This window comes from Diadema antillarum, unplaced genomic scaffold, assembly GCF_040938485.1.
Source record: "Diadema antillarum isolate AM-2024a unplaced genomic scaffold, OU_Dant_1.0 scf00000055, whole genome shotgun sequence".
Classification (NCBI taxonomy): domain Eukaryota; kingdom Metazoa; phylum Echinodermata; class Echinoidea; order Diadematoida; family Diadematidae; genus Diadema; species Diadema antillarum.
The window spans coordinates 806,159-870,272 of NW_027270944.1; the positions used below are offsets into that span (position 1 = coordinate 806,159).

The window sequence follows — 64,114 nt, forward strand, 5'->3', positions numbered from 1 at the left end:
ATGATATCTTAGATATTTGTGTTTGTGTGTGCGTGTGTCTGTGTGTCTGTCTGTTTCTGTGTGTGTTCAAACATTAATCGTCTCTAGCGTTATGTCTCGTTTACATAGGGATTGGTGGTGGACGACAAACGACTGCAGAGCAATGTATGCTACCTTCACCCACGTGACCTGTCGATGCGATCAGCTGACCACCATTGCTCTGAAGCGGGCGCCAAAGGTTGTTGTTGTTGTTGTTGTTGTTGTTGTTGTTGTTGTTGTTTTTATGTTGGTTTTTTTCTCTCCTTCTTCTTTTTCTTCCTTCTCCAATAATGACTTCGATGTCTGCTTGAGGTTTTTACATTGCTCGCCCTTGTAATGTGTCATACAAGAATGAATGGAAAATAGTGTGTGGCAAAGATGTATACTATGGCATATGCATTGTACGGATTTAGATCTACTGATTTGTGTGCATGTGTCGTTGTTCCAGTCACGACGTCTACGACAAAAACACGTCAGAAAGAGAATGGAATCACTTTACAAACGAAGGGATTATCACTATATATAGGTGGACATTTTAGAAAAAAACAGCAACCAAGAAATGCACTGAGATAAATGTTACCACCTCAAAGAAATGATACTGTCTTTATGAAGTAGGTGGAAGGAACTGCAGTTTATGTCTATAGTCTAGAGGGATACAGTATTCATAGGCGTATCTCTAGTGTCATTTTCTTCTTAACACAATAAATCGCTACATTTGCCTTTAATAGTTCATACTTAATTAAAAATTAATAGTTCATACTTAATCAACTGATTTACCCTTTAGCAAGCTCTATATTGTTTCGTCAAAGACTTATACGTATATAGCTTCACCATATCTAAAATAGATATTAAAGTATGCGTATGCATATCTGCGAAATAATTATCCAATGCATTTACACACAACACATTTACACACACTTGCAGACGCAAACACCAACTTCTTTGACCATCTCAACATATCATGTCTTGCCCCCCCCCCCCCTCTCTCTCTCTCTCTTTCTCTCTCAGCACTACAAGCTCGAAGGTATTTACCTCCTCATCTCCCACATTGTCGAGAAATGTTTGGGCGCCTTGTCGGTCATTTGTGTCCTCATCATGATGCTGGTCTTCTTCACCAGCGGGTTAGTGGAAAATGTTTAAATTCCTTGGTATCAGCAAAGGGTGATAAGCTCAACAAGCATAATAAAGGGATAGTAATACTATAATTTTGGTTGAGATGGGGCTTCAGGTTTCCAACTCCTTTGTGAGATAATGATAAAACCTCGTATGAAAAGAGTATACAATTCTAAGAGAAATTCAGAGTTCATTTGATGAAAATTGTTTTTGAAATGGCTGAGATACCAACCACAAGGAGGTCGTAATAAAAGATGGGACCCACTTTTTCTTACAACTGTAACATTAAGACCAAAAAGTTAAAATCTGAAACCCCCATCTCAACCGCACTCATATCAGCCCTCTAATGAGAGAATCTCCAACCTTTCCTCTAGTTGGCTTTCATGTGAAGTCAGACAAACAGTAACAAAGAAAGTTTCATAGATACATGTATATGCAAATTAGATGCTGTCAGCCCCTCAGTGGCTCGTACATAAACAAAGCATAACAAGATAACAGTTATCATCATTATTATTATTATGTCCTGTTTTCAGACTCCTAACTGGTTAATTGTTGCAACTCATATAAGGCTTTTGATAAACTAGTGTGCATGGTGTCAGGCAACAATGTACCTACACGATAGCGCGCGGGAACTGCACAGAAACCCGAAACTTAAATCGTCATCTATACAATGTATTATGATCTATAATATATACAAACACAACATAGTTTTGAAGCATTTTGCTTGCTCGAATTTCAAAGATAGGGAAGGAATTCATACTCTATGTTTTATTAGGGACAACTTTGAGCAAAGAAAATGGTTTTCCATCGGGATTTATTTTGATCCCGAGACCTCCGGATCGCTAGACCGGTGATCTACCGACTGAGATATAGAAAGCCCTACTACAGTGTTCGTCCCATAAACCTATGTTTCATTTACATATACTTTCATATAAGCTGTTGTCCATGTCCACCATGTGACGTCACTGACCTCTGACATTTAATCCCTGATGGATTTTAGCGCTTGGGAGTCCCAGCTGGCAAAGATACAGATTTACATAGCCGTCACCATCGCGGCTGCCCACATCACGTCCCTGGTTGGATTCAACTTTACCGGTAACTTGGTGAGTGGGTTATCATCATCATCTAAAGACGTAGTGCAAACAGGACGTTCATTATTACTATTACGACTTTTCCCATCTCAGTTATACAGTGCTGTAATTGCAGTTATGCATGCCCACCCCCTGTCCTGTTGACGTTTTATACCCTTATGAGCCTTATCTCAACTATAATCAAGTTCGAAGTTAGCAATGGTTGAAAATACTGAATGACCGCGAGTTTTAAACCATCCAAATAAAACAGTTGTAAAGCTACATATCACCCACTAATGTAATCCAACTTGTTTTTTTGTGTTAACGAGCTCCCTTAGAATGTTTAAAATGTTCTGTCACAATGCAAGGCAAGGAAACAGTTCAGTTAATGTCCATGACATCGCGTATTACGATTATTTTGTATCTCATTATGTTGGCTTGCCTTGACCTTAATCTGCTCATGCGCAGAATGTAACTTAGAACTTTTTTTTTTTATTAACGAGCCCCATGACCAAATATTGAACTGGGCATTGTACACGCTTTCTTATAATCCGTTTTAAGTAAATATTATGAACTTTCTTCACTTTTTTAATTAAATATTCACACATAACTAATGACTTTTGATACTTTTCAGAGCGTCTGTTCGGCCGTAGCGGCAGTTCTGCAGTACCTGTTTACCGTCTACGCGATCTGGCTCGTCGTACACACAGCCGTACTCCTGCATACGTGCTACGTCCACGGAAAACCGCGGGAATACTCGCTCATTGCAGTTAAGGCGCCCAAGGGTGAAAACACGGAGAAGGTTGGCTTGGTCCGGATCTTCCTTGCTGCTTGGGGTAAGAGAAATTTGGTCTTTCCACTTTGGGACCATTCGAGAAAGTTTTCAATCATTTGACATCCTAGGTAATCTTAGTTAATCCTATAATCCGCTCGTCGCGTGCTAGTCCACAAAGTTTATTTATCAAAACCAGTATGATGATTTCGATAATCAAATATAATTTCATTTTAATACACATTCCACTGAAATATTTTCCTTTTTGTGAATGTATCTTTTTTTTGCATAAATCTTCTGCTGAAATTTTACTTTAAGTTGTCTACAAAATGGAAATGATAGGAAAAACGTTTTGGCGTTTCTTAAAACTAACTAAATAGAATACTGATGGGATGATAAAGTCTTTGAAGGTTTGCATGGAAGCAGAAGGTTTAGTACATGTAGTACATATTATTGTAGAAGGCTTCACTGTATACCACGTATTCTTTCTTGGGCGTGTGTGTGCCCAACCCCGACTGTTTTTATGTTATCACAATTATGTTCACTTTTTGAGTTTCAGTTGGAATTAGGATATAGAAATATACAACAATGATGTAAAATCGATGATAGTATTTTTCGTTACCATTAGAGGGCATTTTTATAAAATCGGCCTCATCTTTTCAAACAGTTAATCATCTCACAAGAACCGAACAATAATTATGATACTTATGCCCTATACTTAACTATGGGCAAGGGAAACTATCCATAAGTTCACAGGATGAGATGAATGGAATTTACGTCACAGATTATCTCGTTCGACGCAACAGGTGCTCCTCTTATCGTGGTGGTGATACTCTTCACGGAGATTCCCTACGCCTTCGGGACACCAGAGAGGTGGGTGTGTTACTCTCAAATACGAATATCTATTGAAAGGAAGCAGGGAAAGTTATAGGCGTGGCTAGGTTTCAGTGGGTATATTTGTGGTCAAACTTTAGGTTCGTTCAATGGACCTCAATCAAGGTTGCACTGTAAAACAAAACAAACCGATTCATTTTAGCAACATTTTGCTTAAAATCATGTAATCATTGTTTTTTATATCCTTTGACCTGTGCTCGTTGTCGCGTTACTCAAGCCGCTGGTCGTTTTGCTCATCCTGTGTATAAATGCGTATAAGTTTAATTCATACCAACCAGATGACTGCCAAGTACAGGATAGTTATCTTTGCAGATTTGACAGTCAAGAGGATGATTAAAATTCAATATTGGTCATTTTATTTTCTCAAGCTGTTGGCTGCTGTTTACCGAGCTGGTGTACAAGACATTCCTTGCATCAGTCTGGTTCGCTGCGATGGTAAGAATTAACCCAGATGATACTAAAATAATGATCTATTTAGATTAGAGGGTCAAGATTACAGCGATAGGACATTTGATTTAATCATACACATTTCAGGAGCATGTATTCTGTACGTGTGTTCTTTTTTCTATTTTTATTTTTATTTATTTTTTTTTTTTTTGGGGGGGGGAGAATGCATGTTTACCTTACTCCGTTTCCTCATTCAGAAGTCTCCTTGGGCCGATTTTTATCAACAAAAAAACAATAAAGTATTATGTCCGCAATATCTTTGAAACAAGGTCATAACCTGTGTGTGCGTGTGTGTGAGGGTGTGTGTACGTGTGTTTGTGTTTCCACACCTTTACATTTATTCTATTGTAAGTTCGATGAGTTGAGCGGCCCACATTCCTACAAGCTTGTCTTTTACGTGGGTCCCTCTTTTCCATTAACGCAATTATTTTGAACAATTAGTTCTATATACGCATATTCTTTTGTTGCAATATTGTACGTTTTGGTTATTTTCAATCCGTATCGATAACAAACATGTGCTATTGGAAATAAGATTTCATTTGAATTGAATTGAATTGAATTGCTTTGCGTTCAATCGAGACTATGTAAAGTTTCTGATTGATATTTTGTTTATCCAAATGATCTTCTTGTATTAATAAATAATAACAGAAGAAAACGTGCATTGTTCCCTCCAGGTGAATTTGGTGCTGGCTTGTGTCACGGGTTATTACTTTCAGAAGACTGAAAGCCAATCCAAGGCTAACGATGACGAGTACGCCATGTGGCTGGACCGATTGTGGAGCAGACTGAGGTACGGACCTGATTTCCCGCCAAAATAATCTCAACCATTAGTCATTATGATTCTCCTTTGTGAGGTGATGCATCTCAGAAACGTCAGGCAGTCCATTGTTCTCGTTTTCTGCAGTTCTGAAGTTGCTCCGTCCGCCTCTTCATTTTTCTTTTCTCGACTTTTTCCTCTCTGCTTTATCCTGTCACTCTCTTTCATCATTATTATCATATTAGTCATTTCTTCATCATCGTTACAATCATTCTCTTCATTGACATCGTCACCTATTCGTTCTGTTTCACCTTTACAATCTTCACGATCTTCACAGTAAACTTTACACAGGGGTCTGCATGTAGCATATAATTTTCCAATCAATAGGTACTTTTGTGCCAATCGCCAGTATACGGTTTTACAAGTTTTGCAAGTTTTGGCAAGTAAAATAAATGTTGATCGTTAAAATAATATGGGATTATTCGTCTAGGCTGTACCTACCATCTTCGGTAATCCTGACTTTCACTCTGGCCACCACTTGGACATTCCACGCCCTCTACAAGATGAACCCACTGATGACGTACCAATACTTGTTCCAAGTATTCAACATGTCCCAGGTAAGCTGCGTGCCTCTGACCCTATGAGGGCAACCTAATAGTATCCTTCTGTTACATTTCATCTTTAAGAGAAGAAAAACTAAAAGAGTATGAACAGTGACGTCTGTAATAAAAAGATAATGTAGTCATAGCGATCTCAAAAATCTATACGCGGTAAAATGAAATGCGACGTCAAGGAAAGCTTTCTTATGTAAGTATCCTCACGTAACACTATTATTATTGTCTTGTCATTTTCGCTGAGTGTGTGGTTGTACGAATAAGAAAATTTCATAGCCACGGCTTACAAAAATAAGATGATCGTTGCACTGATTGTTTGCACAATACTAGACATATTCAAATATCACAAAATAATATCATAATGGTGCTCTTTCCTTTATTTATATTATCTTTTCCCAAAAAAAAAAAAAAAATTGAGCGGAAGCAACTGAAATCTTTTTGCCTTCACTTTTAGATGTAGTATGATGGGGAATGTTGTTCCCGCATCATTGTTCAACATTTTTAAAAATGCTGTTTTCTCTCTCTTTGTTTTGTTTTGTTTCTGCCGAGCACGGATATTACTTTACTTGTCATCAGATTTTTGATAAGTCTATAATTTTTAGTTATCACGATATTCTGTGCTTTGATTTTCCGCAGGGTACACTGATGTTTGTGTTCTTCTGCATGCTGAACCCAGAGGTAAATCAACACTTCAAATTCAAATTTAAAAACTTTGTTTTCATTTTCTCATTACTTTGTTGTTTATACTATGTGTGCAAAATATTGCCAATGATGATATTGTCTGTTGTTACATATTCCAATAGACAAATTACTTTGGTATACTCTCGTAATTATCAAGGAGGTGCTGTGGTTCAGTGGATGACACCAGAGACTATCATTCACGCGGTCTCTGGTTCGAGACTTCTTCCTGCAGCGGTTGTGTCCCTTGACAAGACATCTTATCCCCATTACATGTTGCTTCCGAGTGGCCATGTGAAGCAATTTCATAATTCACATTTAAATTCAAAGCAAAGTGGGATCATTTTGATATATTGCCATTATTACCATTAGTATCGTTGTTCATGTTTTTTTTACCAGGTGCGCACAGTCATCTACCGTGGGTCAAGAAGCCGCTTGACCAATGACAATGGAACTTCCACTATGACCAATGACAATGGAACTTCCGTTATGACCAAGACAAAGTGATGATCGGCACCCATGCTCCAGCAAACAGAGTGAGACTGTTACTCATCAACCTCTACCGCCTTGATATGATACTAAATGGCCTGTGTATACCATGGTCTTAAATGTCACTATTCTTTTTTTTTCTTCAATTATCTTGTATTACAATCTGCTCCGCGGTAACTGTTATGCACCCGACTGAGGCGCTTGTGACTGTAGAGGACTTGCTTCATACATTCTTTGCAGATCGAGATTCTCTCAGTACCCTTTTATTTTATCTCTATGGTATATTTCACTTGAATATGCAGTGTTAGTAAGTGGTTGCGGAACATGATTGGATAATATTATGTCTTTACCTTGTCCTAGATTATTAATTTCATTTAATCAAATCTTGATGTGATAACGTTGTTGTAGGTTTTGCTTTCTTACCACATTTTTGGAGTTGCTATGGATAATTTTTGATTTAGAGGTGCACATCAAATTTTGTGAAAACCGTGTGCAGTGCAATTTTCATCTCTCACAACTGTGGCAAATCGAATTATTATGCAGTACCATTGAGCATCTTTCACTAAGTATGTCGACGTTGACTTTGTGTTTAATTCTTGTTGGATGAAATGCAGAAAAAAAATCGAATATTTGTGATGCGTGGAGAATTTTAATTAATAGGAAAGTCTTTCTTGTGATTCTGAACTCTGTTCGTAATTATTCCGTAGATTTTTGTAGCCAGTTTTATGCTGTGCGCATTTTAGACGACTACAAAATAAGTGAAGAGTTCATCGCAAAGCGAGCTAACTCATTTCTTGTTAAGTTGAGATATTGGCGATTAAAGCTGCTAAAAGAACATAGAAAATAATACAAAAATACGGGATATTTTTAATCATAAGTTCAAGAAAAATCCTTGTTATGTTACAAGTTAGGTATCACTGAAAAGATTTTATTTTCGTTCTAAGGATGAAATAATTTTAAAATGTTTAAAAATGGTGCTTCGCCGATTTTGCGATAAACTCTTCAAAAAAAGGCAATCGAGAGCACATATAGACTGTAAAATGAATACACGTGACTGAGACCATGATTGACGTTTTTCCTCCTTTTTCGACACTCGTTTTTACTCATCACTTTGTCACAAAGCGTTATATCAGATGTCACGGAAATATAGTTTTACACCCAGTAGTAGTAGTAGTAGTAGTAGATTTTTTTCTTACAGAAGCATGGTATCAAATGGGTACATGACAAAGACGACGTGAGGATTATACATTCATACATAGAGAGATAACTTGAAGTTTGTCAGCAAGAGTTCTAGAATTAAAGAGCAAGTCATTGATATCAAATGATAATAAAAAAGATGTCGACATTCTGACACCTTGTCTATTTTGTCGTCATAATCTTCTCTCCCATGCATGTGCACAAGCATTTAATCTGTGGTAAGTTTGAGGAAAGTGATGTGGAGTTGACATCATTGGGTCATCCTTCCTGCCTGCCCAGTTTATGTTCGGGCGAAAGTCGCCCTTTCACAGACAGATGTGGCAATATTTTATATACACACAATTTTTGGACCATCACCCATATAAAGGGAAAATGACACAACAACCAAACTATCCCACAGAAATGTACCGGCCACCGACAAATTTGTTTACAATCAATATTCAACAAAGAGTTACGATCAGATACCGCTTTCTTTACACGACCCCTCCCCCCCCACCTATAAAACAAAAACAAAATACGAATAACAAAGTTGTAAAAACCATATCGCATGAACAAGTTCAAGGAGAAGAAATTGCCAAACACCATGTAATAAGATGTCTGGATTTGAATAAGCTAAAACACTGGATTATCGCGACAGTAAGCGATGCTTACTCAACACATTGTACCTTATTTGTTGGTTTATTTTTGTTTATTCAATCACAGCGAGGTACCATACTACATGGTGTCTGTGCCTACATCATTGTTGATAATCATTCTGCCACAGGAAGTTGAATGCACGCATGATATATGCCTAATTAATGGCGTCACAAACGCTTGGATGAGTGGCAGAGGAAAAAAAACCCTACAACAACAATTACATAATTTCATCATTACACGTCGCCCATTCAGCAGAGAAAGAACGCATTGTCTTCATGCCTACAATAACAAAGAAAAAAACAACATTTATATTCTAACTCTTCTCCGATGTAAACGCTTTATCATTCATACAGTACATTCGGATTTATATTTAGAACGCCTCTATACTTATAAATGTTGTTAACGATGATTACCAATCAACGTATTACATTGTAGAAAGAAAAAAAAAACTTTCTCCTCATGAAAAATCGATATAAGTACAATACCCAAGCGCCACCTCTATCCCACATCGATATACTAGGCATCGGGGTGGTTTTTTTTTTTCTAGAATTCACATGAACCAAACTTTTTCAGGGATTTTATCGTTGTTTGCGTCCTATTGACCGAGTAAAGAATTACAATGAGAAATAGACACATTGATTCTCTCTCTCTCTCCTTATGTAATTAAGCCATGAATTCCAGAGCTGGTTACATCTGTAATTGCTAGTGAAATAGTATACTATAAAGTGCACGAACGGGGCCGAAACAGCCCGTCTACTCTACAAAAACGGATGAATACAATTAATGCCAGTTCTTACTTCGTCTGCCACAGTTGGGCGACTCACGAATACAATTACGCTGCAAAAGAGAAAGGTAGAAGCAACATTTTCTTGATACCACATGTATTCCTGTCTGTCTTGGATTCTGCGTCTATTTGTTAGCTCGCCCTATACACTGAGAGGAAAGCTCAATTTTTCCACAAAGTTCAGTCAGGTTTTTACATGCGATGCCATAAGATGAGTATGCACAAGTTACATCCTATCTACTGAATTGATAAAACATTCAAATATCACGAGCTTCTCCCCATTAACTGTGTTAATAAAGTACATTTTATTTACAATTGAATGTTTGTACCTACCTACAAATTCTTATATCACAAGCCAAGAAACTTGTTGATTCAAATAATGCATCCATATATATCAACTCACTTGCTAAACATGAATAAGAAATAAAACGCTTGAACATGAGACCTTAAATCCAGCAAAACGAGGCTATTGAAACTCTGGACAATATATATTTAAAACAAATCAACCGAGATGCTTTTTGAATTCATATGCTGTTGGCATCACATGGACGTCATAACCTGACACCTATTAAAGTATTAATAGTTAAAGCTGTTTCATGGTTCCGTCTATTGTTTCCAACTATACATTGACCTTGCAGTTGTAAATCACCTTCCGTGCTAGTCATGATGAAGTTTGAACAGATAAAAATGACTGGTGAAGTTTCGATGCTCAAACGAAAGCACAACGGGGTGCCTAACTGATATGGATTTTGTTTGATCATCGAAAAATACACGCAGAATTTCAACAAAGTCGACAAACCATCAATTTCGAACGACCTGGCCCCAACTACATGAAATGATATGCGTTACTTGTTTGACATGGGACGATGCGCGTCACAGACCTTCCTACAAATTAATCTTTGGTCTCCATTTTGATATTATTGATACACTTGTGGCGGATATAGAAATCAGTCAAGGTATAGTACCATTGTACAAGTCGACAAATGTAAACAAGAAGAGCTGCGTGAGACCAAACGTTATGAAAATGATGGCGGAATGCACCTCCTGCCAAAAGTGATCAATTCCAATTACGAATATTTGCCAAACTACCACGAATTGCTGTCACAGTGAAAGGCGGGAGAAAAATGGTTAAACCAAGTGTCGTCTGCTCTCCAAGCTCATCCTCATCATTCACAAAGTACAACAATCAGCAATCTTCTGAGAGCTTTTTGTATTTACATGCTGCGGATTAATACGTGTTGGGCGAGAACTTTCTACTTATACCATATTCAACGTGACTGCGCTTATTGCCGATTAAACACAACAAAGAAACCGCCAAAAAATTGGAAACGAATAGTGCAAGAAAGCAACAATGTAAGGAAGTGCTTAATATTGCAAAGAAAAAAACCCCACTAAATACATCGCCGTTATTGGAGTAAATTCTACATCTCGAAATAGTCTACTTCTGCGCCTGTAGTCTCTGTAATTGATTAAGATCGTAAAGATTAACATTTTCCTGTGTACAAAAGTGCTTAACAGTGTCTACAGATAACAAACCTAAACAATTTGCCACTTTCTTTATTTGAAATTTTGTCGTTTTACATAAGACATCAGCGTTACATTTTGTTTGCTGGCATTCTGTGAGGTTGTCATGGACATATTATCAGAGAAGTTAAAACATACTTTCTGTTGCTAGTTCAAATACCAGTACCCACTATGTCTAATAATCACTCTTCTCTTTTAACCCACATTAACTTTGGAGCCACGTTACTCTACAAAGATTCTTTGGTTCCTTCCGCTTTTTTCCTTCTTTTTCTTTTTCTTCTTCTTCTTCTTCTGCTTCTTCTTCTTCTTCCTTTTTCTTCTTCTCCTCCTTCGTATTCGTCTTTCTGTTTGGCCACCAATCCCATGACAATGCAGATCTCATTCTCCTGAAAAGAAGTAGAATTCCCATCCTGTACGTGTGCCGTGCGTGTTTCAGTGGCGTTGCACGTACTCCAGATAGTGTGGTAAATCTGTACCTTGATTGAACAGTTTCATCACAATCCAGCGTCGTCATAACGATATTTATGCAATCCCAAGCTATACATACAATATAAAGGTATGCCTTAACGTTTCTATCTAGTCTAAAGTATGTCTTTCTACCACATCAACAGTCTGTACATCAGAGAAAGATATATGTACAACACAAAAAACAATGCTGCTGCGCTCCACAAACATAATTTCCAATACCTACACATCCCGTCTTACATCTATCTTTAAACTGTTGGTAAAGTACTGCAGATTATCTTTGTTTTTACACACTACTTAATACATACATTGCACTTGAAAAAACAGCAAAGCAAATACATACATAAAAATAAGAAATCTCCTACATCTTGTGCATAGAATTTAGAAAATAAGAAACGTAAATAGAAAACGAGCGCGAATGTAAACTGTCCGTAATTGGAAAGTTTAAGTCCTTCCGTCTATTTTCATCATCACGACGCATTCGTGAATCTTACTGTCTTTAGCATACGCCGATCCAGACAATCACATTGGCTTCAGCAATGTCATCGATGTCGCAGTGGACCTTGCGTAGAAGACCATTGATGACGATTTCGTGGTGGGCGGCTGGGGTGACCAGGTAGGGGGCAAACAGGCCGCTGTGTACAATCCTCCGATTGTGGCTGTCCCAGGGCCAGTCCTGAGGATCGATGGGGCTGTGCACTCCCGTGATGGTCTTCACGTAGCCGCTTTCGAGATCGATGAAGAGGATGTCGGGCTGGTCGCGGGATGTGGCGAAGACGTCGTAGGTATGTGTTGTCTTGCTCGGGAAGAAACCGACGTCGCTGATGCGCAGGTTGGTCTTTACCTCAAAGGCGGTCTTGATCTTGCCCGACTCCGGCAGGACCTTCTGAACGTGCACGTACTGGTGGTCAACGTCGACGCTGATGATGTAGCGGCCGTCAGGCGCCACGTACGGGTGACCACGAATGCCCTCGTTGACCTTGACGACGCTGTCGGTGATGTAGTCGAGGATGATCTGTTTGGCGGGCTGACCATCCCTGCCGGCGCAGTTGATGACAACGTTGCCGCCGATGGCGACGAAGTTGAGCGATTCGGGGTGGCACTGGTAGGCCGTAAGGTCGATCTGGGCGACGCGTTCCATGCGGGTGAGGTCGATCTTGTTCAGGCCAAGCTGGTTGTGATGTACAGTGTAGCCAAAGTTCATCGTACCCTGTTCAGACAAACACAAAGAACTCTTTGTTAGGTCTGAGCTACCTTACATGGAAAACTTTATGCATACCATATCTTGGCATCCCAGAAGTATCGCTTATTAATTTCGTTGAGAGAAGCATCTCCGATATATATGCATATTTTGATTATTATATCATACCAAATAATCTGAAAGTTTACTTGTGTCAGTCCTTTTGACGTCCAGTGTTGCTTTCGTGATAATCTCTGTAATATCTGTCTGTGGAAGAGTATCAAACTCTTTGTGCTGACGGGAAAACATCTTGGACAGAATTTCGGCATCCCGGCGACTTAAATTTGAATCAAAATATATCCACACATGCGTGATATTCCAGATTTCAATTTGCTTTCGCGCGTTAACTCTACGGTATAACTTTATGAATGTCAAACTTTAAACTCCGTTTTTTATGTTTCGCCCGATTTGATTGAATAATTATTGTGCCATAATGTTTATTTCATTTGAATCTATTTCATTGAAGTCAAAAGAGACAAGGAGCGGTACATCATTTTGGGCGCTACGGAGCAGTATTATTCATTGAATCATCATTAAATTTATGATAGATTTTGCCGGCTGTCTACCTGCAGAGACAATGTGCACCGCCGCGGCTCATTTGTCGTGTTTTTTAGTTCTTTGAAACATCTTTCTTCTCGACATTAAAGTGCCGGAAACGGGGGAGTGAGTACAGTAGGGTACAGTCATTACTCACTTGCATTGGTATCTGCTCCTTGGGAATGTAGAGCGCCTCCACCAGGTCAAAGTCGTGTCCGACGGGCTCTGTGTGAACCGTGTGGTGGGGGCCTGGCCTGCTGGCCGATTTGATGACGACGATGGACTGGCGACCAGCCGCCTTCTCCTCCTCGGACAGACGGCACAGCACCCAGAGCGAGTCCACGTGTGGAACGTAGTGCAGTGACGTGGGCTGGTCGTCCGTGTGGATGACCTGCTCGCAACAGAGATCGACCGGACGTTTGTATCGTAACTCTCGATTTGTGACATCGAGTATTATACACTGTACTAAGAATGCACGTCTATCGTTTATTCTCGTTTTCCTTGTTTTAGGAGATGCGGTCAAGTATGGTAAATTAATGGTGCTGGATTTTCTGTCCATGCCTTCAAATCGCCTGGACACTTGATTTGAGAATGACAACTGAAACCAGCATATCATAAACAAAACTTTATAATCCATTTCAGTCCATTTCATCCATGAGAAGTGTAAAGTGGAGATTTTTGTTCCTAGGTTTATCAATTTGGGTATAGAATTTGCTATGGAGCCCACCAATCTTGGCCATCACGGTTCAGACGTCGTGGAAACAACTTGCGAGGAAGACAACCTGACGAAGACATGACAAAGCATCCGCCAGAAAATCAAAACAAACATAGGCTACATGGCCTCCTACACTGACGTCCACAATTAAGATCAATCATGTTGCCTAACGTCCCCTCATCAACAACCAAGGCTAACCTATTAACCCTTATTTCCCTGAAGAAATCCTCCCTGCGCTGATGTGAAGGGGCTACGACTTTTATTTTTAATTCAATTCAATTCAATTCAATTCAATTCAATTCAAATCTTATTTCATTTTTCGAAAAGAACATATATAGACATTTCACTATATCATATATAATAAATGAGAATATCAAGGAACTATTTTGCTTTTTAAGCCAATCATGTGAATCTCACCTCGATGATCCTCTGGGCTCTGGCATCTAACACTATCACGCGGTTCTCGAAGGGCTGCGTCACGTAAATGTAGCGATCGTCCACGCTCACCGCGTCTGACCATACGCACTTGCGAGTTTCCGTTTCCGGGTCAATGTTGCACAGCGTCTGTGTGGTGTCGGGCAAGGAACTGGCGCCGGTTAGGGCGAGCCTGAAGCCGCAGGTGTCGGGTTCGAAGGTCTGGATGCCATCCCGATGGAACAGGTAGAAGACGTGCAACGGGCCAGGAGAAAGAGCTGAGGAAGACAGTTCATGATGATGTAAGTCAACTTAGTCAGAAATGACTCCTGTGCTTCGATACACAGCGTGTCTAACTTACAACCATTTATAATTCCCCAATGGGCCCCGATGTATTTTAAAAATTGAGATCAAACATTAGTCAGAAAATCAAACATAAGTCTTTGAATACTTATTTCTGATGGCTGATACCTGACTTATGTCTGATTTTCTCATCTGTATTTGATCGCATCTATTTCTGCAACAGGCCCACAGCATAATCACGCCATTTCATAATTCTGATTTAAAGTACTTGATATCAATATTAATACCAATTAACTAAATATAGCGTAATTCAATGATAATAGTTCAGTCGATCTAAGTCAATTCATTCTTCATTCATATTCCTAAAGCTGTATCACTAAGCAATAATACAGCGTATTCTATGAATTATGAACGTATTGTCGAAGGTCACTACTTGCAATTTAGCAAAATGATTTTAAACATCAAAGGCGTCTCCTTACGATGGTCCTCTTCTTGGATGAATACAGACGCGCTCTCGCTTCTCTCCGCCACTGGGTTGGTCGCCTTACACGCGTACTCGCCGGTGTCACGGTACGAGATGTTCTGGACCACGACGCTGCTGTTTTTACCTGCCATAAGAAACAAAGATATAATGCAAATATTGTAGATTATTTGGGTACACAGCACTTTGCTTTCGCGGGGATCTGTCCATGATTAAGTATGTCATTACGATCGCCAACATAACGTTGTTTTGAAGAAGAAAAGTACCGCGCACGAAAGATACCGATGAACAAGACCAGGGCCAAACTGGACTACGATTTACCATGAACACTATATAATAATGCCTACCGTGCATGGTTATCCTATCTCCCTCAGATAGGGGAACGTTGTTCCTAGTCCAAGTCTTCTGCGGGGTCGGTATTCCTTCGGCGTGGCATTGGACTCGAGCCCTGCTGCCTTCTGTTCGCAGCTGGTTTCGTGGACACACGCTGACAGTCGGCGGAACTGTCAGGGAATGTTAATCATAAAAACAATGCATCATGGAATTAATTACTATTCATCAATCAATGGGATCTCTGAAATGTCAATAAAAAAATAAGTAGACATTAGGCACCTATGTAAACCTACTTTGTGGATTTGAGATCATGATGCAAAGTGCGACGAAGGTTGCATGAAAAACTGTTTTATGTTGTTTGTATAAACAGAAATGACCAACGCGCCGATTAATTCCTGAGTTTAGACGACTGTATGCTAGGTAGAGTGAACTAAGAACATTATAGTCCTGAAATGATAACATAATAAACTAAATGGCAATCCTAAAATGCAACTTCAACCCATAAACTGGACAAGGATTTACCTCTCCAGGTTAAAAAAACTGGTGTACTCATATTTCCTTTCTCGTATATGACGGACAATGCAGCAAAGAGCAGACGGTACTCTTAAGTAGCTTCTTTAAGCAAATGTGTGGCGGGAAAACCTTGCTGTTAATAAGGTTGCAGCACTACGTACGAATTAACATCACTAACACTTCGCTTTTCACAACTACGGGTGCATAGTCGGAGCAGAAATCTGACTAGTTTTGCTCACAAAATGAATGCCACCTAACTTCGACGAAACACAATTGACATTTCTCGACAAAAAGGAATTTCATTGCATTGTGTTGTTTGAATGGCGAAGAACTACGTTATCACATTGCGTTTGATTCCTCAGTTACCTTGCACTTGGAGAACATGTGACTGTTTGACCTCTTCATATCCCTCCGCATAGCAAGAATAAGTTCCGGCGTGCATCAGAGTAATATCCGTCAGGTAGAGCGACGTGTCACCGGTGTAAAGCTGTGGAATGGGGAAAGACGAGTTAGTACATTTTGTTTGTTTGTTTGTTTGTTTGTTTGTTTGTTTGTTTGTTTGTTTGTTTGTTTGTTTGTTTGTTGTTGTGTTTTCGTTCATCTCGAAATGAGCAAAATAGAAATTCCAAAAAAAGTTGCATTTCCTTGATGTCTACATGTAGTCAATTTCTTGCGCACATAATTTCGGGCATTATTCTCTGTCCGTAAACTTATAAACACTCATGGTAGGTTACAAGAGGAATATTAGGCTGGAGTATCATGAGATATCTCATTGCACTAAGATTCTCCCTTTCTCTTCCAATATCTTCATGTATAACATCCTGTTGTATACAAAACGTAGACATGCCAAATCAATGACAAAATGGTGGTCTCTTGAAATAAAATAAAACGGATCGCGTTTGTCTTTACCCCGATCCCCGTATAGTCTTGGAGTTCGGTGAGGGGGACGTTGTTGCGAGTCCATCGAATCTCCAGGCGGTGGTCCGAGGAGAGCTCGCAGGGTAGGGCGATGTTATCCCCGACTGTAGTCACTGTTACCCGCTGTGCAATATTACCGGACAGCGATACGGCCTTAATGTCTGAAAAGGAGAGAAAATTTGATGGAGAGATGATGATGTACTGCGTGGATCAGAGGATAAAGGGCATGTCTCAAGTATCACGGAGGTTTTTTTATTTGTGAATATTTCGACCGTTTCACCAATCAACTGATAATATCTAGATTTATCGTTTGATTGAAGTGTTTTGATGGTTTCTTTCATTACTTTGTCAAACCCGGACAATTATTTTGTTCTCTTTTACTTAGACAATTGTCATCAAATGGCATCAAACACTCTCTTGTTTGGTCTTCCATCAAGACGTAAGGAGGCGTTCGTTCCCTGTGATCAAAACTACTAGTGAAATATTTGTTATTTCATAACAACAAGAATATTTGATAGTCTAATCCATATTGTGGATGGACAACATATTTCAGTGTTGGTGTTACTGCCGCCAGATTCGCCAAACTTCAGAGAAGTCCTTTACTATGTTCATTGCATAAATTTTATTCGATATAAGAGCTTAGTCATCATTTACTGCAGTACGCCTGTGCAACATTTGGCCAAAGAAACATCTGAGAGTGCTGAATATTTCCAGTGAACGTTTGGATGCTAGTTTGTGTTCTCTGTAGGAGTACATAATAATCAACGTATGATTGTAATTTCATTACCCGTGGGTTTTTCTTTTTTAAAAGTTCACATTGATTAAATCAAAGTTAGAAAGATGCGCCACTGACTTGTACGTAACCATTGAGTGGTTCTTAGAATACAACGTATATAATGAAGAAAGTACAGTTTAGTGAAGATTTCATATTGGGTTCTTACTGAATTCCCGGTAGAGTTCCAATCCGCTTAGCTTGTCGTCACCGTTTACGTCCCCATCGTCGAGCACGTTTAGGAAGGAGCAGCTCGGCAGGAGATCGGCCACGCGATCGAGTGACATGCCGGACTCCATTTCTTCGCGGGAGATGGCGTCGTCGCCGTCGGTATCGTAGTGGTTGAGGATGAGGCTCACGATGTACTTCTTGTTTACTGCCAAAGCGAATCAAGGAGAGAGCGTCCCTCAAAATAACAAACAAAACAACAACAACAACAATAATTACCGAACCTTACCCTTTGTATGGAAAGCCAAAGGGTAATGAAGTCGACGATAATCTTTAATGAACGATACGATCATTTAGTTAAATCGCTGTCGAGTGAATCATTGTGCTTGAGTGAACACAGTGGTGTCAATGATGTTGATATTTCATAGGAGTGATATTAACAATGATCTTTAGTCATAGGTAGTGGTAATGTTCTCAATTTTGATACTGTCAACGGAATAACATTTCATTATTCATAAGAAAAAATATGATATTCTTGGCGGTGATGAACATGTACATAGAAATTGCATCAACAGTTTAATGATTTCTTGTTGTTGTATTTTTGTTTTATCTTGTAGGTGTCATAACTTGACTCCATGACTTTTGGGCACTATAACGATACCATAGCACCAGCCCCCTCACGAATGGGACAATCCGTTCAAGGGAATAACTGGAATGGACAACAATTCTCTTTCTCTTATCATATTGCTTCATGAGAATCCGCCTGTTTTGTTAATCGGTATTGTCCCTCACTTTTTTTTTCATAACTTGAACATGCGACGACAGAATTCAGATCGTCAAATCAAAACTGTATTAACTATAATGCCCTAGTCACATATAAACACGGATGTTCAAGGATCTACACGGTGATCCGGGGACGTCCGGGGAGATCCGGGGAGATCCGGGATTTTGGTATGACTGTACACACGGACAAACACGGCATCTACACGGATCAACACGGCAGCTACACGGCAGCCACACGGACCACCCCGGATTGCTTTGCCAACACGGCAATCCCCAGATGACGCCGGATGTTTTTGACCTCCAAAAGTTGCCGTGTTGGCCTCCCGGCGCCAACACGGATCTCTCCCCGGATCAGATCCGGGGCGGTCCGGGGTGATCCGGGATGTCTATGTGACTGGGGCATTAGAATGCGACTTGTAATCAGCGTAGGAAGGTATAGTTTGAGCAATTAGTGCCACCTGGAAACTGGAATATTATGAGCTGGTTATTTTATAATTATTATGCGCTTCATGACCTATGCATTAAAGCAGACAGTGCTTCAATAAGCTCTCTCTTTCTGTCAATATTTACCCAAGATGCAATGGTTGATAGCTGTGCAAACTCACAGAGTGCAAGAATTAGGTTCCCTGACCTACTGTGCGATCAAGCAGTTCTCTGGGATAGCCCAAGTCTTTCCATTCGGTATGTCTTAGTGACATTAATTTCAATGTACATTGTTGGAAAAGCTTGTTTGCAGAAGAAACCCCAGACTTTAATAATAGACAGATAATAAAACAGTCAAAACCGTCAATTACGACTATAAATATTTACATACCATTGTTTCCTTTCATATCTTTCCTCTGAGATGTGCACAACAGTCGTACAGTGCATCATTATGAGTTTTAACTATTGTCAGTTGTGTGTCATAAAGGCACCTAACAAAAACAAGGGAAAGACCCCCTCACCCTCCCCCCTCACCCTCCCCCTCCCCCCCCCCCCCCTCCCCCGAGGATTTCAAGGACTCCCCTCTGGTGAAAGAAAGACTCCTGCAAAGCACCCCTCAAATAAAGAGAGGTAACATTTCTCTGTCTGTCCAGCGGGTTAATCGTTGAGCGAACTGAAAGTATTGCGACGGGCGGATTACGTGGGTGGATAAAGCGTGTCGCTGTAGAAAGCGCTGTCATTCCCCAAGGGGAATTTCGCCAGCCGTATCGTTGTGACAGTTATCAAGATTAGTGTCTAGAATATGACTATCCGGTACAAAAGCGCGCGGTTGCCAATCCTACAAAAAACACAACAAAACATCTCGCGGTGGAAATTCTTGCATTGTTTGTTCATCTCTGGCGGGGGATATCTATATTCTTCCAAACATCCGATGTATATTTTAGACAGTTTGTTTGTATGATGTCAGTCTTTCTCCCTGTTCATTTCTCCTTTTTTTATCATTTCAAAGGTAAAAGCCAACGTAGACAGCGAATTATTGTTGACCTGTCGGTGGTGTAGACATAATATTAAAAGGGGAAGGCTAGTAACTGATCAGTGGGAATCAGTGGAAATGCTGGAAGATGATTGTTCCAATCCTTATGGGATTCATTCAAGAGTTCATTGTATATGTATCGTTGTGTGAAAATGATTTGCTTCAGAACGGTCTCATATTCAAGTAATGTGCAGATTAATGCTCCGTCACTGACCAGGGACGCTAACCTGGAAGCATTAAACTGCACATTACTTGAATATGAGACCATTCTGAAGCAAATAATTTTCACACAACAATAGATATACAATGAACTCTTGAATGAATCCCATAAGGATTGGAACAATCATCTCCCAGCATTTCCACTGATTCCCACTGATCAGTTACTCGCCTTCCCCTTAGTGTATAATATCCCGTTAGGCGCACTCTCCACACTCAAACTTCATCAATTATAACGCTATTTTTTTTTATTTGTCTTTCTTACATTGCTATTCTTAGGTGTATGGTTTACTTCCTGGTTGTTGCTTTTTTTTGTGTGTGTGTGCATGCGTAAACTACATTATGTATTTGTGTTCGAATGAATTCACTGTTACAAGCCCCACAAAATTATCTAGCTACGTAACATTTTGAGCAAGGGAGAAGACGACGAAGAAGAAAAACACGAAGATGAAGAAGAAGAACAAGAAAACAAAATCTGCATTTCTTTTTTATTTCATTTTTGTTTCAATTTCATTCTTGTTTGTCGAAATACTCGTGACGCCCTCTCTCGATCACTTAGATTACATGGAGAGCTGACATTCCCCGCCAACGAGTCAATGCACCGAGCGTGTACCACACAATGAGGTCATGTTATATTTGAATCGAAACTCGATGCGGAGCTGGTTAAGTAAATGAAAGAAACCTTCAAAACGTATGCAAATTTACAGAAAAAAAATATGAATAGTGAGTGCGATTCATCGTTCAAGTCATGTAGTAAATCATCTTCTCAGATGGCATATTCACAAATTCAGAAAATGTGAATTCCACTGGCATTTTTCTCACAAAATGATCTTGTGCGTTCCTCCTAACACGCACTCACTCTCTTTTTTCCGTCTCCTTAATGTTTCATTTGTTTCATCAGCAAAGAGAGGAAGAGATAGATAGATAGATAGATGGATTCATAGATAGATAAGAGAGAGAGTGAGGAATAAAAACATTTGTTCCTGTTATTATTGTTTTCCGGTTTGGGTACATTTCGAAGTCGACAATTTTCCATATTCCACTTCGCGTTGAGATAATGGAGGCAGCGTGCACGAGCACTCGAATCAATCATGCTGACATAACATTCGTGTGCTGGATCAATATCTACTGCTGATTACTTAGTCGATGTTTTCTGCCAGACACGAACCGGCATGGGTATACAGAGCAAGGCTTGTTTTTATGTCATTGAAATATAAATCATTTTAGAGGTCGCTAAAACATCACTTGTATAATATGCCCGCCCCCACGAAATATTGACCACCGCCCGAACATGGATGTCCTATTTACCTTGAAACCGACTTCTTTCTGTTTATTTTTTTCCTTCTTCGCAAGCTAAGTTTTGAGTATTCCCTCGTGTCGACATTCTCAATCCTTAGAGAGAGAACAGATAATGAACTTGTTTGATGATATACGATGGGTTGACCAGTAAATTGCGTAAATCGCAATTAAGACATAACAAATCTTTGCTGAGAGGCCGATATTGGACAGTATAATCTTTTTTCCCGCTCTCTACTTTGTACCTGAATCCTTTGATCCTTTTCCTGCTCTTCTTTTAATTCCAATCCGTCGTCATAATTTTGATTGCATGAGAGCTTAGTTTTCATGCTAGGGAACTGCTTTATCATTTTAAATCGAAACGTATTTTGACATTGCTAACGTTGTATAGGTTTCTGATGATGAAATGGGCAAATCTGTAATAGCTGACTCACCGCAAACATTAACTCTATTTAGTGTGAATTTTCGTGGAATCTGCTATATGAGCAAACCTACATCATGGTCCCCCAGGAAAACCGTGTAGTCCACTAGCTGTCCACAAAAACATGTGAGTAGTTTCGACCAAATCAAGCATCTTGTGAGTGTGAGAGTGTGTACTTGTGTGTTTTTCATTCATTTTTTTAAGTTTAAAATGTCAGAATTAGCTTGGTTATAAGACTGTTACATTATATGAACTTCTGGTGGACGTCAACATTATTCGTAATATTGTGAGACCCCAGTCCACATCTTCCCTACCCCCCCCCCCCCAACAAAAGTAACTCTGGTCAAAGCTGATTTCATTTAGGACAACGGTTTGGTGTTTGTTTGGTTTTTAATCTGAATGTCCCTCCCATGTTCTTCTTAGATACGATACAATAAACGATTTGACAATGAATCAAAATAACAATGTATATCACTCAACGGAAGACAGGCCACACGCAGAACGCATCATCTAGTCATCAGTGATGAAGAAGTGGAATGCACGCCAACATTATAAACACCAATTGCGCCTTTGAGGGCGCTCGAACAAACCCCGAGAAAGGTCGGAAGAGTAAGTTTCTTCTTTCACGGTAGCTTTGGAAGCCTCTGTATATAGATTTGCCAGTTCGGGGTTCCGTTTTGCTCTAATGTAAATTGTGGACCATTCTGGTCATCTGTTCTACGCAAATTCATCTTTTGTTTGAACATGGCTGATGAATTCCATAAATTGTTACGTCGGGCAAGCAAAATGCATCATGTCGCTTTGTAAACGAGTGAAGTGCCTGGCGAACTGAGAAAAATAAAAAAAGGTTATTTCGTATCCACGTGCACATGAACCAAGTCCGACTTTGCTAACTTATTATTTATTTACTTATTTATTTATTTATTCATTTGTTTATTTGTTTGCTTATTTATTTATTCATTTATTTGTTTATTTATTTATTCATTTATTTATTTGCTTATTTATTTATTCATTTATTTGTTTATTTATTAATTAATTTATCATTTATTTATTTATTTATTTGTTTATTCATTCATTCAATTAGTCAGTTAGTTAGTTAGTTAGTTAGTTAGTTAGTTGTGTTACTCATGACTTACGTGGTGGCAGATCTACATCTTCTGGGTTGTTGAATTGTTCCCTATAGTGGGCCACCAGGTCCTCCTTCAGCTGAGCGGTCTCTTCCGGGGTACAGATGAGACGCGTGGTCGGGGTCATTGAGGGGCTGGGTGCTGGAAACCATGGTAAAGACGACAACAACAAAAAATATATTATTTTTGTGCTCGTATGTCATCATTATGTCAATAAATTGACAGTCCCTAATGGGCCCACACATATCCGACTGGTGATAGAAACGTTTCTTCAATGTTATTACATTGGTGTCAATAATTTCTTTTTTTAAATCGATAAAAAGTGTCAGGTATACACTCGAGAAATTACGATTGCAGTTTTGAAAGAGAAAGGATGTAAGTTACACCGTTATCTCCTGATATTAAGTTCAATTCTTGACAGGGGAAGATTAATTCTGCCATTAAAAAAATCTTAATAAAAAGTGTGCGCCTTTTTTTTTTCTTCTTGTGTGCACGAACTTATTGGATATGTGTGTATTGCATAATATTATATGTGTATTATGACCGCATGTTTTGCTCGTCTCCTCGACAGGGGGCGTGGCAATCAATATGCACAACTACCACGTCTTTGTAAGATAGTAGCTCAGTGAGTTACATTGTCAATGATCTGTTTTGTGCAGTGTGGCACAGCTTCTTGTCTGGTTGTCTTGAATGATGAAAATGCAAGTGATAATGGTGGTCATAATAATATTCATTATGCTTATCATCATTATCATCATCATCATCATCACTATCATTATCATTGTTATGGTTGAAATTATTACCATTATCTAATATAGATATGGTAATATTGATTGAAACGCGACCCTGCAGTAACTGGTAATCCGCTTCACGAATAAAAATAAAGCGGTTTATGAATGCGGGGGAATTCCCAAATCCAGACCCCCTACAAAAGCAAATGAACGAACAAAACGACCACATACTCTCCGGCGTGGACGCGGTGGACGAGGCGGAGGTTGACGATGAGGCGGCGGTCTCGACATGCCCTTCGCAGCCGTTGTTGTGAACCACGATGCGTGTGCCGCTGAGGCAGGCCGCCCGATGGAGCTCGCAGTGGTTGTCGTAGATGACGCCGTCCGAGCCGCACACGGGTTTGTAGTGCGGCTTGCAGTACGGTCGGCAGATGCACTCGGCTGTGTTCGTGGTCTTGTTAACAAAGCATTCGCTTCCTTTGGGACACTCAACGCGGGAGCAGGCATCTGATCCGTATGGTGGAGGAAAACAGCAAAATCATATGAAGAAAAAATAAAGAGAAAAAATTAGGAGAGAAAGGTCACGAATGATTGCAAATGGAATTTGATGACAACACAAATCGGGTTTTAACAAAGGCATGAAACAAGCCTGATAAGATCTCGATTAGATCTGAACTTTGTATAGGATTTATTTCGAACGTTGCTCGAGTCCACGGCACTGTTCTTTTAGTGTACAATATTGCTCTGCAATATTGCTTAATTTGGACAAAATGAAAACGTTATGAATCGACGCTGGCATACCACGAAGAGAATGATAGAGCAAAATATCCGAAATGCTAGAGAAGTGGGCATTTCCAGGGTAATATCATTTTGCATTTAAGATTGTAGGCCCCCAAAAAGTAAAATGTCAAAAACATAGGTCATAATGTTTTTCGGAATACACTTAAGATACCAGTAAACTGCAAACTTTAACATGCCATACCTTACGTATTCGTATCCTTTTCCTTCTGTCGCTAGGGGATTTTCCAAGCAAATTTTGCTACAGATTTATCACCAGCTTTAAACGACGACAGCAGCAAACCAAGCAAATGATCGTCCAGAATAACCAGTATATAACTTAATGAATACACAACTACGTAACTAGTAGGTCAATAAGGAAATAACTCAATAATGAATTGATATCAACAAGATCTAGTTATTGCCTTGAAGGGGGATAGAACTTGGAGCTTTATATCTTGACGCAGCGGTATGTATATAAGAAAAAAACAGTGCAAACATGGCACTCTGCATGCTGTCATTTGAAGGGGTCAGAGAAATTATTACTATACCTTGGGTCTTCGATGAAATGACATCATGAGACACGATTTTTGTATGATCTCATTCGATTTATTTTTTATGTTGAATCTTTGGATGGATTTTTGTTTAATAGTAATGGCTGTTTGTCAATTGCATTGCTAGTACATGTCGTTATATCACAACAGTAAATGTTAATGTGTGCGAATGGTTCGAATGCAATTTTCCTTAAGATATACGAGCATTCCCATATGAACATTTGGGATGCCCGTTCGTGGAATGCTGACGTGAACACAAAGAGATCCGAGCCACGACAAACAGCACGCTCGTTGAGATAACGTTCCTCATGTAAACAAGCAAAAACAAAACGATAAAAACAAGACTTTAATTTGCCCACGACAATGTTGCCTACGTCATCATAAGAGGTCAGAGTTGACAATTCCCATTTCAGTGTTTCTGAAGAAGTATCACCAGACCGCTTCAAAATATAGATACAACCGCAATGAGAACACTCAGGGAGGAACGTTTATATATTTCTATCCGTGCAAACTCCGGATTCTAAACTGCCAGCGTCCCGGATTACATCGAATCCCCGGAATGACAACGATAAAATTCAGCCATTTAAACGTCACCTGCAATTAGGGCTAAATGATCGTACGTGAATAAGTGAGTTGAGAGGTACATCTCAGAATGCAAGGAATGACATAAATCTTTGTCAGTTGCATTCGTTGTTGTTTTTCTCTTTTTTTTTCTTAAATTTGGTTGCGATTTTCGGTTTATTGATTGATTGGTTTACATTATGAGACAGACAGAGTCGGACAGTTTGAGGATAAAATGGACCGTGATTTGACGGGATGTATATTCGGCCGAACCATCTGCATGTTATTTACAGCGAATTAGGAGTTTTCCTCCCCTATCCCTTCCCACGCAGCATTTATTGGTCCCCTTTCTCGCTGTAGCTTCTTAGAGGACAACTCATTGAAATAAAATATATCCCCATAATCATTCGAAACATAGGCCTACCTATATACTATAGTAGCATGCAACATTATCGTACACCAAAACTTGAACATGGATTTCCTAAGACTTCGAGGAATTTTTCTTTCTTCCTTTGTTTTGTATAATTACATCAAGATCAAAACGGAAACCTTACTACTATGGGAATTTAATACCAAAGATATACACCAAAGTTCTACACCTACATATACTCCTTTAAAAGGAGATTGAAGTTTTTTCTTTTGCAATCCTATAATGACGACCCCCAGAATCAGATTAGTTCATAGGCTTATTTTGTTACCCGCCAGCAAAATCTTTATTCCCGTTCTTTTTATTAGATAAGATCTTCTTTAACTTATACCTCGCAGTTGAAGGGTTTGTTGTATATTCTTCTTTTCTTCTTCTTCTCTTTCTTCCTCAAACCTCCGAGGATCGTTGTCTCTGTTGCGTATTCCTGTCTATTTTGTTACCTCTTCGTCGCGCTATAGTCTTGTTTCATGTCGTGTCGTCAAGTCAGTTTTCTTCCCTATAAGTAGTCTTGTTGCTGTCCCAGTCTTGTCTCATGCTCATTATTTTCTTTGTTATTGTTTTGTGTGTAAATGTTTGTCCGTCTGTCTCTTAGTGGGCTGCTAAACTTTTTATGCTAAACTTTTCGTGCTGCTTTGTTGCTATATTCAGTCAAATTTTGCATCGAGTTTTTAATACGAGAGGGGCCCACACTCTACAAGCATTGTCTTTTTAGTGGGTCCCTCCGTTTTTTCACACAGTGCATATTGACAATTCTTTCATTTTCGTTACCTCTGCAACAATTACAATGTATTGATACTGTTAGTTTTTCCCATTATTGTTGTTTTCTTTGTACGAATTTACATGCATTGTTTCTGTCACTCAAGAAAGTGAGATTTATGTTTATATTACTTTATTGTGGAAAAACGAATAAATTCGAACTTGAACTTGAACTTGAACCTGAAAGAAATAAAACAATGTACGACATAACGTCAAAACACGCCTGCCCCTCCTATTTGATAAACTGATAACAGTTTTCAGTTCTATAGGCTCACAACGGGATATTTCAAGACGATCCCTGTACAGTATACGATACCGATCGCTTGAGGTGTAAAATTGTACGATCAACTTTATTAATTTTATGTTAGAGGAAAAAATGATGCGTGCGGCAAGGATGTTTACACGGTAAGTTAAAGACCACATTCTTGGACGTAATCAGAGGGCTCGTTCTCAGCCATAATTGGACGCTGATGGTAAAAAGCTGTCAACCCCAGCCCAGTCCCACATTATTCAGAGCGTGTTGATGCTCACTTGACCTTTCCTTGTCCAAGATCGCTCATCATCTACGTTGGCAAATCGATGACTGGTTGATTAAAGCCTCCCCGCCCGACTGTTAAATTGCAGCACGTCACTGAGCTGAACATTCTAGCGCTTGATTCAATTAGGTTAAAGTACTATACACTATGACTCCATAATGATACCGTTTATTCATACAAAAAAACGTCGACAACATTTCATAAAGATTATAAGTTCATGTATATTAATACTGAAATTACATGCCTCAACACTTCGACAGAAAGCTGACACTAACACTAATAAGTATTTACTCTAAATTGTCTTTCAGGCTAAATCTTTATACCTATCAGGTAATACGACACAAATCTCTTGGTTCCCCTCCAACTGTCAAAAGGTTATCTGAAAAAAAAAAGGAATATTCTCTCCCATCTTCTCTGATCAGGTTTTGGGAAGCCCGAAGTAACATGGGAAAAAGCAAGATTGCAAATTTATGCTAAATGTAAATCGCCCGCAAACGGGCATCACATTATTGATACAATTATCACATCGAATCATCTATAGAAACAATATTACCATCAGTTGGTACAAGATAATATGTTCCGCATCCACATACCACCAAAGATCTTCAATGATTCCTAGCTCAGTCCACCCCCCCGTTCCCCACCCTCAGACTTTCTTCTTTCCTCCCCCCCCCCCTCTTCAAACACACAATCTCTGCAAAGTAATAGCAAAATGTAACATATTCAAGAGGCAGTTGCCTGATCGCCTACAAGATCTACAAGACACAGCATCGTGAACGAGGCAGTTGTCAAAACACAGAGGTTTCATTTTGTCATTTAGCGCGCCATACAGCGCGGAATTTCTGCACCTTATTGACTCGTGCATGGCATAACACCCAGACATAAGATGAAAAAAGAAAAAGGAGAAAAAAATAGAAGAAAAAAAAAAGGTAAGCTTGCAATAGCAAGGAACGTGGACGTCGTGTAGAATACTACCATGAAGTGTTGGCGTTGTCTATTTCTCTTATACATTGCATGGCTGATAGAATCTGACAAAACTCATGTTGTTTTACATCACTATCCGTGATTAAGAGACGAAACTAAATCTCTCTAAGGTATACACATAATACACGATGCATTATTATCATGTTTATCCGACACGTTTTATGATTTTTTGAGTGCGCAAAATATCGATGTTAGCATTAATGGCTTTAAAGGGCTTCAAGGAGATGGCAATAAATTGTAACACATCTTTTCAAGGATTGCCAACAATTTCCAACAAAGTAAACATTACTGCAGAAGGCTTACTTACGCCCTAATTCAGTCATAATCTTGATTTTTCAGAAACTAGTTTTCCTATATACAATATTGTGCAATGCAGTACCGTTACTGGAAATACAAATGTGTATAAGGGGTGCAGACAACAACAACAACGGTGACCCTTTTCCGTTTGGTCATTTTCTCGAGTACAACGTCATTCCGCTAAACAGAAATGCACTCAGAGTGCATCCACCATCCGAGCTCAAACGGAAGCATGCCGCCACTACCCCTTTGCATTCAACTCCGTCCGTCCCGAGGCCCACACTCGTCCGATCATTACATGAATTTCAATTTCCCGGCATGTCTGCGGGGGCAATGCCAGCTCAGAAGCGGCAAGAAAAGATGAAGAAAGAGAGGAAGAGGACGAAGGAAGGCAGGATCGATTTTTGTCTCCATGGCAACGGGTTAACTTCTGGGATCGAGAACACTTGAGGGTGATGCCTAGAACGCTTGCCATGCATATTTATCAATTAGGTGATAGCTATCGGCACTCTTGTATATTCCCTTCCTCTATATCGCCCATATCCTTCCCGTGCCCCAATTCGATGTTATCGCCACACGCGAGGGCATGCAGGGGAGCGCAAGTTTGTTTCTGGTGGTAAATGTTGTTGTTTTTTGGATGGGGGAGGATCTAGGGGAAGCGTGGGGGAGGGCAAGCTAAAAGTTATTGATATTCGACAGTAGAGAACATAATGATGTGCGTTTTGCATCATAATGCCGTATATAATATTGTGATATTATGCAATATGACCTTAAGATCATCTGCACTTTGTCATGAAAGGTCGCGATGAATAAAGAGAGTGGATGTAAGGAACGTCAACACTTTCATTTAAACTGGAAAGGGCAATGCAGGAGTTGCTTTTATTTTTTTAGAGAGAAGATGGAAAATAGAGCAAGCTCTGTGTTAGGAAAGTGCCACGCACCACACAAAATGAACACATAAAAGAAAAATCCATAACCACCTTGGCTTCTTTTGATGGGAGTGTGTCTTTATATTTCACGTTTCTGATCGTGTGTATTTTGTTGCGTCAAGAGAGCTTCGTCTGCATGCTTCATACAATAAGCCAGTTCAGGGCTCCACTTTGCGCATGAGCAGAAAAGGGTCATTAATTTTGTACCAACCAACAGGGCGTGTTGGTTTGTAAATTCACAGAGATGAGCATCTGTTTATGCAATGATTATTCAAGTAATCTTTATAAATGGTGCTTGCCACCACATCCACCTGACAGCAAAGGTGGTATTTGGCAATGTCAATAGAAAAATGTTACTACATTATAATCTAAACGTCGACTTTCTCTGTCCGTTGTCTGTCCTTAAGGATGTTAAGGATATCTGTCATTCACAAACTCACCGACAGCTGGGAAGACGTCGTTCACGTGCCATGAATCTTGAGCCTTTTTCTGTCAAAGAGATAAGAGAAATAAATATTTGTAAGCCTGAGGTTAATGGATGCAGTTAAGAAGATATTCTCTTTTCATTCTGTGTCATTGTGATTGTCATTGCAAACGATATACTTTTAGAAAAATCATAATTATTGTGTTCTATAGGCTTTGTTTAGCATACTATTGTTTGGTAATGGCAGATATTTACGTGTACTTTAATGAAATGACAATGGTATATTACTTTGAATAAGGTGATTGGTGAAATTTGCGAGACAATTTTGTGATAATTTGGAATGTCACAACGCACTATCATCAAATGGTCGCTATTTTGTCCAAAAAAAATGCTCGTTGAGAAAGTTTACAACTATGAACGGGCAAAAAAAACCATCCAACTACAATTTACCATTCTGAATCTTTTGTTGACATTCATGGGAAATGGATACTGTTATCCCGAAATGGGGGAGGGTAGGTTGGGGATAGGGGCATTGCATGGGTCAGACAATTAACCGGGAGATTGAAATACGCACAACATATTGGTCATACTATTCATTGCCATAATCATGCCTGATATACAACGGATGTCGTTAGTATTCATGAAAATCTTATGAACTCATTCGCGGGAACATGTATCAAACAAGTGCACACACTCGCGAGTCTTGAACACGTTGATTGGCAAACACTATCTATTTACACTCCACTTTGCCCGAAAATCGATGGTTCCACTTACAAAAAATTAAGCCAAACAAAACAAAAAACAAAACCCGAATCACGAAAACAGTGTTTTTTCATCGAAGGTAAACGTCTTCGAAATCAGTCGATATGCATTAGATTGAAATAAATCATTTTCCCCGTCCCACTGCCTGCATGCTGAACAAATCGCGTTAAACGGATTAGATGAGCAAAAAATACCGTCACAAAATTAATTCACTTAATGTCACATTGTCTGGGCTGGCGCCTTCAAGCTAAACTTTCACTTATAGGCTTGCCATAAATTCCGTGAAGCAATTCAACAAGATTGGAATGATGTGTGTGTGTGTGGGGGGGGGGGGGGAGGAGGGTGGAGGGGTGGAGGACTGGGAAGCGCAGAGAATGTCGACGAGAGAGAGAGAGAGAATCGCCCAATGCACCGACTGTTTTCAGAGTGCTTTGTCAAGATAAATCGAAAAAACAGCCGGAACATTATACACGCATGCATGTGAAACATCCGTTGGGTAAATGACAATGAAACGTTTGTCTGAGTTTGAGCGTGCGTGTGTGTGTGTGTGTGTGTGTGTGTGTGCGTGTTTGGGAGGAGGTTGGTTCTGTTTTTAAACAAAAAGAAAAGCGAAACGGAAACGAAAATAAAGAAATCTTTTCATTTCATTTTATCTCATCTCATCTCTTTCGTTTCATGTCCTCTGCAACTGCAAATAAAGACTTGATATACGTACATAAGGACACAAAAACATAAATTACAAAAGATACAAAAGATACTATGAATCAAAATGGAATAAATGTTATGTCTTTTATGATAAATACAAAATCAAAACTGATTTTGATTTGACTTATATCGGTCTTCCACAACCTAATGGTACCTTACGTTCCTTTTCAAAATATCAACATTATCGACACACCTTCCATTTGCCTTCACTCTAACGGAGTCACTCTCTTTATATTTTCAGTTCAACTTAGTTCATTGGCGGAAGGCATTAAAGGGAGCGCCGACATTGAAAAAAGAACAGAATCGCAGTGTACAATGTGAAGTGTCACAAAGCAAAACTGTGTGTTTGGATACCCAAATGAAACATGTAAAACAAATTCCCAACATGAACGATATCATAAAAAGACTATTTAAAGTTACAACACCACAGAGACAGAGATGTGAGGCAATTCGAGGTAGAAAAAAAAAGAAACACTTTCTGCTGCCACTAACTTCGTTTTGGGTTCGCTTTAAATCTTTTATAATATTTCATGAACGATATATTTTATGAAATATAATAACATATAAAAAAAACTATCTCTTGCCTTACGAAGGTTAAGGAATATCTCTTACAGATCGGGCAGCACAAAACCACACAATTTTGCCCGCCATTATTTTCCCGCCATTAGTAAAGTTAACACGTGACCACTCCCGAGACCGCTCAGGCAGCTGGAGAAACCGAGATGTGGCGCTAATGGCATCTGGAAATGGGCGCTATGAAAGAGGAATAATTTTGCTGTAATTGGCAATTATCAACCTCCTCATCCCAGGGATTGAAATGCACCACAAATAGCTGTTTGGAATGATATTGACTTTGAAGCAGGTGCAATGGTAAATTATCCCTAGTAGATTGCATTTCTGTCTTAGGGAGGGGGTGGGGAGGGACGGAAGGGGTAATGTCTTGGTGCCGATGTGTTTTTACTGCATGTGGAAGCCAACTGCTTTGTCAGGCTAGGTATCGGTAGATATATCTCATTCAGCACGCCCTTATCCTTATGAAGCTTGTGACGATGTTTCGAGATGAATCTTCTACTATACAAATGCATGAAATTTTTCATTCATCTTTGCTTGATGAAATCGGGGAGATCGAATTTTGTAGGGCGTACCATTAAGTACCGTTAACAATCAAGATGTTAACTTTCTCTGTTTGTCATAACAGAAAGAAAGAATGAGATTAAGGTGTGGGAGAATGAGCAAAGAATACATTAATAAACCCACAGATAGTTATACGGAAATCGTTCCTTGAACTGCTGTGGATTGAGACGTTGATTTTACAAGAATATCGATCCAGATAAAGCAAAGAAAGCGGATCATAATCATATTCATCATGCGCATTGGTCATTAAAGCTTATATCAATCGAGCGCAATAATTGCATGACGATAACGAAATTGAAGGGTATATGAATAGATCTATGCTTCTGTTGCCCAAGTTCCGTTTTTAATATGTCCACATCTTCGAAAGATAACAAAGTGGGCGCATTACGATACGGGCTAAATGTGACGTCATGTCATGTGAGGCTGCTTACGGCATCGACACATTCTTGCACAGAGCTACGCGCGCACGAAATTAGAGTACATCTTTCTGATTATTCATAATACCGAACTTTGACACGAAACTTGAGTGGTAATCTTATGAATTAAGACAGTGTACTCTCATAAAGAGGATTCGATTTCATTCCAATTTTTTTTTCATTTGCGCAGTCATCAAATCAATGCGCAAACATTACTTACGAAATTAAACAAAATGCTCTAGTCTCTGATTATAAGATTAGAGAACGAGCTGCGATGCACATCGATATCTTGTACATCGAGGGTAAGTCAAGGCTAACTTGAATCCCCGAGGTCTGAAATTAGATGATAATCTAACCTTGGCACATTGCTCTATCACGTCATAACTTATATATTAATCTAAGACAAGAGTGGACGGTATTGCAGAGGGTTACCACTTTTGACGTTTCCCGACAGATGATTCCATACCGACACTTTGTTCTTATAGATGATATCACCACATTCCAATGAAATATTCATATTCGCATATAACCACTATCACTACCGACATCTGAGCTCGTCTAGATTCAAGCAAAGTCCCGTACAAGGGCACACCTTAAAAATCTCTACGGGGGAACTGCTCCTGCTGCTCTCCTCCATATACTCTCCCCCCCCCCCCCCCCCCCCGCCCCATCCCCTGTTGCATTCTGTCCCAGTATCTATCTAGTCATCACCTTTCTTTCTTTCTTTTTTTCCATACGGCAGGGATCAGTCTGGAGAATGCCCTGATATACTGAAACCTGGTTATTCATACGCTGACCGAGACGGAAGGTCGCGCGGGTATAGAATCACGGCGGTGCTTCCTTCCGCAGCGATGATGGGGGCAGTCTGGCCGTGACCCGCCGGTGCGATTATGCTCAAATTGATTCCGCATTAATGCTCGCGCTCTGCACTCGCTCCGTGTTGTGATGAATGTGTCATGGTATGAGTCAGACTGCTTCAAGCTTTATTCATCAACTCGTGGGAGTCAGACGTTTTCAATGCTGGTCATTCTTTAGCACTATCACCCCCCCCCCCCCCCCCTCCCCGTATACCTCTCTATGTAACTGATTGTCTGTCATTTCATTTACAGTAGTCTCTTCAGCTATCTATTTACCGCGAAAGAAAATACACAAAGTGTGTGCATGAATGTGTGCACCTGTGTTCGCACGGATGCAACTTATTCTATGCTCGCTTTTGGAAGGATAGATGGATGTATTTAGTGTGAATATATGTAGACACTTAGTCATCTATAAGCATGCATCCACATATCTTCTGAGGCTCTTTGTTGTTTGAGTGCTTATCTTTACCTATGGCGTATCAATTTCGTCTTTATTTTGTTTTCTCATAATAATTATGATGACAGTTGGTTTTTTCTCCATCTAAACTCTTCTGAAACATAATTATAGCATTAAATTTGAACCTATTCTGGGGTTTTTTAATCGCTATCCATGGCACATGGATTCATTGTTGTTGTTGTTGTTGGGTGTTTTTTTTTTACCGTCTCTTTTTTTTTTGTTATCTCGGATTGACTTTTGATCATGGACAGGCAGATCATTCTCACGTCGAATTAAAAAAGTTATAATTCTATCTCTCACGTCCCCGTAATGTATGTGATAGCACGATTTTCAATGCCCATCCCCCCCCCCCCTCCAGTTGATTACAGACAAACCCGAATTCTTCGGGAGAAAGAAATTCCCTGTAACATATACTGCGGTATACACCTTTTTATAATTCTATAATACGTAAAGCGTGCAGTTTCCAGTGTAAACAATGACGGAATTATTCTAACCTTCCACGAGGATTGTCCATTTTGCTGCAGTACCCTCGTCGTTTAATGTGATCCTATAGGAATGATAAAAGCAATGTCTTTTCAGTCAAGAACTAACTGTCAAACGTTTCGTTTCAAAGCTGCTTGAATTAATTGTCTTGGGTTCATATAACAATCATTCCAAGATGATATGCGTCATGGAATAAAAGGGAAAGCACATAAAGAGATTTTGGACAGAGCAAGAATATAATGTGATTAAGGCACCTACTTGTTGAACGATTATCATCTGTAGTGATTGACAATACAGGGGTTAGACCGTAAATCCTGGGTTGTGGAATTTAAAAATTAATTTTGTTTAAAGTGCATGTTTTGTTGTACCATTCTTAACCGCTCAACTCCACGTCACTACCTATAGTAAGCACTGGTTTTTGATTGGTTGGCTGCATCATGCATTGACACTCATTATAAAACCTCTGTTAACGTGACGTATGTCCATGCATTAATGAGGACTCCCAGTATCTGCGGAAAAACGGTTTAGCCTCTTTGCCGCTTTCAAGCTTCGTTTACAGGAGCTTTTGCAAAATCACACATGTGTAACTTTCTCCGCCTGTATAAAGTGCCGACTGCACAGCTGCCTCGAACGGAGGCTGGCGAATATTCATGCCTCGAATCCCTCACGAGGAGACAGATATCGACTTAGCACTCTCTAGGGCCCCGTTTTCAGGACCGAGCTATTTTCCGTGTCAAGAGGAGAAGATGGGGTGTCGAATTCGGAAGGGGCGAGCAGGGGAAGAGGACGATGTCGCTTTGTGGTCATGCGTCCTCTTGCGGAGGCTGGCAACGCCCTGAGAATGCGCTACGTAGGCCCATGCTTCTTTGCCATTCACAGAAAACCTGGCCAAATAACCTCCGTAATAACAAGTGATAATCGAGAAAAATATATACATATTCTTCCGATGTGAACGGAATTTGTGTTGAATGACATTAATTGACAACTTAGATTGGAAGAGCAAAACCAAAGAGGGTGAGATGATGCTAAAGTTATCCTGATTGTTATGAAATCAGGACATAAAAGAACAATGCAGTATGTGTGTGCAATATATAAATCATAAGAATATACATACTCCTTCGACTGGCAGTCATATCCAATACAATACTATATCGCTCTTGTTTGTTTGGCATTACAGCAAATTTTATGATAAGGACGCACTCTATAGCTGCCATGAAGGAAGAGAGTCTTAAAATGTTTCTCCTTTTTTTTTTGGCCCTTGACAGCGCAACTATGTTTAAAGTCACTTTGAGGCACACAGCGATACATTTTCATCGTAAGTATTGGCTTAGTGGTGATTATAGGCCTATTGTCTTTACGTCACGAGTCTGTTCTCGAAGAGACACTTTATATTGACCGTGATTTGTCCAGATACTAACAAGAGAACTTGCTGAAAGCTGTAGGTGAGCACGTATAAAATCCCTATTTTATAAAACGATTAGTATTTGAAAGGACGATGGCTAATGAAAGAAAGTTTTATATACGCCCCTCTACGACTTACTTAGAAGCAGTTTATTTCATAAAATACACTTCGTCCTAGACAGACCCGAGACATTCACGCCCATCTAGTAAGACAGGTAAATTGAACGGAAGTAATTTCAGTTCTGTGGCAGTTTATGTATAATGGGCGGGTGCTAACATGACGTGGATAGCTGTGTGCGGGCATTATGAATGATTGGAATACTCAAGTCACGACTCTATGGTGCATGACATAAACACATTCAAAGTACACTCGTAATCAGAAAATACGGCCGGTATTATTTTGTGGCGAGTTCTCAAATATACAGGGGAGAGTGGAGACTGATATGGTATTCCTCCATCTCTTCGGAAACAGAATTTTTGCTCTTAGTTAATTGAAGCGCTTGCTCTTGATTGAAAAGATTTTACTTGATTGACATGCACCTGCTGTTATCAGCATTCTGACTAGAAAGAGTGATACGCTACGTCAAAACCCCCGACGAGATACGTTCCTGTGTAACTGTGATAATCAGATTTCGGATCCATCTCTTTTGATTGATTTAGACCAGAGAGGATAATATTATCAGCATTCCCATTGCCGGAATCACATTTACCTAAATGAGATGGGGCGAAAGTTATCTGTACTCCCATTACCGCATCCTCTCAGCAGGTAACTATGGTTACCGAGGGAGGATGAAGGAGCTACTGCTTGGTCACATCAACTCAGCGAGAGAGAAAAAAACCTCAATATACATCTACGAACTTGTTGAACACACAGAGCGAAGTGTTAACGCAGCCTTTTCAATTCTTTAAAAAAAAAACTCATCCCCAAGACCCGCCCATCAGCTTGACAAACTTTTATTGTGGGAGCGTGTATCATGTGAAACAATATACATTAATGTCTTGCTCAAACCGTTCGAAAATAATAATGATGAAAACCTGGAAAATCGGTAGATGACGAAAAACATGTGTCAATACGAAATCTTTCAAAATCCTGCTGCATTATTTTTTTTTTACTGCAAGAGGTGGTATCCCGTGGTATCGATCACCATGTAAGCAAAAACGTGCCTACATTACCGTGGTGATAAATGAACTCGTAACAGTTTCATTTATTAATGAAACAAAATGTGTGTTTCAGAATATCAAGCAGTTAATATGTTATCGCCTGAATATTTCACGAGGTAGAAATGTGTCTTTCCTGCCATTTGCATGTAAAGATGATTTTTCCTAAACTATTTTCTAAGGGACAAAAGAGTGAAAGAAAGATAACAGTTTGTCGGTTTCTCTCTCCATTTTTGTTTGTACCTTCATCATTAAATTCATGGCTTTTGCTGCAAGAAGTCAATACTGGTATAAGTTGTTACCTTAGATATCCCTGCGTAATAATGAAATAAAGATGCGCACGAAAAGGGCTTGAATCGGACAGACGAACGTGAGAGTGAGTTGTGTGAATATATGCATAAAACACAATAACTTATTAGGTCTCTCTGGTATTATATCCATCCTTGAAAATCTACGAATACTGAATGAATGCCTGCTGGTACCGCAGGGTTGCACTGGTCGTACCAGTTGGCGGATGTCACGGTTAAGAGAATGCATGAGTCGCACAATGCGGGAAAAGTCAAGTCGTACATGGTGAAAACAACGAGGGGTCAAAATGCCTCCCCCCCCCCCTCCAAAAAAAAAGAGAAAAAAAAAGAGAAAAAAAAACCTCTTCCAGAAAAAAAGCCTCTTCTGACACGAAGTAATATTTGATCGTTGCTGATAGCAAACGGAGATGTTTGACACGGAATTAAATGTTTGCTCGCACACAGACGAACGAGCGCATAGAGGTGTGACATCGAGATAGGAGTCCTACACATTGTGTGCGCAGCTTAGGGGTCCAGTCGCCATGGTTTCAAATGACTTAGGGACTTAGGGGAAGAACGACTCACTGGTGACGACAAAGAATATAAACCGTCATCAATAGCAGAGTAGGAATTTCAGAAGATTTGCCATAGCAGGGTAGAAATAAATGTCAGAAGAGCTACCACAAAGTACTATATTCAAGAGTGGAAGTGAGCGTTCAACGTGTATTGGAAATCTAAAATGACTAAATCTCGATTTCCTGCCATGTCATGCGCGCATGATAGTAGGGCCTATGTTGAAAATGATGCTGGGGATTCAAAATAGCCGTTTATAGTGGAGGAGTGAAAAAAAGATCGACGGATATAGTACATGTACAAGAATAAGATACGCAGTGGAAGTTTTCACAATTTTGTCTATAGCAAGCAAACAATAATCAATAGGATTTTCGGCAGAAACGAAAGACGTACTAAAGGCAAATGCGTCGTAAGAATAATCGTACAAAAACGGAAACAGGTTTACTCATAGGCCTCTGTTTTCAACTCTACTAGCAGCAACTGCGCATTAATGGCTCTATTGGAGGGAAGGAACAGTGTTCATGTAGTACCGCTCTCGAGGTAGGGGCCTACATGTTACATTACAACTCCTTGATCACACCTTTAGTCTAATGTAGTGGCGCACAATCTCCCGAGGACAACCCTAATTTGATTCTCTGATTGATGCAACTCCCTTAGACACTGTTCGCGAAGCAAAGCCTTTGAAGGCGAGAGCCGATGCTGTAGTTTTAAAGGTATACGTCTCGGCGCCTATAATGCTATGCGGTTATATCCGTGGACTGTCACAGCGCGTGAGAGGCAGGTCGTGAGTGCTATAGACACCCGAGGTCACATACGACTCGCAATCACAGCACGAAGAAAAAGTTGAGAGAGAAACAGTACATGAAGTTTGTGTGCGCATCATGTGTGTGTGGTATGTGTGAGAGAGATAGATCGAAAGAGAGAGGGGGAGAATAGGGAGGGACTGTGGGAAGTGGGAAACAGAGAACCAGGTAGACAGAAAGGAGATAAAGATAGAAGAAAATGATAAATTGAATAAAATATGTCAATGGACAGATTGAGAGATAGGTAGTAACAATGCTCATTGATCATTACACTTTGATAGAACGAAACGTGCGTCCAATACATCGATGATATAACAAATTGTATGTCTGTTCCCTCTCATGAAAAGAACATTTTATAAAGTATGGTCAGTCAGTAAGTCATTTAGATGGATAGAGAGGTATACAGTGGTGAATTGATAGACAGATAGACCGATGTGGAGAGAGATGGGAGGGGGGGATGGAGTAAGGGAGAGATCAACGTGATTATATATCACGTGATTTCCCAGGATGCTCATTCCTTACAGAGTGGGCTGCTAACAGACCACACCTTTCTCTTGCAGGCCCCGTCCAATGTAGGCAAACGTTCTCGCAACCTTCCCCTCCTTTGCCTGAGCAAACAGGAGCATAATATTGGATCGGTTCGGTCCGTATTGATCGCCTCCTTTTAGCTAATTTCACATCAGAGGCTGATACGTCTTGGCGGTTGGGGTGCATCGAGTAGTCTACCATGTCAGACACATTGCGATAACATCAAGGATGTTCACGATTACGCTTAACCCCGCTATTACCATGCATTGAGCTCCTTGCTATTACTACTTGCAGCCTGGTTTATTTACAGTGATTCGGGCATTTGAAGATGTCGATCAGATCAGGGTTAGTGTATAATACTGATGATAATCTCATACCTTTCTACCGTGCTTCAACTGGATGACAAGTCAGATCAACCCATTTGCTATTATATTGTCATTGTCTGATTTGCTTCTTTACTTGTACCTGTGTTAATACATTCACTTATTCAATGTCGTTTAGAAAAAGAAACTATTGGTATAAAACCCTTACAATGACAAAAACGCATGAAAGCCAAACCTCATTATGCTCTCCAAACATTTTTACGTTTCATCTTGTCATAGCAATGATTTTCAGGGGAAAAAGTGACAGAAACTGTCTTTATTGTAACTTGCCTAGATTAATCGACGCAAGACCGCAGTCTGGCAAAGACAGACTAGGCAAGCAGCTGCGCGCCCCAGGAATAGCAGGGAACAAACTCGCATGGACGGCTTCGTGTATAGTGTTTCCCCAGAGGGCGTCTGCGTGGATCCCGAGGCACGGAACTTATACGGAGGGACGATCATTTTCAACTCTCGCTTTCTCGACCACCCGTTTATTGCTCAAAAATGAAATAAGTATTGGTGTTTTGGTTTCATTTCTTCCTATCGAACAAAATATAGGGAGGGTGGATGGATGCGGTTGACATTTTTTCATATAGTCATCTTGTTTCTCACAGTCGCGTGAAAACAACAATGATCAAATTTTCCACTGAAGACTGTATCACCAAGAATAATGCAAAATATAAAAGAGTATATACTGTTGCATGTCATTTGCTCCTGTGACAATAATTGCTCCCATGCAATATCTGCACGCTAAGCCAAACATAGATTCTACCCACGAACATAACCCTATAACCCCAATCCCAATCCTCACATTGTGAAGTCTAAATCCCGATCACAACCCTAACCCTAAGTCCTTGGAGAAAAGAAGACAGGAGCAATATCGCAGGTGCAAAATGTCGTGTCACCCAGTAGACACCCCCAAGGACTAACCTAAATGATTATCAAATGAGCCTTCTTATGCAATCACAATCACAGTCACAATATAGATACCTATGCAGGTGTTAATTGACCTTCAACTTGAAATCATTGTATGCCCATCGAAATGAAAACAGATTATTACAGGCCCAGCACTACTGCGTTTATGAAGAGATTGAAATGTCATCTTAATTAACCTTTATACACGTCTGATAATGACGGATTAATAACCAATTAATCTCTGCCTCAAAGGCATAATCTGGAGGACATCGCATCCGTACATCAGCTTCGAAGGACATAACTATCATAGTGATGCATTATTGTGTTGTCTTATCTATAGCGTGATTACAGTACACAGTGAGTTTTGTAGAGTGATTCAATAGCAAACCTCCATCACACACGCATGCAGGCACACAAATATGACTATACACAAGCATCTACACGAACGATTCACTGGGAATTTCCATGTCGTTCTTCTCTTTATCGACCTGTAGATGTCGTATAGGCGAACCTACGGAATTATATAGATGGATAGATAGATGGATAGATAGATAGATAGATAGATAGGTGGGTAGATAGATAGATAGATAGATAGATAGATAGATAGGTATATAGATAGATAGATAGATAGATAGATAGATAGGTAGGTATATAGATAGATAGATAGATAGATAGATAGATAGATAGATAGATAGATAGATAGAGATAGATAGATAGATAGATAGATGGATGGCTGGATGGATGGATAGATAGATAGATAGATAGATAGATAGAGATAGATAGATAGATAGATAGATAGATAGATAGATAGATAGATAGATAGAAAGATAGATAGACCGATAGACGGATAGATATAGATAGATAGATAAAAGATAGACAAATAGATATAGACAGATAGATGATAGATAGATAGACATACATATAGATAGATAGGACGATAGCCAGACAGACAGATAGATAGATAGATTGATGGATGGATAAATGCATACATAAATTCATATCAATTCTATCACAAGTATTATTTTGATAAATGTTATTGCATCTTTCATTCTCAAACGGCCGTAGAAAATATTATGTCTAAACGAGATAAGTGTATGTAAGCATAAAATATTTCCCTGATAGTGAGATGAATGCACAATATGTGGACGACCAAAAACAAACAAACAAACAAACAAACAAACAAACAACCCTTCTCCCCCCCTCCCCCATCCTCAAAAGAATATGTCAGAGCGATGCATCACCTCATCAGTTACCTATAGGGAAATAAGTCTGGTCGTCTATTATGGACTTGATTATACGACAACAATCCCGGGATTCATCAGTGTAATGGACACACGGGAATGGAGCCTGATGGCTTGATTATTGGCATTATAATTAGCGCTGAAATAGGACATGCAAATTACAGCTGGCCTGGCTAATAATCTGATGACCATTTTAGTGGGAGGCGGGAGTGACAGTGTAGCCTCTAAACCCAGTGCCCCGTATGATAAGTTGACTTGCTTTTTTTTTTTCTTTCTTCGTAGCACGTTGCTATCCGAGCGACACAACCTGCCAAGTAGGATGTTATTGGTAATTGATGATGAATGAATCTCCAAAGGAAAGTATAATCAATAGCAGTTACTGTTCTGCAGCCAGTTTTTAGTGTTGCTATATGCATTCGAACTGGACATTTTCTGGAATATCTTTCATGGCTTTGTTTTTCCCTTTACTGTCTTCCCGCATGTTGTCAGTCAAATTTTCAAAACATTTCCGTTGAGTTATCGTTTAATAATAATTTTTACATCCTGCGCTTTGCAGCATAACAACGTGTGAATTTCATTATTATTATCATACACTCCAAATGTTACTTAGTTGTTTTCTTCTTCATTCTTCTTCAACCCCTCCTGTATCACTCAGTCCCCTTCTCTCTCAACACTTCCCCCCTTTAATTCCCCCTCAATATTCTTCCCTTTCTCGCCAGCATTCACTATAGACAGTAACCGCTCTTTCTCCCTATACGCCTGAGACCCAAGTGTCGGTATTATTGATATAGTTTAATCATATGCGGGACACGTAATCTCATAAAACGCGCTGAGATCCCATGAAACTGTTTAAGTGGCCATCCGACTAAACAAAAATCCCTGCTTTAACCTGATGTGTAATGCGCACGCAGCGAAGTGTTGCGTGCGTGCTTATGTCCGTATAGAGTGAGGCGGACGAGCTTCTGGGGAGAGGTCTGCAATATACTTGTAGCTGATGTCCAGTACACAACCCTATGTCTTTCAAATTAAAGAAAATAATATGTTAAGAATCATAATATCAGTCGTTTCCTGTGGATTGATCAATTATCCAATTTTCACATAATTATGAACTTTTGAAATCACCCATAAAACTTTCGATTGCAAACATGAATTTTCGCCTCTGTAGAGAAAGACTAAAGTTGACGCGACGCCGTCCCTAATAAAAAACAACAACAACAAACGACAACAACAACAACTTGGGACAGCCCCTTCAAACACTTTTAAAGATATGGTGACAAGAGAATATTTATTGATAAGCTTTTTTTTTTGCCGACTCTTCTTGACACAACTTATCAACCTGTTTGCGTGTCCAATTCACAGCTCCGAAACAGACATCTACAGTTACATCATACTTACAAAGAGTCTACCGATATGCGAAGTCTATTCCTGAATCCAAACCCTCAAATTGCCACTATCTTCTTCTTCTTTTTTCCACATACGGTTGAATGGAAACATAATATGCGAAGGAAGCAAAAGATCGACCCTGTATAATAGCTTTGAATGAAGCTCAGCGCTAACTCGATTTACCGAACTGCGAAGAGGGTCACGGGCCCCATTCACACCGAATGCATCGACCCTCACCCGAAGGTCGGTCATCGGATAATGTCCTCGACCGATAGGTTGGATACGCCGTGGCATTCCAATGATGCATGACGGCGTTTCTCGCCCGACTGATCGTTAACATAGCACATTGAACACGCCCCTCGGCTTACACGCTCGATGTCTTGTTACATTGCAGGCCTATGTGCCGTTTCGAAGTGCTAGTTGTGAACGTCCACGCCTACCAGAATATGAGCCACAAATTAAGTTATTTAGCTCTTTAGGAAAAGCATTGTGTATTATCCATGATTGTCAGCGCGGTGATTACGTTTCGTAAAATTGCCAAAATGTGCAAGACATTAAATGGATAGTTTGGATTAATACAAATAACCATGGACATACACACATGGGCATGTATCGCTCGTTTATGATTCATGCACCTGTTTCTGTCAAAAGCGTCACAAAAACATGTCCAACATGCTTTCCTGCTCGGTGATCTTATCATCTTCAAAAACTACACACGCAGAAGACATTAACTCTCTTAAATCAAGAAAAATTCATGTGCAGTTGAAGTGTATATCGGGAAGTCATCTCCTGAGCAATTTCATTTGCGAAATGCATGCACTTGACAAGAGAAAGCGAATATTTCGGCAGGTCGATTGTGATTTGTAACCTGAATTCTCCCTTTTTAGAACATTGTTTTAAAGTAAACATGAACAATAACGGTGGACGACATGTATGTCTTACGATTAAGCAACGTGACGTGCCTGTCAACAAGATGGGTTTAGTGTCCACTACAGTAATTATCAATATTGTGACACAAAATTTGTCATGTTTTCAAGTTTCCTGCTCCCCAATATTGGTGATTAGTCAAAGGCATATTAGTCTGAAAAGGCACCTCAGTCAAATAACACCGAAATGGAGGAAACAGTTTTTTTTTTTTTTTGTCAATGAGGATGCAGGATCATTTCACAGCTGTCATTGTCCAAACGGTAACAGCTCGTTATTCCGAAGGTTCATTATTCCGAAGGCTCTCTATTCCTAAGATTCGTTATTCCGAAGGTTCATTGTTCTGAATTTCATTTTCGGATTGACCAATCTTCGGAATAACGAACCTTCGGAATAACGCCACAAATTTTCGGATTAACGAACCCTTTTTCATTTTCAGATTAACGAACCTCTAGGTATAGGGAATTTGCGTGTTTCGGATTAACGACCCTTCGGAATAATGAACCTTCGGAATAGCGAACCTTCGGAATAACGAACAGCACCCTGTCCGAACATCCGAATATGCTCATAAAGATGAACATGATCAGGTGGTGGTGATAGGATCAAAGAAAGACCTCCGTTCATCCATGTGTGTATATTAGGTCCATTTCGGGGAACCTATACTCTCACAAGAATCTGCTTCTATATAGGCTGCCACCACACACAATTTTATTCATCCGTCATGAATGCAATGTACTTGAGAATGATTTCAATTGATTTTGTGCCATGTAAATGCTATTTGTATATACTGAAATTATAACTTATAATTCATGTGATACTTTACATTGTCATGGGTGGATGTTGTAAACACAACACTGTATGATCTGTATGGAAACTTGAAAAAATGAAATGATACAACGCAATATTTTCCCCTTCTTATAGATCATTGTTGGCAGAAATCAGATTTTTGTTTTCAGCATTAGTATAAGTGGCCTCACCTAAATAAGTTTTTAAAAAGCAACAATGGTTTGCATATCTTATTTTTTCCATTTCAACCATAAAATAAATGGGCCATAGGTCTTTTTCACTACGACGACTAAATCATAATGCACAGTACTTCACCGCCACTAAATTACTGGCAAAATGCATTTTAATTGGCGATAGGACTATTGATGTTATTGAGGACATGGAAGCCGTCCATTGAAATCGAGTTTTGAGATACCCCTTGCGCTAATAGATTTTCAGTCACGTGTTGCTTATTAGCTGTGCAAAATTTCTCTACCGTACGCTACCCCTCCCCCCCCCCCCCGTCTTCCACACACACACACACACACACACACAATTTGCAATCTATAGTATCTTTGCTTTTCTCTCTTTAATAATGCATGCTGTATGATGCATCACCGTATCTACCCGAGTGTGGTCTTAAATGATTCATGAACAACCTAGCCTCCTCCGAGTCGCATCGTCGTTTTTTTTCATACTCTACCCAGCTCACACTCTCTCTCACACAGCGCTAAAAAACAAATCATCAAATTCAAATCTAGTTCGAAGGCCTTACTTGAAGGTGCATGGCATCATAATATCTGTGATAACAGTTCGGAGATAATAACACTTTTGGGTTTAATTACATAAAATTAGCCACCTTTTTTTTTTCTTAAACCGTTGTCCTCCATTGGGTCGCCTATATAGAGAGTTGATTGCATGATATCATTTTGACATAGCTGCAGAATCTCTTACAATCCATCAAACTGGTCAGCATTAGCATTAATGATTTCCATCACAATTAATGCTACAACATGGGATGATCATACGCTGCGTGTTCGCCTATGCATATACAGTGTGAAATATATTATTAAGTTTGATATCGGAATAGATTGGCCCCTGAGTTTTGCAGGAAATGAGGCGTGGGAAACATCACTCCAGTTTTCAATGAGTGTTCAGCAAATGAAAACTGCATTACAAAATCTGCGCAAGTCATGAAACTCATTAATGAGCTATTTTGGGTTATGGGTTTTTTACCCGCTACTTTTCATAAATTAGTCACAAGGGCACACTGATTTTTTAGCATGTGAATCAAATCTTAACTCGTTCAAGTTAATGCAATGTATGTAGCACTGATGTAGTTGATGGGTTTCTATATTAAGCAAATATCACACTTTTCATGAAAACCTTGTAAATGAGGATATTTTCTGTCTGTTTGCTCAATTTATTTGGTTGCCATATTGTGCTAGACTAATTGTCTGCCTAAAAAACTTCGAGTTTAGAGTGCAATATCATAATTATGCATTGTTCAAGTTAGCCTTGATTATCAGAAGAAAATCAGACAGACAGAATAGTAGGCCTGAAAGGTTTCAGATGGATAAAAAAAATGAACGTACAATAACATACGAGAGTAACGTTAATGTATCTAAAAAAACCCACATATTTATATATGAAATAGTGATATAAGTGCAATGTCCGCATTATAATATGAAAATTGGATGACATGACTTTTGACCTACACACAAATTTACTAAATATCCAAATTTACATGCACAGTGGTATCCTTAAAGTTGATATAGGGGGGAGGGGGTGGGGAGGTTGTCGTTTAAACCGCCGCAGTGCTTATTTTTATGGGTTGTAGTTGCTAAATTAATGATTTACAAAAAAAAAACAAAAAACAGTTATCTTAGTTTTTCCATGTTGTTTTCTGCACATATCAAGGGGAAAGTTTTGAGTTGATGACACTATGCACTCAACTTATGTGCGCACAATATAATAATGGCTGTGACCATAATGGTATGCTATCACTATTCGATGAAATGTGTGCAACTTTAAAATCCCGGAGTTCCCATTCTAACGTGCAGTCTAAGCCCAATTTTGATATAGCCCACCATACCTGCTGGTGGTGATTTGGCTCAGTCGGTAACGAGTCTGCCTCCAGATCCAAAGGACCCGGGTTCGATTCCCGAGTCTAACTGAGCGATGTTGTATGTAATCATTCGGTCCCCTTCTTGTATACAGTATGAAGAGGTAAAACACTCTGTCCCTCAGATAGGACATACAACGGAGGTCCCGTGTGTGAGAGAGTCACAACTCATGCACGGAAAAGATCCCGCTTCATCATAAGTTCATTCATCGCAAAGAGCAGGGTGTTTAACCCGGTGAAGTGGTCCCGCCTAACATCCAACTGGAACCCACGGAAGACCAGTTATAGTGCAACTGAACATTGGCCATTCAACCATCTTCTCTGATGGAAAATGAATAAAAAAATCAAATAAACAAAAAACAAACAGATAAAGCCTGTTGGTCTGATGTTATTTTAGCTTTTGAAGTCAATTTGAAAATGATGTACGTGGAATTTCACAAAACGGATATTTTGCCAGTCAAGCTTTTGTTTTGGACAAACATAGAATAAAAATATTCAAATTTAGGGCAATATTGCCGTAGGTGCCGTTGAAATGTTGGAACAGGGAAAATCAAGAGCTGAGAGAGAGAGAGACAGAGAGAGACAGAGAGAGACAGAGAGAGACAGAGAGAGAGAGAGAGAAAGAGAAAAAGAGTGCGATACAAAAATATGATTTATGCTATGTTTGGTCATCATGATTAAGCGCAGCTCTTCCCATAATTTTACAGGGGGACACTTCAAAAACGTTTTGTCGGATATTTCTTTCTCATAAATTTGCTCTCAGCCGATCAGAGGCAAAGATTTCAGAAGCCTAAAAAAAAAATCAGACAAAACGCTTCATGAAATGCCCCAAGGTTTGTTCGTTGTTGATATCCATGAGATAGATTGAGTTAGTTATGTTCAGGAATAATCATTGTAAAGTTTGAAGTTTGTTGTATGTTATGATTGGACATTGTGTTTTGATATGGTGCTTGAAACGTAAGGAGAAGTTAATGAGCCAGTGCATTATGTAAATCCTCGACAGCTAAACTTCTGCATCATCTATGACATCACGTTAAATGACGTGTGACTCAGCCAGTGGCCCTGCGTTGATCACATGTCATGGTGACAAAATAGGTGAGAAGTTTGCTGGATGTGTGTTGGCACTTTGTGTAGTTAGTCTCCTCTTTGAAGAAGTAATTCTGCGTGTGTGTGTATATGAGGTGTGTATATGAGGCATGTATACTTTCTTTTGTGTGTGTGTGTGTGTGTGTGTGTGTGTGTGTGTGTGTGTGTGTGTGTGTGTCTGCCTATGTGTATGACAAAAATCATCCACTGGTTAAACAAAGTTTGCTCGTAATGGCTATTGAAGTTAAATGCAAGCAAGCAGCCAGGTGACTTGTCATTTAACATGTTAGTTATATTTAAGGCAATATGGTAATGTGCTTTATTAAGACTTCAGAGTTTATCATTTCAAAATACTGTAAACGGATAAATTTTTCCAGTCTGTGAAACTTTCACAAATTTTGTGAATAGCCATGATTTGTGAAAGTAAAATGCATGTGAGGTTTTTGTCTGCCCATTGCAGTTCATGTACATGCAGCATACTTTTAATTTTTTTTATGGTTGGCAATTCATGGAAGTTTCACGCTGATGCGTGCTGTTTGATCAAGGAAAGGTGATGACAAGTCACAGTGTTTGCTAAAACAGTTGGGAGAGGGAAGAAAGGAGATTGGAAAAGGAATTATTGTAGTGGTGTAGCTGAATATCCTGTTCAGCAGCTCTCTTTGCTCTACACTTTTCCTACAACCTGTCAGGGAAAGATTCACCCCATAGAGAACTTGTATGCCTAGCATAGATATGAAAAGCAGAAGAAAAGAGGAAAAGAAAAATAACACATGAATATGAAAAGTGTTGATTATTGAGTCACATCAAATGTAAATGATTCCCTATAATCTGAGATACTGATTTATCATATGCCTGTTATTGGAATCAAGTACTGTAAAGCATTAGTTGAGATGTTACATTGTCACAAATATCATCTCTACAATATGATAGGATTTGATTTAATCTCACACTCTCCTTCTCTCTCTTAATACTTGGTAATGTACTTTGTGTCACTTAATGTGTTTCATCTTATTGTATCTCTCTGTATTCCTCCCTGTGTTATGTAATGTGCACATTCCATGCATTCTTCTTGTATATAATGTCTAATCATCAACCCCCCCCCCCCCTCTCTCTCTCTCTCTCTCTCTTTCTGCCCATATGTTATGCCCATGATTGTGACTTCTTGGAGCAGTGCCATGAGCATCTACATGGATACCATCAACATCTTCATCAGGATCGCCACCATCCTGGCCAACGGAGGAGGAGGGAGACGGAAGTAGACGGCGGGAGGCTGGCGTCCACTCTCCCTCTGGACGGAGGAATCTGATGCCACTCCAGATTTTAATAGCGTCGCCAAACTATTAATGCCTTGCAAGTGTAAGATAGATACAGCTTATGCAAGAGGACAATCGTGAAGATGACTGTAAAGTCAGGCAAAATGCCGGGGAGAGAAGTTGGATGCAATGGATAGCGACAGGTGAAGGACATTCACTTCCTCCGGCCAGCATATTGTATTAAGAGAGGCGGAGGAGACATTGATGGATTTTGTGATGCTGACCGACATTGATGGACTAGGTCGTCATCGTTGCTCTCTCTGACCAACTCCGGTCACTAATGGTTGTCCCTCCAGACAATTTGTGCTGTACCCAGCTCCTCGTTATGGGATCTGGTCAGTGGGTGTGTCTTCATTCTTTAGGTAAAATGATGTTGGAGTATGAATTATCGACATCCATAGATCAATTTTGACCTTTGTGTACAATCTGTATTTGCATTCATTGAGAAAGAAGGCTGTCATAACCATTTGTTTTTGATTTGTGCTGATTCAAGGGTTGGTATACTTTTGGTGAGATAATTTGAAAACCACTGATATTAAGTATTATATGTTTATAAGAGAAATCAAATGCTTATATCATGAAAATCGGTTTTGAAATACCTATAAAAGTAAAGTGGTACTAAGAAAAGATGGGACCCAGCTTTTATTAGGACCATTCTGTTTTACTTTTCTTTTTATATCTCAGCCATTTCAAAATTGATTTTCATCAAATAAAAATTTAGTTCCTTTAAGAATTGTATGCTCTTGAACATTTCGTAAGAGATTTCTGATTGTGTCACAAAAAGTTAAAATCTGAATCCCCATCTCAACCAAAACAGTACCTTTCATTTTTTTTTTTTCAATTCAATAGTGTATTTATTTCCATCATTCAAAAAGAAAAAGAAAACATGATTTAAAGCGGTACAAGTTGTCGGTTTGTCTTTCATTCGTCTGATAAAGGCAGTTTTTTTTTTTCAGATACAATATAAAGTAAATGCACCAACGAATGTCATAAAAAAGGAAACTATGCACTTTGTCATGGCAACGAAAATAAGAATAAAATAATCATAATGATGGAAAACAGTGTTCCTCTAAAAAGCCAAGCTTGTAAGACGTGAAACACTGGAAACATAACAAGGACAACATCAATGTGTTATACCAATAAAATATATTCATATTAAATTCTTCTATATACTATTGTACATACATGTATATTAAACTACCATTTAATATGCACTTAATCAAAACAAGGCTGTTGGTGTCTGAATTACAGTAGAAAGCTCAGATTGGGTAATAATATACAAATAGTGAATGGTCACGAGTGCAATGGTACAAGATTTCGCACAAGGTGAAAGATAGAGGCGCTCTATTCAACGAGGCGAAGCCGAGTTGAATAGTGCGCCTCATCTTTCACCGAGTGCGAAGTCTCGTTCCATTGCTCGAGTAAAAACCATACACTATTTGTTTTATACAACGTCCAGGTAGATCTTTGTTATTTGGTTGGAGGATTGTTGGGTAGGTCTAAGTAGGCCTAGAAGTCTATATATGTATGAAAAATATAGCCATACTAACATGTGGATCCACTGCGATTCTCTTTCTGGCTTGTGCAATCAGTGTAGATACAGGTCACAGCTAGCGCTCATACACGTACACTATTTAGCACTATGTAGGCCTACATACAATGTACACCCATGCATGTACCGCACACGTACACTGCGCTAGCTGCATGCGATTTTCAATATGCAAAGCAACACACAGTACATGCAGTACCGTACAATTTCTCGAACCGTAGAATAGAACGAAAAAATCGAACCAAGTTGCACACAAAAATAGAACCAAAATTGCACGGCGCATTGAATGGAGTACTTATTGAATATCACGTCACCAACAATCCTCCAGTCAAATTACAAGGATCTACTTGGACGTTGTATAACACTGTTTATTCACATATATTGCTCGTGTATTCTTCGTGTACTTTTATAAGTATGACAGTGAGACTAGATGACAGTAAACAAATCTGACCTTGCATCATAAAACCTACAAAAAGTGACAGTCAGTTTTCTAGTAGGTCTACCAATAAGTGTCTAAAAGTTATACTGTTTGTTCTTGATGTTCTTTAAAAAAGTGATTGCCTTCTCCTTTTTATTGCCACAAAGAGTCACCAGTGGCTTTATGCTTTCCGGTTGCCTATCAGTCTATACTTCGCTAATTGATTTTGTTCATTTTGTTCAACAATTTTAGTTACCCAAATGAAACTTGGCATTAAGATGCATTAATCGTGGAGAAGTGTATCTTTTAAAGTTCCCTTCATTTTCAATGAGTGCTCAAAAAATCTTTCCTTTGCTGTAAGATATATATATATATATATATATATATATATATATATATATGTATATATATATATATATATATATATATATATATATATATATGTATGTATATTAAGCTTACTAGATGTGCTCAAGATTTTACCATTATTACTTGCATTTTTTGGACATAAAATTGTTTTGGTGTTGGCAGAAAGTCACAAGTGATGTGATGAAATTAATATTATCCCTTTTTGCTTCAAACTTATGTACAATGTATATGCTTTTTCAAAATCATACATTTATTTTTATGATACCTTGCAATGTGTAACCCACGGGTTAGAAGAACTTGCATGTTACATGTATTTAATGGAATGAAATTCATTTTTTTTTTTGAAATGATGAATTAAAAAGCATATTGATTCAATTATTGGAAGTCATCCTTTTGAAATCACTGAGTGTGCTGACTGTACGTTATGGGGGTTGGGGTTAATTTCTTTCTTTCTCTGCTCTGAAGGGGTTGTAGGCTGTAATGGTCATCTGGATTTCCTGTCCATCTATCTGTCCACCTGTCCAGCCATCAAGAAACAACATTGATGGGCTAATTTCATCCTCTTCTGTAATTGTAGCCCAGATATGCTTTATGAAGTGTAGATGTGCTAATTACATACAATATTATTGTATGAGGCAGAATCCATCCAGGTCAAAGGTCAAGGTCAAAGTCATTAACGGTTACTGCACCTGGGGTTCCAGCTGATGCTTGAGCCAAGATGTCAAGTGAGTACAATGTAGTTTGGTGGGAGGTGGAGAAAGATGGCAATTATTTGCAATGAACAGGTTTTAAAGGGGATGGCTAGTATCCGATCAGTGGGAATGCTGAGGGATGATTATTTCAATCCTTGTGGGATTCATTTAAGAGTACATTATATATCTACTGTTGTGTGAAAATTATTTGCTTCAGAACGGTCTCATATTCAAGTAAAATGCCCCGTCACTGACCAGGCACGCTAACCTGGAAACATTAAACTGCACATTACTTGAATATGAGACCATTCTGAAGTAAATAATTTTCACACAACAATAGATCTATAATGTACTCTTAAATGAATCCGACAAGGATTGGAACAATCATTCCCCAGCATTCCCACCGATTCCCACTGATCAGTTACTAGCCATCCCCTTTAAGCCAAAGCTTCACTTGAGTTTATCCAGTCATAAGTTTAGTTAGGAATACATGTATTACACATTGATGTGATTTCTCATGAAGGGTGTATATGAACAGTTAGTTGATGAAAATGATCTGGATGAAGAGACCAGGTCTGTGCTTACTAGAATTCATTGTCTATGAAAAAAAAAATGTACAGTATTATTCCCCCCCTAGACTTGAAAAAGGAAAGTTCTTTTTTTTTTTTAATTCACTGGGAAATATTTCCTTTGTGCAGAGAGGGTAAAATGTAAATCCTCGTAGTCAGTGGGCCATGATCAATGAGCTTCATCAGCTTTAAATGGATAAATTGAAGCTATTCCTATAAACTACTCACTGCAGTCAATATATATATATATATATATATATATATATAATATATAATCAATATATGTGTGGATATACATATAGATACATCATATGTATAAATACATATTTATTCATAAAGATGTATCATACAACATACACACATGCACACACACTCATATATCATACAGTATATAAATTATATATATATATATATATATATATATATATATATATATATATATATATATATATATATATCAAGCGCTTATATATAGGCCCTACATATAAAATCTCTATACTTATACATACAGCATGTACGAATCTTATTGTTCTCTTCATTTAGTTTTGAGTTGCCATTTCTACAATGGTTGCCAATATCAATGCCATGTTGCAATTACGATGGACTTACATTTTGTACCGGCAGACAAAATACATATAATAAAGCACATTTCTGCCCATGCAGAAATGCTCTTATGTGAGATCCGTGCTCTGCATGATAAACCACATCAAAATATAAGATGAAATATTTGCTGAGAAGAGTCACTGTGGCAGCTCTTGTCTTTGTTTCCCGCAGCATTCCATTTCAGGCACTCCACTTGATTCAAGTAATCGTGCCTCGTATTAAGGGAAGACGAATCCATCTTCATATACAATAACTTGACAATAGGGAATGTGCGTGCAAAGTTAATCTTCCTGTCTCCGGAAAGAGCAAACCGCATGCTAAGATATTGGAACAAGCTGCACAATGTGTCCCACAGGATTTGTCCTATTGTATCCATTCGGAAAATGTAATTAGGTTTACCTCTACAGTACCGTGTCTAGCTTGGAATTGAACGGCAGATTTTGCTGCTTTCTTTCTTGTGAGCAAAAGAAACCATTATTTCTCTAATTTGATTTTCCGCTATGTATTATTGCCTGCCTATTTAAGTACAATGCGATAGTACCATTACCTTGAAAGCAAATTACGTTGACATGACTGCTAATTAAACACTGCCCTGGTTGGCCTAGGGCTTTGCTGGCAGCTGCATCTCCCGTACTCCGCAAAATGTGGGCGGTAGCTGGTCGTTTGAAGTAAACCATGACTGGAAGCTCACAATGGCGAGACGACTGATGCTCCATCCTCCTCAAACCGCTCGATCACTATTTTCAACACCGTCACAAGGCGCCAAAAAATGTACAAGGATGATGAAAGTATACACGCCCGGTATACACGTCACCCAAGTTACGTATCCCACCGTCCATCAACATAATTCTATGATGACTTTGACCCATCGCCCATGCAAAACCATGTCACACATTAGAGTCATGTAACAGATTATGTGAGTTTTCCACAGCATTGAGATGAGCTGTGTTGCTATAATGATTACCCAATTTGGTGAGGTTTATCTTTTGTCTTAATCTTTAAGGTTTATCTAAAATAAAAAGCCATTGAACAAAGGGTTTGCTGTCTGTCGTAACTTCAGACATGTTTGCAAATTTTGTCAAGGCCTCCTAAACCAAACATAAAACGAAGAACTTATAGCAGCTCGTGTACTACATCTTTGTTCACATCATTAATTCTGCTATGCTACGCTATTTTAGTCGTCCATTGGCGCTAAGTTATGTTCTTATGTCTCAGACTGAACAGGTGAATTAACGCTGCTACATGATAGGCCGTTCGAGGAAATCAGGAAGAATACAAGACATGCTGTCCGTTTCTGCTCGATAAATGAATCAATTATTGATGTGATAGTTGGCACATGCTGTGCTTACAGTGGATCTGGCATTTCAAGGTAAAGTTTGATAAGAGTTTTAAAGAGATTGGGAGCAGACGACAGAGTTTTAAAGAGCTTGCGAGCAGACAACAGCTGCTCTTAACATCTTTTCTACCGACGAGGTCAAAGTAAAGTAGGTCGGGTTGTGTCCGCTATCGATGCAGAACTATCCCATTGGTTTGTACACAAAGCTATCGTTTAAATCATGTTTTTGGTCTATGATTCAAGAACTACATCCTCTTTCCCCTTATCAAAAGACATATTTGCTCTGGTCAAAATACGACTATTATTTGACAACATTAATTTGACGCTATATAATTCTTATTCTTTTGGGTTTTTATGCCATGACAGGAAATTTAAGTGAAGTTTTGTTTACAGTTGGACGAGAGACTTGTAAGATGATTACATCATCACCTCTCCAAATTAATTTTAGTTCATGGCTGCGACTAGCACATTCGAGAAGATTACAATGTTCGGACAGCTAGACGACGGACTGCTGTAAGGACATGTTCGATAGAATGGGGCTTCGTCCGCTAATTTGGGAAGGGCCATTCATCTTCCCGTGGCCAGTATTGCGCTGCAATTACATATGATTTGTTTGTTTGTTTGTTTGTTTATTTTTTCAAGGAAAAAATCCATAATCAAAACATAATTAAAACAATGATTAGATAGCTTTTTTGGGGGACAATATTTTGTCAATATTTAGAAGTACGTAAATTGTTTATCTATTGAATTTGTATGTATGTAATACAGAAATAATGTATTGTGTTGACAAATTTTCAGTCATTGTATCACTGGAAACGCTAAATTTTACTCTATCTTAAAGCATACGATGGACTTGTCTAACAATCTTTAATTGTGGAACGTGCAGTCATTTCTTTCCGATGTGGAAATGTAACCGGAAAATGCTTGTTTCGCTGGCCTCTTGTCAATTCACTGAACTTACTGTTTTAAATGAAGCCATAAAAAGAGAAAGCGAGACTTGACGTGTTCTCGTCTTAAGGTTGGCCTGTGAACGGTAGATGGCGTGATTTAACGGAGTAGAATAATGCAATCGTTTTGCGGTCGCACCGGTGCATTTATCCACGCAGCATTGGTGTCAGGGGAAAACAATATTACTGATGATTTGATAGTTGTGATAATAACATGATGATTATTGATAGACGCTATTTAGAGAAATGCATAACTCCTAATAAGATAATTAATGATGATACATAATTATGTGCAATAATTATGGTATAATTCATATGGCTATCAATACTCATCAAAAGCATGAAAGATTCAGTGTGTCAGTGAGGTCTACGTATTGTAAGTAGTGTATAATACAATAAACCAACATTGTACAATCTAAAGAGTGCAATTTTTCACATGAGGGGGGGGGGGGCGATGAATTGAGGTGAGAGAAGATTTATGGTTTCATTCTGTCGAAATAACCGAATGTGTTTTCTAAATCTACGCAGAGCCAGAAATCAGACGGAAAGCGTGTCAAGCCTCTTCAAGTACATTACGTAGATGAATTCATTCGCTGATTATTATGAGCGACTACTTTAAAAAGCTTAATTTTGAATATCACTGGGATCGGAGCTGTAAAAGTTGCTCATGTCAACAACAAAGAAACTTATTGGAATAGAGTTGAGTAACGCACCAACGTACGTGTCGATTATTATCGACTAGAGGCATTTAGTATGTTAATTCTTCTCACATTGCCGTCATCATTCACAGTTTCCATCTGATGCCGTCATTCTATTTTTATTCATCTTTTTATTAAATTTCAACCAATTCATTGTGACGTGTTATATGAAAGGCAAAGTGAAGTGACCATGTCACCCAGGAATGTCCTGTTAGTAACTGAAGTGTGAGACCGCAGAGGTGGGTCGAATCAGGGAGGTTGTCTCACCTCCCTGGTCGAATCCATTAATTTATCAACCAGCGCAGCACACGGAAATACTGTAACTCCTCTGTCGAACCGTAGAGGGCAGACTATAACGCCATATCTCCTAGGACTTTGAGGTGGTTCAGCAGCTCGACATTGATAGCGAGCTTTAGATCTGTGACGCGAACGCTAAGACGACGCATCTTTCCAGGTTAGACAATACAGTCGTCTCGCGCATGTGCACAACACAATTTTCTTTAACCGAATAGCGTTGTCTTAGCGTTTGCATCGCATACACACGTGCTGACGAAAAAAAAGTGTGTGTGTGTGTGTGTGTGTGTGTGTGTGTGTGTGTGTGTGTTTGTGTTTGTGTCTGTCTGCGTCTGTGTCTGTGTCTGTGTTAGTGTGTGTACTCGGGGGTGGGTCTTTTAAACCTCCGTCAGAGGTCCTTTATTAGGCCTTATTATACATGGTTTCACCACTCAAAATTTTGCACGTGCTTTCTATGGTTGTCGTGATTGTATACGTCAAATCATAAGTCTTCTGAATTAAAGAAGATAATAAAGATAATAAAAAATCGTGTACAGTTTGGCCTCTATTCTGCCTGCAGAATGGATTCAACTTTAACGACGAATTGTTGGATTAGCTTGTGATCTTATATCCATAAACTGGTGTTATTATAATATGATTAAAAGAGATCAGTCACCATTTTGAGAATGCAGGGAGAGATATTAACCGTGCTTATGTCTAGTATCTTTTATAATACTTCACTCCACACACAAACATAGACACCATTCATGTTGTAAGTAGTAATGGTAGCAATGTTGTATTACAGTCAACATTTTGTGTGCTTGTGTGTGTGTTTTTTTATCGCTTCATAAAACCGTCATAGTGTTTTGAAATTATGCCATTTATGATGGTGCGTATAATAGCAACATTATACTTATGTACACTGTATGTCTACAGTACTGACATCAGTTATCGAGCATAATACAGTGGGCTCCCGTTATAACGAAGTCTTCAGGACCGGCGGTTTTCTTTCGTTATATCGAAATTTCGTTATAACCGAACAAATAGGCAATGAAAAAGCATAGAGTGGATAATGTTGCAGCCTGAATTTTTATTCCGTTTTAACCGCGGAATTTCTTTGTAACCATGTTAGTTATGACGGGAGTGTACTGTACCTACATTATCATACAATCCCATGTCAAACGTCATACTTGCATGACGGAATACACCATAATCATCGGTCATAAAAGCACACACTATACTCTTCCAACTTCTCTCGACACTAACTATATGGCCAGTCAAAAAGGGGGATGCCCATATTCAGGGGAATTAATGTTCGTAATATCCTTCCGCTTTATCAGTATATGCCGATAACAGACAGACATAACTGTCATTAAGGTTTCATGTGGCAGGGAAAAAGGAAGCAAGAAGCAATTATAATATGTATATATATATATATATATATATATATATATATATATAATATAATATAATATAATATAATTATATGTTGCGAATTTACGTATTGGCTTCACGAAGAAATGAAGATATACATATATATCCCTAGTTGGCACCTTAGGGAGACATATTGGGGGGGAAGTGTCTTCATTAGGGAGACAACTGGTCATTAAGGAGACAATTTTCGTGTCTCCATTGCGTAAACTGCCATTGAACATGTATATAATAAATTTGCATATAAAACAAATGGAAATGTCTTCCAAATGACCCATCTAGGAGTATATATATATATATACATATATACTATATGTATATATATACATATATATATTCATATTGATTTATTTATCTATTTATATTCTTCTCCACACATGGAAAGCAGCACATTCTTTAGCTCTAAACTATTCGTAAAACCTTGTCGTTGGCAGAAGTCTCCGCTTATGTGATAGTAAACAATTACAGTTAAAAAGAACGACCTCGACTCTTGGAGAAAACTGTGCAAGTATACTTTCTCTCTATCTCTCTATTATGTATTTATAGAAATAATGTGTGTTTGTTTGTTGATTTGTGTGTGTGTGTGTGCGTGTGTGTGTTTGTGTGTATTCTGTATATTCAATCCTTAATACGTCATTAAATTTTCACTCTTTGGCCAGCACCTCTGAACACATGCAATGTCTCAAAGCTATACACATGCGAACGTGCCTACACACTAACACACGTCCGTACACGCATACGCCCATACGGCATTATACATATGTACATAAATACATAACTACACACAGGCATACACACAAACATGTGTGTACATGTTTGTTTGTATGTGTGTATGTATGTATATATGTACTTCCTTTTGCTGGTCTCAGTCCATCTCTCTTTCTCTCCATGCTTGATATATTGCATACTATCCACCAACTACTGCTACTCCATTCTTTTTTTTTTTAATAAGCAGTTTCATGGGACAAAATTCGCCTTTTTATTCTTTTATTTGTTGATTGAGGATTATAACAACATTGCTGAATACAATCGAAATAACACATCACATCAGTATCCAATAGGTCACTTTCAAAGAATGCCTTTTAAAATACCAACACCATAAGAAAAAAACAAAAAACGGAGGAAAACAGAAATTATTATACAGGAAGGAATGGAGGAAGGAAAACAAGGGGAAGAGAAAAACAAGAAGGAGGACGAAGAGGACAGAAAAAAAAGAAGCAGAAGCAGAAAAAAATAGAAGAAAGAAAAGAAGAAGAAATAATCCTGCTTTCAATGAAAAAACTAGATGGAAACATTGAACTCATAAATCGTAGGCATGATCAGAAACGCCCAATTGAAGCTTGGCGTTTGTTCGGCTTGCTTCGAAAAGAAAACCCCACTCCCTAAACTCTTATCGCATGTCATATCTTACCTTGGTAACATGATTGAATATTATTTTTAGTCGCTGATTGTCACTCCTTACCTCGTATTGACAGCGAGGCTGATGGCTGCCAGAAGTTCTCATCAGCCCCAGTGTTAATACGGGGTAAAAAGTGGAGTTATCACGGAGCGCCTGATCCCACCACTTCCGAGGAAGAAAAAGCCCAAGCGTCTTCACGTTGTGACGTCATTTTAGTCCAGCAGTTCTGCGATAGAGCTACATATATGAAGAGTAGGGTTGACTATTGGGAACTAGTCCTCAGTGTCATTTGTAACTAGTAATCACTGGTTAAGCTATTTAATGGCATTTTAGCTTTCCTGTCCATCTTCTTCAGTGAAAGTCGGAGAAAGGCGCCTAAACCTGCCTGAAATAGTTGAGTTTTAAGATATTAGGATATTTGCAGCTCTATTTTGCCTGATGAAGGCCTGAGCGATTTTATTGAGTGCGGATAATCGTTAAGAGAGACGGGAAGGAAATAAAGGTCTCTCCTTCCTAAACCTAACAACGAATCACCATTCTGATCAATGCATTTCTTTGTAGGATTGCTTCCCCATGCTGTCAAACAGACGTCCACTCCATTCGAGAAGTACGCTTTCCGGCTGACGACTAGCTGACGTGAAGGGTGGGAGCCAGAGCCGAATAGGCTCGCATCAAGTCCTCGCTAAGCTGAAGAATCAGAGAAGCAAAGAAGAAAAGAGAACGAATATAATATCAGAGGTCAGACAATGTGATAGGAGTAACCAAAATGAAGAAAGTTAGACATCCTACTTCAACAGAAAATGATAAGTATGGTGTAGCTATACGTGAGGCTACAGTTAAAGAAAAACCAACAACCAAAAAAAAAAAAAAACCCAAAACAAAACAAAACAAAACAAAAAAACCCAAACTCGAACCGATGTTTCAGTGATTAATATGTTTGTTTGGCAATTCCAGTGACGTCCGGATCAAAAGAAGGCAACGTCGGGTTGAAACGCACCGGCTCACCTAAAGACCTAGGCAGTGATACCCAGAACTATGGCCTTTCCGTGGACTATTGGAATCATTACGGCATAAACGCTACCCGTCGATGGTGTCAATGAGTGACTTATTAGCCGGTATTACGAGATTAGCGAGGTCAGAATGGTTTGATCATAAGCGTCCAAAAAACACAAGGTATTATAGTCGCGATATTTGGCTCAGCTGAAACATACAATAACGACCTTAGAAAAAAAAATATTGCATGGCTAGATGAGACAATATCTTTAAGTGTGAAGAGCAAATCCATCTTTGAGCTCGTTTTCGCTATGCAGGAGTGTATTCCGTATAGGCACTCTGAGTCTAAATGGACGTGTGATATGTCGGTGGATAATATGACTAATCAGATCAGTTACGATGTGGAAAACACTTCATCTTACTGGCCTGTCCTATTATGGTACGAGAAGCTCTTCCGAGGACGACATTGTAGTCTGACCATTTTTTTTTTCTTGTTGGCTCGGTGTACACGAGCCGAGTGAATCACCAGCAGTGACAAAAGATGCCCTACTCCAAAACCAGTCATAAAGAAGGACCGCCAAACATTTGCTCTCCGTCATAAAACAGATCGACATTGTTGTTGTGGTCCTATTTCTCTTTTAGAATCAATAGAGTGCTGTTCTACCATCGTGTCCGTTTTGAAGTATCCATGCTTGTTAAAGGCTTTAAGTTCGTTAATGCCCATGGATAATGTGCTTGCTTACACGTTGAGTAATGACCGAACTGCAAATATATCGTTGTCGTCACAGCGGCATCATGCGATGTCATTTGTTTGTTAAGCCAGATGCGGTTTATTGTGGCCCACTAAATAGGGGGAGTTTCAGTTCTCGTCCTCCATTTACCTAATCACGTGGCGAAAGGTTTCATATCTCTAGTTGTAAAAATCTATCACAAAAGTATCCTTCGCTATAGTACTGACTCAAATCATTAAGATAGGTTCAGATGATAGATTATTTTATGGAAAAATATTTTTAGGTACATATGACACGTCTGCTTACTTTGACTTAAGTTGATTTTGTCTTTCTTGAATCTCAAATAGAATACTAAATCCATATCATGAACCAAGAATTAAGGAGACAAAATGTGGGCCCACTACTAAGCTCTTCGGGTAGGGGTAAAGAACACAGAACCTGCCTGAATTTAGCTGAGAAAGGAAGAACAAGAGAAGAAAAAAAAAAGAGATGGAACGAAACGCGTCACATTCGATCTTCACATGCAGAAGTATCATCTTGATCGAAAGTAAACGTTTGAAAGCATTCACATCCTCTTACGACCCGAGACACAATAGTCATCTACCAACAGCATGTTAAAAGAATGGAATTATTCTCACATAGATTTGATTCAAAGTCCGGCCATAAAATCTTCGACAAGGGGAAAAGCACACAAACCCTTTTCAGTACACTGATATTACGCAGAACCCAATATGGCTGCAGGTGTACGAGAGTCGTTGCGTAATCGTCATGTGCAGTTCGTACTTCGCTCACTCAAGCATTTTGATTGCAAATATTGCAAGATGGTTATCAAGAAGAGGTCGCATAACCCCATATTAGGTCTTACTTTTGAAAGTAGTTAATAATCAATTTGCTGAGTCAGAAGGTACAGATTAGGCCTACCGGTGAGGGGCAGCCATTCACGAACAAGAATGCAACTATCATGTGACATTGAAAGCACCATTTCGTGTCACGATGGCGCGAAGCAAACTTTGAAGCAGAAGATGGATTTGTCCAAACGAATTGAAATCTACGGCCACCTTAAACTCCGTGTGCAACGTGGAATTTCTTTAAGAATAATTTTCAGAGTGTACAAGCTGAAGTCATTTCAATTTAGTCATTTTATTTCAATTCTCTTTTGCAAAACTTCACAAGGAAGCAGAGACAGAAGAAACCTAGACGACGTCATATCGAAATGCACCATAGCCATTATATTGTGACTGTTTCATCACTTGTGAGTGGCTGATTCTTGAAAGATATTGGTGGCACCACGCTTCGAACGAAGATGTTGGCCGGTACTGCACCTCAAAAAAAAAAAAAAAAATGAATGTCCTGAACTATTGTTTTATAACACTATAAAAGTGCTGCCAGAAGAAACCTACACGTTGTAGGTGCTGTACTTTAATAGTACTTCAAAGTAATCATAAAAATGGCTTAGTATCATACTTACAGCCTCATTATACGAAGTATGGAGCGGCATGTGGTTGGATGGTACTAGTATAGAGACGCGTAAACGAACGATTTGATCCTCATTCTTTCAACTCGCTTCATTGATTGTTGGCTAGTATCCATAGTACGAGGAAGAAGCTATGCGCACTGCTAACCGATTTTTGAATCAGCTCGTTTTATCTACTGACGAGTAACACTGTGTGGCACACTATGCATCAATGATGAACTAATTTCCCCGCAAGGAGAGTACTATGACTTTGGACAGGTAAGGTCGATCATGACCCGAAACTGAAATTTGGTCCTCACTCTAATAAATAACTTTCCAAGTGTTACTCTGTCGAGCAGACGCAACGAATTAGCCATAAAAGCGATCAATCAAAGGATCTTCCCACTTTGGTCATAGTTACTGTGGTAAAGATCACTGGCAAGAATGCACATAGAGGGTGATGAGGAAGTAGCAGCCACCATAGTGCAGACTATTTCTATGGTTTGTCCACATGTTTTAGTTGACGACTTTAGTGCAATAATAATTATGATAATTATACATCATTTGTTGAGAAACTATATCTCTATATTTTACTGATCCGTAAGAGATCATTAATGCAATTTTGTTGCACTGTCCTAGATAATTCAAGTAAATATTAAATAGATGTTAGATCCATAAAACATATCAATCTACTATACTAATTTGCTCAATAGAATAAAGACATAAGAAGAAAATAACCTTACTATCAAAAAACAATCTTAAAATGTATGAGCATGAGGAAACGATATCATGTAGGAGGTCTTGGGAAAAGTCTATAGTAATGCTGCCAGGAGATTTGGGGAACTTTT

The 64,114-nt window shown here is 39.1% G+C and overlaps 2 protein-coding genes across 2 annotated transcripts; one reads left to right on the forward strand and one right to left on the reverse strand.

Moving 5' to 3' along the window:
- Window positions 1–2,120: 2,120 nt before the first annotated feature.
- Window positions 2,121–6,870, forward strand: LOC139715804 (adhesion G-protein coupled receptor D1-like). The gene is made up of 8 exons (XM_071627342.1): window positions 2,121–2,234; window positions 2,836–3,037; window positions 3,780–3,846; window positions 4,236–4,302; window positions 4,989–5,104; window positions 5,562–5,688; window positions 6,322–6,363; window positions 6,763–6,870. Exons 1-8 carry the CDS (start codon window positions 2,121–2,123, stop codon window positions 6,868–6,870), a joined length of 843 nt encoding a protein of 280 aa, XP_071483443.1.
- A 3,447-nt stretch (window positions 6,871–10,317) lies between these two features.
- Window positions 10,318–43,844, reverse strand: LOC139715805 (follistatin-related protein 5-like). Its single transcript, XM_071627344.1, has 12 exons — window positions 43,776–43,844; window positions 30,144–30,192; window positions 24,114–24,389; window positions 23,161–23,292; window positions 17,854–18,060; window positions 16,904–17,073; window positions 16,361–16,481; window positions 15,496–15,651; window positions 15,147–15,275; window positions 14,368–14,642; window positions 13,393–13,626; window positions 10,318–12,668 (listed from the first exon to the last, which is right to left on the reverse strand). Exons 1-12 carry the CDS (start codon window positions 43,842–43,844, stop codon window positions 11,958–11,960), a joined length of 2,529 nt encoding a protein of 842 aa, XP_071483445.1. The 3' UTR covers window positions 10,318–11,957.
- Between the last annotated feature and the right edge of the window lie 20,270 nt (window positions 43,845–64,114).

Excerpts from the sequence above, each read along its gene's own strand:
- LOC139715804 (XM_071627342.1), top strand. The coding sequence starts at position 2,121 with ATGGATTTTAGCGCTTGGGAGTCCCAGCTGGCAAAGATACAGATTTAC. Across the intron at positions 5,105-5,561 it reads CGATTGTGGAGCAGACTGAG|GCTGTACCTACCATCTTCGG; the intron begins GTACGGACCTGA and ends TTATTCGTCTAG. Across the intron at positions 6,364-6,762 it reads TCTGCATGCTGAACCCAGAG|GTGCGCACAGTCATCTACCG; the intron begins GTAAATCAACAC and ends TTTTTTTACCAG.
- LOC139715805 (XM_071627344.1), bottom strand. The coding sequence starts at position 43,844 with ATGACCGACCTTCGGGTGAGGGTCGATGCATTCGGTGTGAATGGGGCC. Across the intron at positions 23,293-24,113 it reads CACCGCGTCCACGCCGGAGA|CACCCAGCCCCTCAATGACC; the intron begins GTATGTGGTCGT and ends CATGGTTTCCAG. Across the intron at positions 14,643-15,146 it reads CATCCAAGAAGAGGACCATC|CTCTTTCTCCTGGCCCGTTG; the intron begins GTAAGGAGACGC and ends TGTCTTCCTCAG.